This window comes from Rhinoderma darwinii, chromosome 5, assembly GCF_050947455.1.
Source record: "Rhinoderma darwinii isolate aRhiDar2 chromosome 5, aRhiDar2.hap1, whole genome shotgun sequence".
Classification (NCBI taxonomy): Eukaryota; Metazoa; Chordata; class Amphibia; order Anura; family Rhinodermatidae; genus Rhinoderma; species Rhinoderma darwinii.
Genome location: NC_134691.1, coordinates 141,174,819 through 141,246,907, shown reverse-complemented (window position 1 = coordinate 141,246,907; position 72,089 = coordinate 141,174,819). Strand labels below are relative to the sequence as shown.

Here is a 72,089-nt window from a genome sequence, read left to right as displayed (position 1 = left end):
ACCCCAACATTTGAAAAGCAATTTCTCTCGATCATGGGGATACCCCATATGTGGTAATAAACTGCTGCTTGGACACACACTAGGGCTCAGAAGGGAAGGAGCACCCTTTGGCCTTTGGAGCTCAAGTTTTGCTGAAATAGTTTTCGGGTGTCATGTTGCATTTGCAAAGCCACTGATGGATCAAAACAGTGGAAACCCCCCAAAAGTGACTCCATTTTGGAAACTACACCCCTTAAGAAATTTATCTAGGTGTATAGTGAGCATTTTGACCCCACAGGTTTTTTGCTGAATTTAGTGAAATTAGGCTGTGAAAATGTCTTACTGCAATAAAATGTCACTCAGTGAGTCTTTTGAGAGATCCAGATTCTAATGAATGAGAGGAGCCAACATTTACAAAAACAAGGTCTTCATTTCCTGGTAATCAAGAAAAGTATCTGAAGTTCCTGCCTTTTTGTATAACACAAACGAGTTATATGTGGCAACCTGAAATAGGTAAATAACTACATTTTTGTACCTGGTATGTGATTTTCTTAAAACTGGTATGGCTGTAGAACCTGGTCAGCAAGGTCTAAAATCTCATGAGCATTTCATAGTGGGTTCTAGGAAGAATGGCAGAAAAGGCAGGAGTGGTTAGAACAGGACGGGTGGATCAGTAAGACTGACTGCTCGATTTTTTACCAAGTCCCATGGCAAATGTGAGGCCTAAAGATTTTTTCATTTCATGAATATCTGTTAGCCTCCATAAATTTTGCCTGGTTTAATAGGATCGGGGGTTCTGAGAAAAGAATTGGGAAGCATATAAATTTGTTTGGAAAATAATATGTTCCAGCAAATCATTTGGTTATAAATAAGTAAAAAAAAAATAAACCTTGTAGGTTGGCATGCGCCTCTTCACTAAAACTAGGCATGTCGCTTGTACTTGGCATCGTGCCATGATTTGGAGATGTTTCTCCCACAGCCTTCTCTACCTCTCCAGTACTGGTACTTGACATTTTTGAGGATGGACCAGAATGACTGCTAGATTTTTAGCTGTCACTTTCGCTGAGAACAAAACCCTCAAAATTGTCATCGCCATCTGACAAGACACTTTCTTCACTGTCAGAACATAAAAGGGCATAAGACTTCTCTGCAGAATGAAATTTCGGGGCCATTTTATTACATTTAGATTTTGTATACGTAAACGTATATAAACGTTAATGATTAAAATTGCTGAACTAACAATGTATATCAAATTAATTAATTTAAGTAATTAGAATAAATTAATTGCCCCGACAAATTGATTACTAATATAACTAATATAACCGATTTCAAAAATTAATTGTAAATTTATAAATATATTTAATGAAATTAATTTGAACGAACTGGTACAGTATATATATATATATATATATATATATATATATATATATGTACACTACCGTTCAAAAGTTTAGGGTCACTTAGAAATGTCCTTATTTTTGAAAGAAAAGCACAGTTTTTTTTAATGAAGATAACATTAAATTAATCAGAAATACACTCTATCCATTGTTAATGTACTAAATGACTGTTCTAGCTGCAAACCTCTGGTTTTTAATGCAATATCTACATAGGTGTATAGAGGCCCATTTCCAGCAACCATCACTCCAGTGTTCTAATGGTACATTGTGTTTGCTAACTGTGTTAGAAGGCTAATGGATGATTACAAAACACTTGAAAACCCTTGTGCAATTATGTTAGCACCGCTGTAAACAGTTTTGCTGTTTAGAGGAGCTATAAAATTGACCTTCCTTTGAGCTAGTTGAGAATCTGGAGCATTACATTTGTGGGTTCGATTAAACTCTCAAAATGGCTAGAAAAAGAGAGCTTTCATGTGAAACTCGACAGTCTATTCTTGTTCTTAGAAATTAAGGCTATTCCATGCGAGAAATTGCCAAGAAACTGAAGATTTCCTACAACGGTGTGTACTACTCCCTTCAGAGGACAGCACAAACAGGCTCTAACCAGAGTAGAAAGAGAAGTGGGAGGCCCCGCTGCACAACTGAGCAACAAGACAAGTACATTAGAGCCTCTAGTTTGAGAAATAGACGCCTCACAGGTCCTCAACTGGCAGCTTCATTAAATAGTACCCGCAAAACGCCAGTGTCAACGTCTACAGTGAAGAGGCGACTCCGGGATGCTGGCCTTCAGGGCAGAGTGGCAAAGAAAAAGCCATATCTGAGACTGGCTAATAAAAGGAAAAGATTAATATGGGCAAAAGCACACAGACATTGGACAGAGGAAGATTGGAAAAAAGTGTTATGGACAGACGAATCGAAGTTTGAGGTGTTTGGATCACACAGAAGAACATTTGGGAGACGCAGAACAACTGAAAAGATGCTGGAAGAGTGCCTGATGCCATCTGTCAAGCATGGTGGAGGTAATGTGATGGTCTGGGGTTGCTTTGGTGCTGGTAAAGTGGGAGATTTGTACAAGGTAAAAGGGATTTTGAATAAGGAAAGCTGTCACTCCATTTTGCAACGCCATGCCATACCCTGTGGACAGCGCTTGATTGGAGCCAATTTCATCCTACAACAGGACAATGACCCAAAGCACACCTCCAAATTATGCAAGAACTATTTAGGGAATAAGCAGGCAGCTGGTATTCTATCTGTAATGGAGTGACCAGCGCAGTCACCAGATCTCAACCCCATAGAGCTGTTGTGGGAGCAGCTTGACCGTATCATACGCAAGAAGTGCCCATCAAGCTAATCCAACTTGTGGGAGGGGCTTCTGGAAGCATGGGGTGAAATTTCTCCCGATTACCTCAGCAAATTAACAGCTAGAATGCCAAAGGTCTGCAATGCTGTAATTGCTGCGAATGGAGCATTCTTTGACGAAAGCAAAGTTTGAAGGAGAAAATTATTATTTTTAAAAAAACAACATTATTTCTAACCTTGTCAATGTCTTGACTATATTTTCTAGTCATTTTGCAACTCATTTGATAAATATAAGGGCTTATTCAGACGAACGTGACGTTTTTGCACGCGCAAAAAACGCTGCGTTTTGCGCGAGTGTCAGCAGCGTGTGGCATGCCTATTTGGGGCATGTGTGCGTGTATTACGTGCGTACGACATGCGTTTTACCGGCGCGTGTAAAAAACGCAAGGAGGTGTTATGTTTTCGCCAGCCTACAAAAAGCCCAACAATGCAACACCCCTGCTTGATGTGCGCACCTGTGCTGCAGCATTCTTGAGCTTTTGGTGCAACAGAGTGTTCGAACCACCATTTGCGGTTACTTTGCATGCCCCACTGCATTGATGCCACCTAGCTCGCTCTCTTAGCATGGATGGTTTCCCGGAGGTTTGGGCAACGGCGTACCATGCTACTGCCACACCGGCAGAGAAGAGGTAGGATGTGGGTTCACCCAATAGTGGCCCAACGCACCTCAAAAGGCCATTTTCATACCCTGTATGCTGACCTCCGTCGTCACCCAGATAAATTTCGCTCCTTTTGCCGCCTGTCTGTGCCCGCCTATGATATGCTGCTTGAGCTGGTTCGCCCAGGAATAACCTATCAGGACACCAACATGCGGCGCTGTATTTCCCCAGAGGAGCGTCTCCTTGTCACCTTGCGGTATGTGCTGTTTCTTCATCCAGGTTACACATTGGTTTATGTGCTTCATGTCCTACCTAACATGTTGGCTTTGTTGTTTGTGTTCCTGATTTCATGTAGATTTTTGGCGACAGGCAATAGCTACCATTCCCTTCATTTCGAGTTCCTTCTTGGGGTGTCCACTATTTCCGGCATTTTCCCAGCAACCTGTGTGGTCCTGTGGCTGAGATTGAAGAGCAGCATGATGCCTCAGCCAACGGCCCTAAACTGGCTTCGAATAGCCCAGCAGTTTGAAACCCACACCCAATTTCCACACTGTATTGGTGCACTCGATGGGAAGCACATTCGTGTCCAGAAACCCCCCCACTCTGGGTCGCGATACTTCAACTACAAACAGTTTTTTTCCATAGTCTTGCTGGCCTTGGCGGACCCTAATTTCTGCTTTACCATCGTCGACATCGGGTCCTATGGAAGCTCTGCGGTTGCCCGCATATTTCGCTCATCCAGAATGGCCCAGCGTCTAATGTCTAACCAACTTGATGTTCCCGAACCTAACATCCTCCCTGGCACCAGCGGTCCACCTGTTCCTTATGTTATGGTTGCAGATGAGGGTTTTGCCCTCAGCAGACAAGTAATGCATCCATATGCGCGGAGGGGCTTGGATAACCGTAGGCGCCTTTTCAATAACCGGCTAGGCAGAGCACGGAAAGTTGTGGAATGCGCCTTTGGCATCATGTCAAACAAGTGGAGTGTCCTGATGACAGCAATGCAAATGTCGCCGGCCAATGTGACATCTGTGATCAAAGCGTGTGTTGTGCTGCACAACTTTACCCGCATCCATGATGCCACTCATGATGGGGAATATATGTTACCAACTGCACCCACCACCAGCATCAGCCAGCCTGGTCAGCCAGGGCGGCCACCTACATCTGGCCTGCGAGTGCGTCAGCTATTTGCAGAGTATTTTGACAGCCCGGCTAGAGCTGTCCCCTGGCAGAACGTGGTGAAGTTAGAATTCTTTCCGAGAACGGCTGTTTCTCCCTCTAGTCCTTCTTTTTTTTTTTGGGGGGGGGGGGGGGTAGGGTTAGGGACTCGCAAAACTTGAGGCCCCTTGACGTGCGTTGCGAGCTTAAACCTCGGGAGGGGTTTGGACTTCCCTTTTTTGTGCCCGCCAATTCCTTGACATAACATCCTCTTGTGTAGACCAAGGATATCCTGGCCTATGTCAGCAGCCCTTTATTCCTGAGCCAAGCTAGGTGTGGGCAACCAAATACTATAATACCTCAGTTCCTGGAATTCCAAACCCCTACCGATCAACTAAGACCTCAATGATGTGGTGGAGAAATGTCGTACCGTCCAAACCTCTTATGACATGGCACCTCATAGCGGTAGAGGCTATACAAATCGGTGAGATATGTAAAAGAAGGATTGTCCACACGGAAGTGAACGAACTTACTTCTGAGTTTATGTTATTGTCACATAAACTACATTAAAAAAAAAACATACTGGGATTACATACCCAAACACACTTATGCACCAACATGATGCTTTTAACATAATAACCAGTAACGATGACACACCGGTCATGGGTTTCTGACATTTGTCCTTATTACACGGCCTTGCCCACGCGCACCTACAGATTATGATATGCATGTGGCGGCGAGGTGTAGGCGGACATATCAGCAGCACTATGCTGTCCCCGGGCCTGATGAGGATGTTCCTGAGCAGCATAGTGTTGATGATACTGGGGCTGGTAGCCGTGAGGCTGGATGGGAGGCTGAAAGCTTGGGGCAGGTAGGGAGTAGGGAGGGAAGTGACGGACAGGGCCAGCCATCGGCCCAGGGGAGAGGTGTCTTGGCCCTGGACCATATTGCAGCATATGCGATATGCCAGGGGCAGGTTGGGAGGGCCCTGGCAAATGGACCCCCGCTGAGGGAACAGCGATAGTACGCCACTGCTCAATAGCACTAAAGCACCGCCCTGGACTAAGCAGGGGTGTAGCACTGTCGATGAATGACAGGATGTTTGACTGTAGTCGCCCCAGCCTATGCTCCGGTACCCGTCGCATTAAAGGGGCCATGCTGCGACAAAAGAAATCGCAGTTGTCCTCATCTGATGCACGCCGCAGGAACTCGAGAACACGTGCGTCCACCTGTGCACCTGCGGGCGGGTTCACTGTGCGTCTGCGGCGGGGTGCTGCATGCGTAGGTGCCACTTCCTCAAGTGGGGCCGCTTCTGGAGCTGAGGCTACTGGGGCAGGCTGCTCTCTGGTGGGTTCCGGGGTTAGGGTGACCAGGGGAACGGTGGCTTCGGATGCCTGGGACGACTCGGCCCGTGCCTCCTCTTCCAGATTGTCGCTAGTTCTAGAATATAAGGGAAACGACAGTTAAGGAACACATTTTACTGTTCAAAAACCAAACATCTTTGACGTATATGACATTTTTGCGAGGTCACGTTTGCTAAAAGGGGCAATGTCGATTACTTACGGTTGCATGGCTATTATTTCCCGCAAGAACAGCAGCTGGTCATAGTAGATATAGCGGCGCTTCCTGGTGCCACCTTCTCCGCTGCGGCCGCTGGAACCATATTCACGCCGGAACTGGTCCCTGGTGCTTCGCCACCGTCTCTTTACATCATCCGCTGTATAATAATGAACACATCATTCAATCAACACACATGATGTTACTGCGCACACAGGCACTGCATAGAAACGACAGGACGACACCTGCACACAAGAACAGACATTACTTTCCGCTACTAAAGCTGCCACTGAACCGAAACGTTGGCCATGAGAGGCACTGTTACCACATGGACACAGTAGTCAATATGGAAGACATTACATGTATATCTATACACACATATATATAGACTCACCAATGCGTTGGCGGTCGCGGGAGCTGCTGTTGGCCCAATCCCGCTCTAACAGGTCCTCGGCAATATGGCCCCATGCCACCTCCTTCAGTGTGCGGTCATGGTATGACTCCGCACGGGTGTTCCATACCTCCGGGCGCTCCTGAACTAAAGCGATCAGCTTAGACACATCCATATGGTGTGGCATGGCTGCAAGTTGATTGTTCAGCAGGAGTACGGTCTGTCCTCTTGTAAAACCTGCTCTCTAAACAACTTCCTACTTTTCTGCTGTTTTGGACTAGTTAGGTCAAACTCATTAGCATAGAGACAACGTGTCCGGCGTGAAAAACGCGCGTTCCACGCAGGTGCCTCCGTGTGACATGCGTGATTTTCACGCACCCATTGACTTCAATGGGTGCGTGATGCTCGAAATACGCAGAGATATTGAACTTGTCGCGCTTTTTACGCAGCGTCCAAACGCTGCGCAAAAACCACGGACTGTCTGTACTGCCCCATTGTCTTCTATTGGGCTGTGCGTGGCGCGTGAATACAACGCGCCCTGCACGGACGCGATTCACGTTTGTGTGAATCCGCCCTAAGTGTGAGTTTTCATGGAAAACACAAAATTGTCTGGGTGACCCCAAACTTTTGAACGGTAGTGTATACCCTGATGTACTCCGCCCAGCTTACATATACCCTGATGTACTCCACACTGCTTACATATACCCGGATGTACTCTGCCTAGCTTACATCAGGGGCTCTGTAAATGCAACATGGTGCCGAGGAATCAATCCAGCAAAATCTGCGCTCCAAATGATGCTCCTTCCCTTCTGAGTCCTGCCGTGTGTTCAAACAGCAGTTTATGACCACACATGGGGTATTTCTGTACTCCAAAGAATTAGCTTTACACATGTTGTGGTGGTTTTTCTCCTTTATTTGTTGAGAAAATGAAACATTTTGAACTACAGCTATGTCTTATTGGAAAAAAAAATATTTTTTCATTTTCACACAGCACAACTACAGCTCAGCACGGCACTTGACCAGGATAGCACAGGATACAGGTATGGGGAACACTGGGAACTGGAAAACACTGGGACACCATTTGCATAGACGAACTTTGGATACGACAAACAACGCTCAGGCATTGCGGGGAGGGGCACAGCCCTTCTTATAGCCCAGGGTGCTCTGGGAGCAATCAGCTCAATCTCCCACCTGTGTGCGTTTTGGCTTCTTAAGTCTGGACTGAGCTCGTGAGAGCACCCTGGTGGTCACTGTGGAACAGGACGGCCGTATGTGCAGACATCTCTGGAGAGAAGGGCGTCAACTGGATGGAAGGAGTTCGTGGTCAGCGACCACAGACGTTACAAATTGTACCTAAGGGACTAAAACCCATATGTGTTGTGCTGCCTGTGGAGTCCAGGAAATACAAATTTGTAAATGAGTAAATTTTCGTTTTATATGTTTTACTACTTTTGCACAATAATAGCACATCTCATTGAAAAGAAATTGTTTTTATGTCGCCGCATTTGAGGAACCATAATTTTTTTTCCATTGATGTAGCTGTATGTGGGCCTGTTTTGTAAGGCACTAGTCATATATTTGAATCAAACCATTTTGGGGGTACAAATAAATTGTTGGTTATCTTAACTTACTATTTTTGAGGGGATTGTGTGGGGGAACAAAGCAATTCCGTCGTTGATTTTTTGGTGTTTTCTTTACACTGTCATACACTGTGCGGTTTAGATATTGTGTTATACGGTCCATCATGATTTAAACGAGTCATCAAAATATATTTATATATTTTTTAATTACTTGGGGTCCCAACAGGGGGACAGTTTTTTGTTTTTTTTAAAACATCATTTTTTATTAACAGTTTTCACATTTTCTTATAAACATTTCACGCAAAGGTTGCGTCATCAGTGCACAGCACTCAACTGTCATTAAATTAACATTGAATTAAACACAACATAACATACAAACATGGCATAAGTGTCGATCTTCATATAAACAGAAAACATGACTTCCCCCTTCCCCGACACGACTTAGGTCATCAATGAGTAGCTACGTTTCATTTATCCCCTGACTAGATCAAAGTTGCAGACCCCCTAAAGTGCCTGCCAAGAGCTGCGTATAATACCACGCTGTGTGCCGGAAAGGCGTAACAATTTCCACTACCTCGGCCGCTGTGCACTGCGATTCTATGAATATTTGCCATTTAGCGAATAGCTTCTTGGTTCCCGTTTCCTTCCGTCTTTCCACCTCCACCTTCTCAAGAACTAATAACTGTTTCATGCGAGACATCAGGTCTAACCCCGGCGTGTCTGTTTCCAGCCATTTACTCAGGAGGCATCTCAAGGCCACCAGTAAAATCGTGTGCACCAGCAGGGGAGGAGATCTCACCCCTCGAGCACCCTCTTCCTCCGGCGGTCGCGCCTGATGGAACAGCAGCGCTTGAGGCGTCATTGGGAGTTTCGTTTTCCAATGATCCGAAATATATTTGTGTACCATCACCCAAAATCGTTTAGTATGAACACACCCCCATACTCCATGCCACAAATTCGTCAGGGGGGTGTTGCATTTGGGTCAACACATAATGCGGTCGGGGAAGGATTGTGAAGGCAAAATATTAAAGCCATATATAGCCGAATGCATCAATTTAAAATAGGTTTCCCTCCAGCTCTCGTTTATAACACTCTTCCGTACCGTCTCCCACTCCCCCAATATGATCTCACCTATACCTGGATCTTGGGTCCATCGTTCCCAGACTTTGAATCTAACCCTTGATTGCGGTCGAACAAAACCATCCCCCAGTGCTCTATACAACCCTGAAATAGTCGCACGCACAGTCGTTGGACCTATGACCTCATCTAGAGTGTGAGAGGTGGCTTCCTTATTCAAATCCCTGAGCCAAGAGGTGCAAAATGATCGTGCCTGAAGAATTTGTAAAAAATTAACCCTACCCTCTAGGGGTTTAAGTTTAGCGGTGATTTCCGCCCCGGTTAACCATCTCCTTTCCTCTATATGCATAAGATCCCCTGCGTTATTAATGGCTACAGTCCCCCAAGAGGCAAATCTGTCTCCCTTGCCTACTCCCGGTAGAAATTCCGGGTGTCCGCCCAACGGCATATGTTTCGATAGCAGGTGAAGTAGGTCAAAGTGCTTACGTACCGCTTTCCAAGCTATCTCTCAATACAATGGAGGTTTTGAGATGGCACGGAAGAGAAGCAACTCTACAATGTAGCAAAGCTTTCAGGTTCCAGGGTGAGGCATACTCCCCCTCCAGATCTAAGTTGGATTAATGGCTCGTTTCGTGAAGCCAATCCACTACATGACGAAAGAGACATGCCGCGTTATAGCCCCTGATATTCGGGAAGTTCAAACCCCCTTCTTGTTTACTCAGCTTGGTGAGTGCGATGCAAGGCCTTTTTCCTGCCCATATGAATTTTGTGAATGAGGAAGTCAGTTTAGAGACATCCACATGTTTCAATAGGGGAGGGAGTGTTTGAAAGGGGTATAGCAATCTGGGGAAACTAACCATCTTAATCAGGTGGCACCTCCCCAGAAGGGATAACGGCAATTAGCACCATCGGGTGAGTTCCGCTTGCATTTTTTAAATAACGGGGGATAATTTAGGCCATACAGGGTGTCTGGCACCTTCCCTATCTTAACGCCCAGATAAGTAATGCAGTGTTCAACCGGGGATATCCCACATCCCAAGGATTGCCAAAAGGTCTTAGGCAATGGTTTGCCCAACTCCAGCAGTTCGCTTTTAGCTAGGTTGACTTTATATCCCGAGCATTGCCCAAATTCCTGTAAAAAATGAAAAACCGGCATTAAATGCTCTTGAAGATTTGACATAAAAAGTATAACATCGTCAGCAAACAGGGCTAACTTAACTGCCAGTGATCCCACCTGAATACCTCTGAACATATCGGATTCCTCCAAGAATCTAGCCATAGGTTCCAGTGCCAGATTGAATAACAGTGGCAACAGGGGACATCCCTGCCGGGTTCCTTTATGCAATTGAAAGGGATCCGACAGAAATCCTGAAGAATGAACGCGGGCCTGGGGATTATTGTAAACACCCTTCAAGAAGACCCGGAAGGCTCCCTGGACATTCATTTTGCCCAGCACCATCCCCAGCCATTTCCACTGTATGTTATCAAAAGTTTTCTCTGCGTCTAGCGCTAAGAGTGCCGGCCGAGTACCTGGCTGGGGATCGTGCCTGTTTCTAGCACCGTCAACACCTTACGTAAATTAGTCACTGCTGCCCTGCCCTTTACAAAGCCTACTTGGGATTTTCCCACCAGTGTGGGTAGATACATAGCCAGACGATTGGCCAAAACTTTTGTGAGTAATTTCTGGTCTTGGTCTATCAATGATATAGGACGGTACGACGCCGGGTCAAGAGGATCCTTCCCCTTCTTGGGTAATACCTTTATATGCGCTATTTTGGCCTCTGCTGGGAGATTACCGGTCCTTAGTAAAATATTATAGTATGCCACCAAGATGGGGCTAATTTCTTCTCTCAGGGATTTAAAAAACTCTCCTGTAAATCCATCTGGATCCGGGGCCTTTCCGTTGGATAAGGTCCAAATGGTGCTCTGGATTTCCTCTAAGGTAATCTCTGCAGTCAAGTAGTCGTTCTGCTCCTGAGTGAGCCCTGGCAGCTTTACCTTCTCCAAAAATTCCCTACCTTTTTGGGGGTCTATGGGCGTGTTTGAGTAAAGGGCTTGATAGTATTTACTTAATATAGTGTTCATTTTTTTGGGGTCTGATGTAGGATTTCCGTTGGAGTCGTTAAGTGTTGAAATGTGTGACGGTGCAAACCTCCCCTTCGCTAGTCGCGCTAATAATTTGCCCGCTTTATTGCCGAAATGCATTAGATCAGCATCAAATTGGGTCCGATAAATACTTTCTCTTTTATCTAACCACTGATCAAATTGCAGCTTAGCTTCCCTCCATTTCTCCCCCAAAGACGTTGATGGAGAGTGTAGAAGTGCTGTGTATGCACACCGTAATCGGTCACTCGCTGCCTTGTACCCTTCGGTAGTCTTGCGTTTAAGATTAGACATAAATTGCATAATTTTCCCTCGTATTACCACTTTGGCTGTACGCCAATACAGTGACGGGTCCGAACGATGTGATGCATTATCCCCATCAAATTCCGTCCACCACCCCTTTAACTTCTGTAGAAAGCCCTCATCCTTTGCCAGAAAGGAGGGGAACCTCCAAATAAAATCCGATCCCCTAGCTACTGTGTCGGCCAAAGTAATGGTAACCGGGGCATGGTCCGAAATAACGAGATCCTCAATCGCCGCTTCACGTAACCGTCGAGATAAGGCGTCATTAACTAGCAAATAATCAATACGCGACCATGACTGATGGACATGAGAAAAATGCGTGTATTCCCGCGCATTAGGGTGTAGACTCCTCCAAGCACCTGTTAGGGCAGTGTGTCTTAAAAAGTCTGGTAAGATCTTATTCCTATTTCTCTGCGAACTAGTCCCTGCGCTCCTATCTTCCCTGGAGGACCTTACAGTGTTAAGGTCTCCCCCTAGAATTAAAAGCCTAGTACGATCCTGCTGGAGTTGGGCTTCCAAGTGACCAAAAAAACCTGTGTTGACCGCATTTGGGCCATACACATTATGAATACTGATAGTTTCCCCTGCATGTTCCACCACTAGATGGATCCAACGGCCCTCATCATCACGCTCCTGGGACACCAGCGTAAAAGTAAAATTTTTGTGTACCAAAATTATAACTCCCGCCTTACCATCCCTTGCCGGTGAGCCAAAAATCTGACCCACCCAGAATTTTTGCAAATACTTAAATTCTGGCTCGGTAAGGTGAGTTTCCTGTAATAGGGCTACATCTGGGTGTAATCGTTTCATGTGTCGCAAAAGTTTGGTCCGTTTCTGTGGGGACCTAAGCCCCTTAACGTTCCATGAGATTATTTTCATGTTATTGGGCAGTGCATAAGCTGAGCTAAAATGTCTAAAAGTCGTGATAGGTTCGGGGAGTCAGATCCATCTTTTCCCAAAAGCCATGCGTAAACATTAAGAACGTAGCCAAAACCCGGCTTAGAAACCAAAACTAAACTCCATATCAAGGCCATCAGGCCATTACCTAAAAAAAGCGAAAAATCACCTGCGGCAAAGGTCATCAGCCCCTTAATACCCATTGGCGTAAGAGACTTCACTTTTTTCTGTTGTGCCAAAACACGTCCCTCCCTCCCCCTCCCCCCCAGACCTGCATATATATCACCTTCAATGAGTAAGCTGCACCTGCCCTTACCACCTCATTAACCCTTTGTCGCCGATACACAAATTTATACAATCTTATACCATCGGTCTAACATCTTAGAGTCCGTTTGGACTATAACAAAATGTGTCAAAATGAACCCTGCTCCACCGCTAGACTTCCCTGCCTCATTTTCCAGAATCCCCTACCGAACCTTCCTCAAGTATGCGACCTGTGGCAGATATAACTAATCCCTTGCGTAGGGGAGGCCTTGTATCATTCCTGGTCGAGCACGCCCACAAGGAGAGATCTCAGAGCATGCCCTAACTCACTCTCTAATCCCCTGCAGTGGAAATGCGGAAAAATATCAAAATGCATATATTTTAACATTGTAACATTAGGTCAGTTGCTGACCGAAACAAGGTGCCTTATAAGACCGCCAAATGCAGTCATCAGAACTTTAAGATTATCTGCAAACTTATCTGCAGACGATCGGAACCTGCGATTGATCTATAGCGTCCACATGACCATCACATCAGATAAAATGGTGCTGAGAAAACTTCGCCCGTCAATCAGGAGACGTAGATCGGGTGCGGTCCCGCGGTCGCCTCTGCGGCTTCGGAGAGTCCCCTTCATTTCCGGATCGACCTCCCCGGGATCTTCCTGGTGTTGGCATTAAAGCTTCTGCCCAGGTTCGCTCCATATCTAGTCGATTCCGTTTGACTTCTCTTGACTTGCAATGTGGACTGTGTGCTGGACTGCGATGCTCCTCGTGCTGGGGTCTGTGTCTGCAGAGCTCTGCAAGTGCGTCCTCCGCTTCCTTCGGTGTGGTGAAAATCTTGGTCCGCCCGTTCTCTTGAAACACCCGTAAGATGGCTGGGTACTGCAGGTTAAAACGTACTTTCGCTTGGAAAAGCGCGGTACAGATCTTGCTGAAAGAACGCCTGCGTTTTGCGACCTCCGTAGAATAGTCCTCGAAAAGTAGCACTTTCATGCCCATTATTTCCAAAGGACGCAATCTGCTGCGGAATGCCTTCATAAGTGCCACCTTATCATTGTAATCCAACAGCTTAAAGATTACTTGTCTGGGACGAAGCGAACTGTTGTCATCCGCTGCTGGGAGATTTCTGGGGTCCTGCCCCACCCTGCGTGCCCTCTCCACCCGGCAGGGACATGGAAGACCTAAAGCTGCTGGCAATGTCCTCTCACATAATCGCTGTAAATAAGAAGGGATCACCGCTTCTTTCAGACCCACCAGTCGTAGGTTACTCCTGGAGCGGTTTTCCAGATCCTCCACCTTGTCCCCCAACTGCGTAGTAGCAGACAGCACCACTTTAAGTTTGGATTGCAGGCGCTCGTTTTCATCCTCCAGCAGCGTCATACGCTGTTCTAATTCATCAGTCCTGGAAGTGACTTGTGCCAGATCCGCATGCATGCGGTTCAGGGAATCTTGCAACGTTTTTTCCAGTGCCTTTTGCAGGTCTGGCGCTATCTGCTTGGCCACTTCACGGGCCAGGGCTATATAATCGATAGGTGCAGGATGAGAAGAGGCTATGTGTTCTGCAGGGCTTGAAAGCTGAGACTGAGGCTGCTGCAGCTCATCATCCTGTGTGTGTAGCAGGGGAGCAGTGGCGGGAAGCGCCGCCATCTTAGCTCCCTTTTCCACGGCCGCGGCTGAGTCTTCCATGGCTGCCTTATGCGCACTACTGAGGAGGTACCTGTCCATACAGGCACCACCGGGTATGTTCCTGTGTGCAGGGCTGGTGGCTTCACAGCTGATTGTCGCCGCCGGAGCGACTGTTGCGGGCAAGCAGGCTAGACGGGAGCGAGAGCTCAGTCACTCGTGTCCTGCATCGCCAGCGCCGGAAGTCTTTATATATTTTTTAAAAATAAAACTACGTCTTATCGGAAAAAAGTGGTTTTATTAGTTTTAGTTTTTTTTCAATTTTATATAATGTTTTGGTACACTCAATATACCAGAGATTATTGCCTGTCAGTGATAAACTGAGAGGCAATCTAATTATTCATACCTTTGGCATATAGCCATGGCAGGCCCGGGTCCTTTTGTAGGTCCTGGCTACCATGGCAACCGGTCGCCGATCGATTATCGTGTCGCGGGCACCGATGGGTTGACAGAAGGAGCTCCTTCCCTCTGTCTCACCACCTAAATGCCGTGGTCGCCATTGACCGTGGCACTAAAGGCAGGAATCGGAGACATGTTCAATACCAACCACTGCAGAGGAATTTTGGCTGAATATTACAACTGGCACCCGCTGCTGATGGCACGGGCACAGTTCCTTAGCATGTGCCATCGACTGGGTGTACTGTTACCTCCTATTGAAGTTAAATGTAACATCGACGGGGTTCGACTGCTGGGAACCCGACGGATCCTGAGAATGTGGGGCCCGGAGTGCCCTATGTGAATGAAACGGGACTCCATTCACTCATTGAGGCTGCTGGAAAAAGGGATATGGGTACATTTTAGCACAAAAAAAAAAGCCTCACACAGCTACGTCGAACAAATAATTAAAAAGTTATCAACATCAGATCGAAAAGAGGCAAAAAAAAATAACATTTAGAACCAGTTCGCAAGGGGTTAATCGGAGACCAAATAACAAAAAGAACAGCGCATCAGAACTATAATAAAAATAACTCAAAATAGCTACAACATTATGGGTGTGTTCACACGTGGCGTAAACATTGTGGAGTTTCCGGAATGATTTTGATTGCGGAAAATCTGCAGCATATTACAGTAGGAGCAGTGCAGATGAGATAGGAACAAATCTCATGCACACGTTGCGGAAATAAATTGACAAAAAAACCTTTATAAATTGACCTGCAGTACGGATTTTTAATCTGCAGCATGTCAATTTGTGTTTCGGGAATCGCTCTTTTTTTGTTGTGGATTTTCCCCATTTCATTAAATGGGAAGGTAAAACCTGCAACAAATAGCAAACGTTGCGATATTTTCTTTGGAAAGGTTGGGATTCTAACGCAAAAATCACAACTCAGAAAAAATCAATTTAAATTAATAAAAAAAGTTAATACCTACCGTGTTCTTTGTTGTCATAGCAACGGGTTCTCCATCCAGGCCAGCCTCCTGGGATGACGTTTCATCCCATGTGACTGCTGCGGCGGTCACATGAGCCGCAGCGTCATCCCAGGAGGCCGGTCTGGACGAGAACAAAAGAAAGCGTCGCTTAGTCAACAGAGAACTGGGTAAATATAATTAATGACTGTAGTAGCCATCTATTTTAGTAACGCATTAATCTGCCTGACTAAGACGATGAAAAACAACTTTATTGATTTAGGGTATTTATTAGGGTATTTTCACATGCACAATTAAAAAAAGCGGAAAATTACAAGCGTTTTTTGAGGCTTTTTTTAAGCCGTTTTAGGAGCTGTTTTTCAATTGATCCTAGGAGAAACAGCTGCAAAAATCGGCTCAAGAAGTGACATGCTCCTTCTTTTTACGCAGCGTCTTTTTATGCGCCGTTTTTTTAAAACTAAATGCCGTTTTTCCCATTGATTTCAATGGGAAGCTGTTTGTCAACTTTTCACTAGCGTTTTTCAGGCGTATTTCCCTATTGTTAAAAGGTGTGAGCTACTAGTCCATTTGGACTTTTTCAGACTCTTGACAAGAGTACTCGATACAGGTGGGGTGCTTATTCTGGGTTATTGTTCACACTCCACCTCCTAATTTTACCCTAAGGGCATGACCAGACGTGGCGGAATTGCTCTGGAATTCCGCTGCGGAGAGTCCGCAGTGGAAATCCGCAGCGTACACGTTTCTCCATTGCCTTCCACAGCTTTGTGGTTGGGTTCGTTTACACGTTGCGGACAATTCCGCTGCGGAGCATAGGCTGCGGTGCGGAATTTGGTGTCCGCAGCATACACTGACTGTTGCGGACGTGTAGCGGACTTGTTGCGGACTCATTGCGGAATTTCTCCATTGACTTCAATGGAGAGTCAAAATTCTGCAATGAAGTCCGCAGATGTTATGTGTGCTGCGTAGCGTATTGGTTTTACTAACATGACATTTCTTCATTCTGGCTGGACCTATGTATTTCTAGGTCTACAGACTGAGGAAGTCAATGGGGCTCCCGTAATTACGGGTGACTACGTGTGTGCACCCGTAATTACGGGAGCGTTGCTAGGCGACGTCAGTAAATAGTCACTGTCCAGGGTGCTGAAAGAGTTAAACGATCGGCAGTAACTGTTTCAGCACCCTGGACAGTGACTTCCGATCACAATATACCTCAACCTGTAAAAAAAATAGAAGTTCATACTTACCGAGAACTCCCTGCTTCTTCCTCCAGTCCGGCCTCCCAGGATGACGTTTCAGTCCAAGTGACGGCTGCAGCCAATCACAGGCTGCAGCGGTCACATGGACTGCCGTGTCATCCAGGGAGGTCGGGCTGGATGGCGAAAGAGGGACGCGTCACCAAGACAACGGCCGGGTAAGTATGAATTTTATTTTACTTTTACTAGGGAAAGGGCTGTCCCTTCTCTCTATCCTGCACTGATAGAGAGAAGGGAAGCCCTCTTCCCCTCAATACGCAACAGCTAGTCCGCATCAATTTAATGCCCATTTTAGGTGGAGCCGCAACAGAATCTGCAACGCAGATTCTATGCGGCATTGATGCGGACAGTGTATGCAGAACTCCGCCACGTCTGGGCATACCCTTAGGGTATGTGCACACGCTTCCTCTGCGATCACATGTTATATATCATCATCCCTGGAGACTGGACTGCAGGAAGATGTTGTTTTTTTTTTTTGCGGCATAATCGCTGCGGTTACGCCGCAACACTTGACTTTCTGTTGTGGGTTTTGCATCCCCAATGAATTCAATGGGGATAACCCGCAACTGAAAATCAACAAAAACGCAGCATAAATTGACATGCTGCAGAATTAAATTCCGCACCGCAGGTCAAGTTATTAACGTTTATGCTGCGTTATTTTTTACGCAGCGTGGGCCTAAGATTTACTAAATATCGCCCACTTTGCTGCTACTGTAAACGCTGCAGAATTTCCGCACACAATTCCATTGCAGAAATTCCGCAGCAATTACGCAACGTGGGATTTTCATAACCAATCAGATACAGCACAGCAGCAGCAGGCTAGCGTCACCAGGGTCGGATGGCCCACTGTTACTGGCCTTTCCTAGCCTAATAATGCCTAATAATAATACCAGCCTGCGGCCACCCCAGTACCCGACCGTCACTACAGATGGTCGGGTACTGGATCGTACCCAGCTCTCCCCGAGACCCCTGGTGGGGGTGGGTACTGGAGTAATAATGGGGTTAGCCGTTTCACTGGCTAACATTTAGCCCCGCCTTAGTAATGGACGTTGTCAATCAGCCAGCAGCCATTACTAAAGCGGTAGTAATAAAGTTTAAAAAAATACATAGAAAAAAATATTTTATTGAAATAAAAACCCCCACACACAACCCTCATTAACCATTTTATTGATAAGAAAAAAATGCTGTAATCGCAGTAGTCCTTGAATCCGACTTAGTCCAACAACCGAACCTGTAAAAAAAACACAAAGACAAAAAATATTTGTAACACATAAAAAAGCAAAACAATTATTATTCTTACCTTTCCTGGTTCCAGCGCTGGAGCCGCAATGACAGCGAGCTTGGCCCTGTATCTAAGCCTATCATGTGTGATACTGTCTACTGAGCCACCGTATCTAATCCTATCCATAGCTATAGGGTCAGAGTGCTACAGACATGCTGTCTCATATATATATACACACTTTTTTTGGGGGGGGACACGTTTTAAGAACTTAGTGACGCCCCGGCTGCTAGTGCTGCATCGTTGGGTCACTTAGGAGACCCAGCGATGCAGCTCAAAGCTGCGGGTCGTCGGCCATGAGAAGTTTCGGGGGGGGGGGGGCACAAGAAGAACTTTTGCTCCGGGCCCATTAGCCTTTAGCTACGCCTCTAATTCTAGACACTTCTGTAGTGAACGTTGCAAGGTATTGTATGCTGGGCGAAACTCACTGGACACTTTAGTCAGTGGCGTAACTACAGCTGTAGCAGCCGTAGCAGCAGCATGAGTGGGCCCGTGCCGCCCGCCGGCACGCCCCCCCCACCCATGGCCGGAGGCTCCGCTAGCAGCCGCTATGGCTACTACAGTGCGACGCCACTGAAGGGGTTGTTCCTACAAAAGACATGCATCCCCTATCCACAGGATAGGCGATACATGTGGGATCACTGGGACGCCCAGCGATAAGGAGAACGGATGACCGAAAGTCCCCCGAAGTTCTTCATGACAAACCTCGGACTTCCGGGGTCTGTCGGCAACTCCATAGAAATTAATTGTGCACCGGTCGTGCTTGTGCGCATGCGTGACCAGAACTCCTTTCATTTTTATTGAACTGCGCAGACCCCGGAAGTCCACGGAGGTTTGTCATGAGAACTTCGGTGGACTTTCGGTCCCCCGTTCTCCTTATCGCTGCCAGCGATCACACATGTATCCCCTACCCTGTGGATAGGGGATACATCTCTTTTGTGGGACAAACTATAGGCCGTTTTTTTTGGGGGGGGGGGGGGTTGGGGCCTGTATGGGGTTATCTACAGGGGGGGCTGTATGGCGTAATCTACAGGGGGAGGGCTGTATGGCGTAATCTACAGGGGGAGGGCTGTATGGCGTAATCTACAGGGGAGGGCTGTATGGCGTAATCTACTGGGGAGGGCTGTATGGCGTAATCTACAGGGGGAGGGCTGTATGGCGTAATCTACAGGGGGCTGTATGGCGTAATCTACAGGGGGCTGTATGGCGTAATCTACAGGGGGGCTGTATGGCGTTATCTACAGGGGGCTGTATGGCGTTATCTACAGGGGGCTGTATGGCGTTATCTACAAGGGGGGGCTGTATGGCGTTATCTACAGGGGGGCTGTATGGCGTTATCTACAGGGGGCTGTATGGCGTTATCTACAGGGGAGGGCTCTAAGGCGTTATCTACAGGGGGGATGTAAGGCGTTATCTACAGGGGGGATGTAAGGCGTTATCTACAGGGCGGCGCTGTGTGGCGGAATCTATAGGGAGGCACTATCTACAAGGGGGGGAGGGTTTGTGTGATACCCAGGGGAGGGGGGCCCCAGTCAAAAGTTTGCTATGGGGCTCAGTCTTTCCTAGTTACGCACCTGACTTCAGTAGTGAACGTTGCAAGGTATTGTATGCTTGGAGAAACTCACAGGATCCCATACATTCTGGAGACTTCTGTAGTGAACGTTACAATGTATTGTATGCTGAGAGAACCTCACAGGAGTTCGTACATTCTAGGTATTTCAGCACCGAACAGGATACAATGTATGGGCTGCAAGGAGAAACTCATCAGAACCCATACATTCTAGGCACTTCAGTACTGAACAGGATACAATGTATGGGCTGCAAGGAGAAACTCATCAGAGCCCATACATTCCAGGCATTTCAGTACTGAACAGGATACAATGTATGGGCTGCAGGGAGAAACTCATCAGAGCCCATACATTCTAGACACTTCAGTACTGAACAGAATACAATGTATGGGCTGCAGGGAGAAACTCATCAGAGCCCATACATTCTAGGCACTTCAGTACTGAACAGGATACAATGTATGGGCTGCAAGGAGAAACTCATAAGAGCCCATACATTCTAGGCACTTCAGTACTGAACAGGATACAATGTATGGGCTGCAAGGAGAAACTCATCAGAGCCCATACATTCTAGGCACTTCAGTACTGAACAGGATACAATGTATGGGCTGCAAGGAGAAACTCATCAGAGCCCATACATTCTAGACACTTCAGTACTGAACAGGATACAATGTATGGGCTGCAAGGAGAAACTCATCAGAGCCCATACATTCTAGGCACTTCAGAACAGGATACAATGTATGGGCTGCAAGGAGAAACTCATCAGAGCCCATACATTCTAGGCACTTCAGTACTGAACAGGATACAATGTATGGGCTGCAGGGAGAAACTCATCAGAGCCCATACATTCTAGGCACTTCAGTACTGAACAGGATACAATGTATGGGCTGCAGGGAGAAACTCATCAGAGCCCATACATTCTAGACACTTCCGTACTGAACAGGATACAATGTATGGGCTGCAAGGAGAAACTCATCAGAGCCCATACATTCTAGGCACTTCAGTACTGAACAGGATACAATGCATGGGCTGCAAGGAGAAGCTCACAGGAGCCCATACAGTCTAGGCATTTCAGTACTGAACAAGATACAATGTATGGGCTGCAAGGAGAAACTCATCAGAGCCCATACATTCTAGACACTTCAGTACTGAACAGGATACAATGTATGGGCTGCAAGGAGAAACTCATCAGAGCCCATACATTCTAGACACTTCAGTACTGAACAGGATACAATGTATGGGCTGCAAGGATAAACTCATCAGAGCCCATACATTCTAGGCACTTCAGTACGGAACAGGATACAATGTATGGGCTGCAGGGAGAAACTCATCAGAGCCCATACATTCTAGACACTTCAGTACTGAACAGGATACAATGTATGGGCTGCAGGGAGAAACTCATCAGAGCCCATACATTCTAGACACTTCAGTACTGAACAGGATACAATGTATGGGCTGCAGGGAGAAACTCATCAGAGCCCATACATTCTAGACACTTCAGTACTGAACAGGATACAATGTATGGGCTGCAAGGAGAAACTCATCAGAGCCCATACATTCTAGGCACTTCAGTACTGAACAGAATACAATGTATGGGCTGCAGGGAGAAACTCATCAGAGCCCATACATTCTAGACACTTCAGTACTGAACAGGATACAATGTATGGGCTGCAAGGAGAAACTCATCAGAGCCCATACATTCCAGGCACTTCAGTACTGAACAGGATACAATGTATGGGCTGCAAGGAGAAACTCATCAGAGCCCATACATTCTAGGCACTTCAGTACTGAACAGAATACAATGTATGGGCTGCAGGGAGAAACTCATCAGAGCCCATACATTCTAGACACTTCAATACTGAACAGGATACAATGTATGGGCTGCAAGGACAAAATCATCAGAGCCCATACATTCCAGGCACTTCAGTACTGAACAGGATACAATGTATGGGCTGCAGGGAGAAACTCATCAGAGCCCATACATTCTAGGCACTTCAGTACTGAACAGGATACAATGTATGGGCTGCAGGGAGAAACTCATCAGAGCCCATACATTCCAGGCACTTCAGTACTGAACAGAATACAATGTATGGGCTGCAGGGAGAAACTCACCAGAGCCCATACATTCTAGGCATTTCAGTACTGAACAGGATACAATGTATGGGCTGCAGGGAGAAACTCATCAGAGACCATACATTCTAGGCACTTCAGAACAGGATACAATGTATGGGCTGCAAGGAGAAACTCATCAGAGCCCATACATTCTAGGCACTTCAGTACTGAACAGGATACAATGTATGGGCTGCAAGGAGAAACTCATCAGAGCCCATACATTCTAGGCACTTCAGTACTGAACAGGATACAATGTATGGGCTGCAAGGAGAAACTCATCAGAGCCCATACATTCTAGGCACTTCAGTACTGAACAGAATACAATGTATGGGCTGCAGGGAGAAACTCATCAGAGCCCATACATTCTAGGCACTTCAGTACTGAACAGGATACAATGTATGGGCTGCAGGGAGAAACTCATCAGAGCCCATACATTCTAGACACTTCAGTACTGAACAGGATACAATGTATGGGCTGCAAGGAGAAACTCATCAGAGCCCATACATTCTAGGCACTTCAGAACAGGATACAATGTATGGGCTGCAAGGAGAAACTCATCAGAGCCCATACATTCTAGGCACTTCAGTACTGAACAGGATACAATGTATGGGCTACAGGGAGAAACTCATCAGAGCCCATACATTCTAGGCACTTCAGTACTGAACAGGATACAATGCATGGGCTGCAAGGAGAAGCTCACAGGAGCCCATACAGTCTAGGCATTTCAGTACTGAACAAGATACAATGTATGGGCTGCAAGGAGAAACTCATCAGAGCCCATACATTCTAGACACTTCAGTACTGAACAGGATACAATGTATGGGCTGCAAGGAGAAACTCATCAGAGCCCATACATTCTAGACACTTCAGTACTGAACAGGATACAATGTATGGGCTGCAAGGAGAAACTCATCAGAGCCCATACATTCTAGACACTTCAGTACTGAACAGGATACAATGTATGGGCTGCAAGGATAAACTCATCAGAGCCCATACATTCTAGGCACTTCAGTACGGAACAGGATACAATGTATGGGCTGCAGGGAGAAACTCATCAGAGCCCATACATTCTAGACACTTCAGTACTGAACAGGATACAATGTATGGGCTGCAGGGAGAAACTCATCAGAGCCCATACATTCTAGACACTTCAGTACTGAACAGGATACAATGTATGGGCTGCAAGGAGAAACTCATCAGAGCCCATACATTCTAGGCACTTCAGTACTGAACAGAATACAATGTATGGGCTGCAAGGAGAAACTCATCAGAGCCCATACATTCTAGGCACTTCAGTACTGAACAGAATACAATGTATGGGCTGCAGGGAGAAACTCATCAGAGCCCATACATTCCAGGCACTTCAGTACTGAACAGGATACAATGTATGGGCTGCAAGGAGAAACTCATCAGAGCCCATACATTCTAGGCACTTCAGTACTGAACAGAATACAATGTATGGGCTGCAGGGAGAAACTCATCAGAGCCCATACATTCTAGACACTTCAATACTGAACAGGATACAATGTATGGGCTGCAAGGAGAAACTCATCAGAGCCCATACATTCCAGGCACTTCAGTACTGAACAGGATACAATGTATGGGCTGCAAGGAGAAACTCATCAGAGCCCATACATTCCAGGCACTTCAGTACTGAACAGGATACAATGTATGGGCTGCAAGGAGAAACTCATCAGAGCCCAGACATCCTAGGCACTTCAGTACTGAACAGGATACAATGTATGGGCTGCAGGGAGAAACTCATCAGAGCCCATACATTCTAGGCACTTCAGTACTGAACAGGATACAATGTATGGGCTGCAAGGAGAAACTCATCAGAGCCCATACATTCTAGGCACTTCAGTACTGAACAGGATACAATGCATGGGCTGCAAGGAGAAGCTCACAGGAGCCCATACAGTCTAGGCATTTCAGTACTGAACAAGATACAATGTATGGGCTGCAGGGAGAAACTCATCAGAGCCCATACATTCTAGGCACTTCAGTACTGAACAGGATACAATGTATGGGCTGCAGGGAGAAACTCATCAGAGCCCATACATTCCAGGCACTTCAGTACTGAACAGGATACAATGTATGGGCTGCAGGGAGAAACTCACCAGAGCCCATACATTCTAGGCATTTCAGTACTGAACAGGATACAATGTATGGGCTGCAGGGAGAAACTCATCAGAGACCATACATTCTAGGCACTTCAGAACAGGATACAATGTATGGGCTGCAAGGAGAAACTCATCAGAGCCCATACATTCTAGGCACTTCAGTACTGAACAGGATACAATGTATGGGCTGCAAGGAGAAACTCATCAGAGCCCATACATTCTAGACACTTCAGTACTGAACAGGATACAATGTATGTGCTGCAGGGAGAAACTCATCAGAGCCCATACATCCTAGGCACTTCAGAACAGGATACAATGTATGGGCTGCAAGGAGAAACTCATCAGAGCCCATACATTCTAGGCACTTCAGTACTGAACAGGATACAATGTATGGGCTGCAAGAAGACCCCTAACAGAGTCTATACGTTGTAGGCTCAACCGTCCTATGAGCAGGGGCGTCCCCGCCTACTGACCCACGCTCAGTCGCACAGATCAATGACGCGTTGTTGAGAATGACAGCCAATTGCAGGAGGGAAGCTTAGGCGACGCAGCGTTCTGAAGGCAAACGTCTCCCCGTCCAATCACAAACGCAAAAGACATGCGGGGCGGGGATATGCAAATCCATTTTGAAAAAGACGGCGGGAAATCTGAGTTTCGCGGGAGGACCTTCGCGCGTAAACCGCATCCCTTCATTCATTGTCAGCTTCCTGGAGCCATTTTTCAGCCGCGGCAGTGGCAGGGAGGTCGGAGCCGGGGCCCTATCACACTTAGCTGTACAATCCGCTTCCATCTGCCTCCTCCGGTGCTCGATAACTCTCAGACGATCTCACCTCAGTCACCGAGGGGACCTGCTCTAACCACAGCCCCGACTATTTCCAGGGTACAGGCCGGGCCGTACGGATTACCGGGGTCAGAAGTAGAGCGGGTGTACCCGGGAAAGGAGCGGCGCGCAGGGAGGAGGAGGCTGCTCAATAAGATGAGAAAAGGAATACACCACGGGCACGACACGCTGCTGATTCCCGGGCTTCAGGGCTCGGAGAAAAGCTCCAGCTTCTCTGGGGGGTTCGTCGCCGGAGGAGGCTCTGCGAGTGTGCTTACTGCAGGAGGAGGCGGCGGTTACCTGCAGATTCTGTCTTCTCCCGGCCCGGTACACCATCCCCAGCACGGACTGTGTGCTCCAGACCAGCAGCACCAGACAACGGCCAGCTTCATCTACTCTACCCCGCATGGACCCGCCGCTAGAGCCGGCCTACTGCAGCCTACACTGGGGCGCCCTCCGGTAATAGCAGTGACATCCCATCCCCCATCCCCCACCCCCCACTGTCCACCTCCATGAGTATGTGTTTTGTGACTATATATAGGCTAGTGCAGAGTGTATACTCTCCTGTGTCACATACTTCTATGTGCTCTGGTACATGTATGAGGTACACCATGTATGAGGGCTTATGTGTCCCAAAGGTTATTCTGGTTCCAGGTGTTAGGGGTTAAGTGTAGGTGATGCGGTTTACATGGCAGGTAGGTAGGTGGCCACACAGGCGGACGTGTTATTCAGGGGGCATTAGATGGGCTCTCTTCTGCAGCAAGGAGGTTCACGCCCCGGATGGAGGGGGCAGGGGAAAGGTCACCTGTGTATTAACTGTTTTTGCATCTGTCACTATGGGGAGGAGGTGGGGGGTTATCACACGGCTGTGGGGGAGATCTAGTGTGAAAATATAGCAACTTGCTCTCGCTTACATTTCAAAGGTCTGTAGTAAAGTGGGGTTATTGTGTGTGTGTATATAAGTGGAGAAACCAGTCAGTATATGCTTCTTTATAAGCCCCCCTAGTTAATAGTTCGTGCCCCCTCCCCCATTTTGATCATACGAAGTTTCCATGGCTTATGCAATAACCTGGGTTAGGAGATCTCCTCCGAGATCCTGTTTTAGGCCTGCAGCCCGCTTCTATCTCGTTCAGATAAGATCCGACAATATTTATTGCTGCTGGTTCCTACGCGCTGTAAGGCGACTTTAGTGCTTTTTCTCCACAATTGACCAATCATTTGTAACCTCTCAACTCTTATTATCCAGTAGAGAAATAGTGGTACTAAAGGCCTATTTACACAGGCCAATAATCAGCCGAAGGACGTTCACCCGATTATTGGGCCATGTAAACGGCAGCAATCAGCCAACAAATGAGTGCGCAGTCATTTGGCTGATCAGGGTGTTCTTCCAACAAGCTAATGGGGATCAAAAGATCATGTTAACAATCGTGCGTAACCATACTGATCATCGGCCTGTTGACATGCGCCAATCGACTTGTTATATCAATCGGCGCCCCTTATGGCAGAAATCTGCCCATGTAAACCAGCCTTAAAGGTGGCCGTACAACTTCAATAGCGGTTTGTCCGACAGGTATTTATCCCGGCCTTGGTTTGACTGAGGCCTTAATGAGGAGAGGGGGAAAAAAGCTGCTGCCAGACTACGGACAGCGGCTAATCTACCTTGAGAACAGGATTGGGCATGTTGTCAGGGGTTTTGAGGCAGATTTTGTCCTTCCTGCACATCGTTTGCAGCGATTTTCGTCGCGTTTTTCACCTGCTGCAATTGAGTGCTACGGACAAACTCTGCGATATACGCTCTCTCTGCCTCCCATTGATGTCAATGGGAGGTCAGAGGCGTAAACGCGTGAAGATAGGGCATGTCCCTTCTTTCTCTCGCGAGGCGGTTTTACCACTCGCGGGAGAAAACCGCCCCCGTCTCCCATTGAAATCAATGGGAGGAATTTTCGGCCGGTCTTTGACGAATTTTGCGGAGCGGTTTCCGCTCCCAAAAAGCTAGTCAAAATACTCTGTGAACAGGCCCTAAGGCTCTCTTCGTATCACGTCTTGGATTCCTGTCGGAGGTATCATACGTTGGCAGGACTTCCAATGTATACCTCCGGCAGAAGACTGCAAAGTATACCACTATTTCATGAAGCTGGATATGTCGCCTGGGGACCCTGAGGAAACTCCTGAAGTCACTGTACATAAATGGACAGTGTTGTCAGGTGCTTACCAAGGTCTGGAGTCTGCGAGCATCAGCTAGCGCTCTGCCCGGGGACTCCGCTGCTGTGGCAGCTCCTGACGTCACTTCCATTTATGGTCGTTATGTCACTGGAGCCTCTCGACGTATGTTTAATGTATATGGATGGGAAAGTGGTATACACTTTGTATTTTAATTTTTAATTTTTTTTTTTTGTGGGATCACTCCAGATGCAATCGCATAGTATGCTGTTCCATCTTTAAAAAAAGGTATACCCGTCCAACGAAAGCCAAAAGGACTCTTGCTTGGCCTCTATCGGGTAATGGAGCCTTCTGGATACGTTTATTGTGTACGCTGGGCGCTTTCCTGACCTTCATGATAGACTTGGTTCCTAAACATGTGAAGAGGAATTAATACACATTACATAGTCATTACATGGTCAGATAAACATTGGTTATGGCCCATGTTAGTCTATGTATGACCACCTTATAACAGCCTTTAACCCCTTCACCCTACAGCCATTTTTCGTATTTTCTTTCCTTCCAAAAGCCATAACTCTTATTTCTCTATTGATGAAGCCGGATGAGGGTTTGGTTTTTGTGGGCCGAGCTGTAGTTTTTCAGAGCACCATTTATTGTACTATATAATGTACTGGGAAACGGATTCTTTGTGGGGTGAAATGGGAAATTCTGACAAAAAAAAAAGTGATAAAAATTAATCAGTCGATTGTACTCCAAAATTTTACCAATAAAAAACTACAAGTCGTCCCACAAAGAAAATCCCTTATGCTGCTGCAACAGGGGAAAAATAAGTTCTGAAATGTAATTGTAAGCTAGTTATGGCGCCATATGACCTGACTGACCACATGGTGCTTCTCGGGCTTAGAAGGAGCAAAACTCGTCAAAAACGGCCCGAAAATGCCTCCCATTGATTTCAGTGGGAAGCGGAGGCGTCTTTTTCCCACGATCGGTAAAACAGTCTCGTGGGAGAAAGAAGGGACATGCCCTATCTTCGGGCGTTTACGCCTCTGACCTCCCATTGACCTCAATGGGAGGCAGAAAGCGTATTTCGCTGCGTTTTATGCCTGCGGTGCTCAATGGCCGCAGGCGAAAAACGCTGCGAAAATCTGCGTGCCGGGAGAGGAAAATCTGCCTCAAACTTTCAAATGGAATTTTGAGGCAGAATTTCCACCTGCCAAAAACTCTGTGTGAACATAGCCTAATAGATTCAACCCCTTCCCGACATCCGCTGTATATAGACGTCGAATGGGGAAGTATGGAGCGGGCTCACTGGCTGAGCCTGCTCTATAGAAGGAGCGTGTCTGCCGCTAGTTTAACCCGTTACATCCCGTGGTCAATCTAGACAGCAGAGTTTAAATGGGTAGTAACAGGATGGCCCCTTGTAATGTTGCAACAGCCCATGACGCGATTGCGGGGTGCTGTTGGTTGGTATGGCAGCCTGGGGGTTGGATGAAGGCCCCCAAGTGTTCTATCTTTGTACTCCTGTGAAGCCCTGCCTCAGGGAGGGCTTCATAGGAGAGTCCGTATAACAATTTACAGCAATACTTTAGTATTGCATTGTAATACAAGCGATCCAATGTAATTAGTCCCCTGGAAGGACTAATAAAGAGAAAAACAAGTAAAATAAAGTTTTGGGGTTTTGTTTTTTTGTTTAAAAAAACAAACATTTTCCCTCAAGCACAATTTAAAAACTTTAACATAACTGATATAAACGCGTCCATAAAAGTCGGAACTATTACAATATATTAGTCCACGCGGTGAACGGCGTAATAAATGCCGGTCACTTCATCTCCCACAAAAAAATGGAATAAAAAGTCATGTACCCCAAAATGGATATCGATAGAAACTACAGTTTGCCACGCAAAAATTAATCTCACACCGCTCAATCGAAGGAAAAATAGTTATCACTCAGAATATGGTGACAACTCAAATTTTATTTTTTAACATTCCGTTTTTTCCTTTTAAAAGTAGTGAAACGTAAAAAAAACCAAAACCTTTAAATGTAGTATCACTGTAATCGTATTGACCCGCAGAATAGTTAACATGCCATTTTTACCGCATGGTGAACTGCGTAAAATCAACCCCCCGCCCCCCTTTCCACCCGCAATTTTAATTTTTTAAAATGTTTTTCACTAATTATATGGTATAATAAATTGTGCCGTCAAAATCTACAACTCGTCCCGCAAAAAACAAGCCCTCATACGGCAATATTGATGGGGAAAAAAAACAAGTTATGGATTTTGGTAGGTGCAGAGGAATGAAGCGAAAGTGAAAATCCAACAGATTACTTTTACTTCCCTAGGGAGATAAATCACTGCTAGATCTTATGGCAGTGCTTGGCTTCTATTAGATTCTGACAAAATCGGATGGTCTCTGATGCTTAATAACCCCTTAAGGACCGAGACATTTTTCAGTTTTTCACCTCCTGCGTTCCAAGAGCCAAAACCTTTTTATTATTTTTCCGTCAATAGTGGTGTGATGGCTTATTTGCGGGAGAAGTTGTAGTTTTTGATAGCACCGTTTAAAGTACCATATCATGTATTGGGAAACTGAAAAAATTCTTTGCGGTCTAAAATTGGATAAAAAACCTACTTGTTTTTGGTTTTCGCTTTACGGCTTTCACCATGCGGTAAAACAACAACTTAAGTTTATTCTGTGGCTCAATACGATTATGGTGATACCAAATGTATATATATTTTTTTATATTACTTAGTACAGTAAAAAATAGTGTAGTACCTTGTTAGCCAGAGACAATATGCAATGTTAAATACTTTTGTTATTAAAGGTATCATACCTATTATACTTTTGTCTTTTTTGACACAAAAGTATTTAACATTGCACATTTATATTACTTAGAAAGTGGTGAAACAAAACACTTTTTTTTTTTTTTGACAGTCATCACTTTTGTTTCTTATTTTTCAGTGGATTGAGCGGTGTGAGGGCTTAATTTAATTTGTAGTTTTTATTGGTAGCATTTTTTGGTACTTACAGCTTTTTGATCATTTTCTATTACATTTTTTTGCGAACGAAGGTGACCAAAGAACGGCCATTTTTGGGCGTTAAGTTTTTTGTATTTTTCTTACGCTGGTCACCGTGCGAGTTGAACAATGGCATATTGTAATAGTTCAGACTTCTACGGACGCAGCGATACCAGTTTTGTTTAATTTTTTTTACATTACTCTAGAGGAAATCTTTTTTTTATTTTATTTTATTTTTTACTTTTAAAGTTTTTTTTTGTGTTTCTTTTTCGGTTAATAACTAAACTTTTTCACACATTTTACTAGTCCCCCAGGGGACGATCGCTGGTACGAAATACTGCAATACTAATGTGTTACAGTATATCATCATTTTCGTAGGTTTCTGTTAAGCCGTGCCAGAGACACAGCATAAGAGGGAGGCCTTCATTAGACCCCTGGGCAGCCATGACAACCACTGGCACCCCCGCGATCGCAGTGTGGGGGTACCCGTGAGCTATCGGAGGGCCGCCCCCTCTTCTCAACGCTTCAGATGCCGTGGTCACGATTGACACCCGCAGCGTATGGAGCGCGCTGAGCCCGCTCCATACTTCCCTATGGCGCTTATCACGGACATGTACGTGATAATGCGTCAAGGGGTTAAATATGTATGGCCAGCTTTTGGGCGAATGGGGGTTTATATCATTACTTCTGCAAGCAAAAGTGTAGGCGTTGCCCATAGCCACCATTTAGATTTGACTGCTTTCATTTTCCAGATGGGCCACTAAATAATCAGTGTCTTATTTGTTTACTGTGGGCAAAGTTATAGCTTTACAATTTCGATTTGATTAATATCCCCCACTTAATTTTTCTGAGCATACCCATTTAGGCCCCATGCACATGGCCGTGCCCGTAATGATGGGCTGAGATTGTGGGCAAGGCCGTCCATGGACAGCCGCCCGCATCCTCGGCCCGTGCTCCCATACAAAATATGGGAGCACGTCCCGTAAAACTCTAAAGATAGGACATGTCCTATCTTTTGCGGTACACTACTATGTTCGACACCTTGTCGTACTGTCTGTGAACAATAGAAGTGAACTGAATGCGTCCGTAATTACAGTCCTAAGTTACGGAAGGTGTTTACGGTCGTGTGTATGGGGCCTTAGACTGCCTTGTGATGTCTACTTGGCTAACCGCTCATTATTCCTGTGGCAGTGGAGTTACAACCACTAGATGGGCATGTGCCTACTGGTTATATCCTTCATTAAAAGAGCAGGGCAGGGATTAGTGTGGTGTTGGTAATTTTTTGATGTGATATATGGTATTGACGTCCAAAATTACCTTTTCAGTAAAAGACTATTCACTCCTTCCCGACATTTTGACGTATGCATACGCCGAAGTCTGGTGGGGGGGGGGGGGAAGTATGGAGCGAGCTCACGGAGTGAACCTGCTTCTTACGATGCCGGTGTCTGCTGTTTGTTACAGCCCACACTTCAGAGTTATGAGCGGCACCGCGCTCGAGTGTGATCCCGCTCGTTTAACTCGTTAAATGCTGCGGTCAATAGCGACCGCAGCATTTAAATCGTTAAGAGGTGGGTGACGCTGCAAGTGGTAACGATGGTTGCTATGGCTGCCTGGGGGCCTAATGAATACCCCCAGGTCTGCCATCTTTGTGCACCTAATAAGCCCTGCCTCAGGGCTTTATAGATGCCTGTCAGAATCACGATCTACTCCCCCCTAGGGGGACTAAAAAAAGTAAAAATAGAGATTCATTTTTTTTTACATAAAAAAAAAACTAAGTTAAAAATAAACTTTTTCCCATTTCCCCCCTAAAGCATAGTAAAAAAATAAATAAACATAATTGGTATCGCCGCGTCTGTAAAAGTCTGAACTATTGCAATATATCATTATATAACCTGCACGGTGATCGCCGTAAATTTTTTTTATTGTAAGCACCATAATCTCTATTTTTTGGTCACCTAATCTCCCACAAAAAATGAAACGAAAAGTGATCAAACCGTCGCATGTACACCAAAATGGTATTATAAAAACTACCGCTTATCCCACAAAAAATAAGCCTTTATACCACTTAATCGACGGAAAAAAAAAAAATGTTATGGCTCTTGGAATTTCGCGACACAAAATAAATTATTTTTTACACTTAGGTTTTTACTTGTAAAATATAGACAGAAACTATATATTTGGTATCGCCGTAATCGTATTGACCCACAGAATAAAGTTAACGTTGTTTTAATTGCGCAGTGAATTCTGTAAAAACGGCGCGCAAAAAACCATGGAGGAATCGCTGTTTTTTTATTTATTTTTTACCCCACAAATAATTTTTTCCCCCATTTCCTAGTACATTATATGGCACAATAAATGGTGCTACGAAAAACTACAACTCGTCCCGCAAAAATCAAGCCCTCATGAGTATGTAGATGGAAAAATAAAGACGTTATGGCTTCTGGAAGGTGGGGAGGAAAAACGAAAATCTGAAAAAGGGCTGCGGCGGGAAGGGGTTATCCAGAATGTTTTTAATGTCAGAAATACACCACACGGCCACTGAACCCTCTGATTGGCTGCAGCAGTCACATGCATGGAAACAACCACCGGAAGGGATGCCGGAGCATCAATGCTGGGTCACCCGGGGTAAGGTGTAGTGAAGTCTTGCTGTTTTTGTTTTTTTTCATTTCCAACCCCTGATTAAGAAAAAAAAAAAAGTTAACATCCCGGTTAAACCCTTTAGTGATGTGAGCTAAAAGAATGATGTCTGAAGATTTCACAATACTCTTTTTGCTTAGTAGACCTCAACTTTATTATAAAGATTAAGGCTTGCTCATGTTATGTTTAAATTCAGACAAGCTGCACCCACTCTGAGCGAACTATTTATACGTGTGAAAACATGAGTGCGGAGCATGGATCTGGGATTCTGTAGCATTGTGTATGGTTCTTGGGATCTGCATGAAAATAAATTAATTTGCTAAAGGGTCCGAGCTGTGTTTTTGTCCTTCCACAATCTTCTTTAGTGGTGGTAACTCTTCAAAAAGTGGTTTACATCAAGGCCCCATGCACATGTACGTATTTTTGTGGCTGCAAATCACCCGCAAATCTGCGGGTGAATTGCGGCCCCATTCATTTCAATGGGCCCATGCACATGACCGTGGTTCCCACGGTCTGTGCATGGCCCAGGAGCCTGGACCGCAAAAAGAACGGATATGTCTAAGGCTGGGTTCACACGAGCATGTTACGTCCGTAATGGACGGAACGTATTTCGGCCGCAAGTCCCGGACCGAACACACTGCAGGGAGCCGGACTCCTAGCATCATAGTTATGTACGATGCTAGGAGTCCCTGCCTCGCTGCAGGACAACTGTCTCGTACTGTAATCATGTTTTCAGTACGGGACAGTAGTTCCACGGAGAGGCAGGGACTCCTAGCGTCGTACATAACTATGATGCTAGGAGCCTGGCTCCCTGCAGTGTGTTCGGTCCGGGACTTGCGGCCGAAATACGTTCCGTCCATTACGGACGTAACATGCTCGTGTGAACCCAGCCTAATTACGGCCGTGTTTTGCGGTCCAGGCTCATGGAAATTAATGCATGCGGCCATGTGCAAGGCCTGCGATTTGCAGACGGCTCGCTGGTGAAACTCTGCAGCCGTCAGCCGGCACACCACTACGGTTGTGTGCATGAGGCCTAATTGTTCATTTCTGGGAACTTGCAGGCTTACGGTACCTGCACACGGGACGGAAATGTTGCAGATTTGCCGTGCAGCGGATTACTGTTTTAACAATGTGGTTATGATTTAAACAAATCTCGTCCACATGAAGCGGACCATTTTTACCACAAAAATCGGAGCATGCTCATTCTGTAGCGGTATGTTCACTGCAAATGTTACCCTTTTCGATGTAGATGGGGTGAGTCTGCAGCAAAATGTTCTACAAATCTGGTGCAGTGAGCGTCAATCAACGAGACATCGTTGATCGGCGCTTGTTTGCTCCTGTCACACGGCTATGTATGGGGAAGAGCATTCGTTACTCCGATTGCTCATCCCCATACGATATGTCGGCAGCGCACGTCCCTGCTTACACAGGGGTATGTGCTACCGACAAAGATATTTAACTTTTTTTTAAACGATACTATCAGCAGGTTGAGCGTTTGCTCATTAATCTGCTGATCGCTGCCCTGTTACACTGGGCAATTATCAGGAACGAGCGTTCTATGTAAAAACCCCTTTACTGTTACAGATCTGCGTAATACAGATGTGCACTGTAGTTCATAAGATTATGCTATACACAACGAATAGTTCGTCTGAAGTATTGCTTCACCACAGCGGCGGTTAACTGTGCAGTGTCTCTGCCCTCCCCGTTGCCGATCAGCGGCCTGTCGCCGCTGAAATCTGCAATTAACCCCTTCGATGCGGTGGTCGATTGCGATCACCACATTGAAGAGATTTAGAGCAGAACGGCAGCCCCCCACATGCATTTTCGGGGGCTGGCGATCCTAATCACGGCAGCCAGAGGCCAGAAAATGGCCTCCGGGCTGCCATGTACGGAAGCCTCGGAGGAGCAGCCTCCAGCCGGTCCTCCGAGACTTCCTGTCAGTGTGATTGTCACGTCACAATGACAGAGCAAATTACACTACGAAGGTAGTGTAATGTGTTCTAGCAGTGATCAGAGCTGCAAGTCTAAGTGTCCCCTAGTGGAACAAGTAAAAAAAGTAAAAACCTTTTTGTTATCTTCTTTTTTTTTTTTTTTTTTTTTAAAGAGTGTAAAAATAAAAATTTGAAGTGAATACGAATTCAGCAAAACAACTGTGGGGTTAAAATGCTAACTTTACCCCTAGAAAAATTCCTTGATGAGTGTAGTTCCCAAAATGGGGTCGCTTTCCGGTGGTTTCCACTATTTTGTTCCCTCCAGTGCATTTCAAACGCGACACGGCACTGAAAACGATTCCAGCAAAATCAGAATTTCAAAATCCAAATGGTGCTCCTTCCCTTCTGAGTCCTGCTGTGGGACCAAACAGCAGTTTATTTGGGGTATTGCTATAATCAGGAGAAATTGGGGTGTTTTTTCTCTTTTATTCCTTGGAAAAAATTAATGTATACGTTTATTCAGAAAATAAGTAGATTTTCATCTTCACATACTAATTCAAATAAATGTAGCAAAAAAACTGGGTTCAAAATGCTAACTATACCCCTAGATAAATTCCCTGAGGGGTGTAGTTTCCAAAATGAGGTCACTTTTGGGGGTCTTTATTGGTTTGGCCCCACAAGACCTCTTCAAACTTGACATGGTACCTAAAATATATGCAAAAAAAAAAAAAAAGGCCCCAAAATCCACTAGGTGCTCCTTTGCTTCTGAGGCCGGTGTTTCAGTAAATTAGCGCACTAGGGCCACATGTGGGATATTTCTAAACTGCAGATTCTGGGCAATAAATAATAAGTTAAATTTCTCAGGTAGAACTTTCTGTGGTATAGAAAACAAGAAAAATTTGGGAATTCAAGATGATGATAAAATTCCAGTCATTGACACAAGGCCTCAATCTAACACCAGGATTTATGAGCCACTACATGGACACACATCACATCCCACATCAGACTGACTCCAGATGCCTTAACTCCTAAGTCATCACCCCTATAACCTCAGTTTTATTGCCCCGGCTTATCTTAATGATGTATCACCTCATGTACTAATTGTCTTTGTGTAACATCTAAATGTTGTGCTTTTTTCTAAGTCATTCATTTGTAAACTGCCTGAAGAAGGGGCCTCTGTGCTCTGAAAGCTGCATATAGAACTTTTATGGTTAGCCAATAAAGGTATCATACCTATTATACTTTTGTCTTTTTTGACACAAAAGTATTTAACATTTCGTAAAAAAAAAATGAAATTTGTAAATTTCACCTCTACTTTTGCTTTAATTCCTGTGAAACGCCTAAAGGGTTAACACTTTCTGAATGCTGTTTTGAATACTTTGAGGGGTGCAGTTTTCAAAATGATTTATGCGTACTTTCTAATATATAAGGCCCTCAAAACAACTTCTGAACTGGTCCTTGTAAAAATAGCCTTTTGAAATTTCTTGAAAATGTGAGAAATTGCTGGTAAAGTTCTAAGCCTTGTAACGTCCTAGAAAAATAAAAGGATGTTCAAAAAAAACGATGCAAACAAAGTAGACATATGGGGGATGTTAACTAGTAACTATTTTGTGTGGTATTACGATCTGTTTTACAAGTTAGATACATTTAAATTTAGAAAAATGCTAAGTTTTGCAAATTTTCTCAATCTTGGTGTTTTTTTTACAAATAAATATTGAATTTATCAACCACATTTTTTCACTAACAAAGTACAACATGTCACGAGAAAACAATCTCAGAATCACTTGGGTAGGTAAAAGCATTCCGGAGTTATTACTACATAAAGTGACATAAAGTGATTTGAAATATCTGCTTCGTCCTGAAGGCCAAAACAGGCTCAGTCCTGAAGTGGTTAACCCCTTAGTGACCACTAATACGCCTTTTTACGTCGGTCACTAATGGGCTTTAGGCTAGGCTGACGCCTTTTCACGTCAGCCTAGTCTAAGTCCTGCACGGGTCTCCCGTGCAGGCAAGAGCCGGGGCTCTGCTGTCTGATGACAGCTGAGCTCCTGCTCCAACGCCCGCGATCGAAGTTTACTTAGATCGCGGCCGTTTAACCCATTAAGTGCCGCCGTCAATAGCGACTGCGGCATTTAACTTGTTTACAGAGGGAGATGCGCTCCCTCTGTCACCCATCGGCGGCCTGCAAATGCAATCGCGGGTCTCCGATGGGGTGTCATGGCAGCCGGGGGCTTGATAAAAGCCCCCAGGTCTGCCCTGGACATATGCCTGTTAGGACGAGCCGGAGGCACGTCCTAACAGATTGCCTGTCAGATTTACATTGACAGGCAATAATGCTCTGGTATACGAAGTATACCAGAGCATTATAGCAGCGATCGGAACATCGCACAGTAAAGTCCCCTAGTGGGACTAATAAAATAAGTCATCAAAGTGAAATAAAGATTAATACAGTAAAAAAATAATTTTTTTCCATAAAAAGTGGTTTTATTTAGTAAGTGTAAAAAAAAAAAAAAAAAAAGTACACATGTGGTATCGCCGCGACCGTAATGACTCCATTAATAAAGTTAATATGTAATTTAAATCGCAAAGTGAACACCGTAAAAAAAAAAACGCAAAAAACCATGGCGAAATTGCAATTTTTTTCCATTGCCCCCCCAAAAAATTCATAATAAAAATGAATCAATAAGTCCCATGTACCATTCAAAACTACGTCTTGTCCCGCAGAAAACAAGCCCAAAAAATCACTACATTGATGGAAAAATAAAAAAATTACGGCTCTTGGAAAGCGATGATGCAAAAACAAATAATTTTAGTTCAAAAGTGTTTTTATTGTGCAAAAGTCGTAAAACATAAAAAAACCTCTACATATGTGGTATCGCCGTAATCGTACCGACCCATAGAATAAAGGTAACATGTTATTTACGTCGCATAGTGAACGGCGTCAATTTAAAAACGCATAGAACAATGGCGGAATTTCAGGTTTTTGTTATAATCCCCCCCAAAAAGGTTAATATAAAAATTATATGTACCCAAAAATGGTGCTATTAAAAAGCATAACTAATCCCGCAAAAAACAAGTTCTCATACAGCTATGTAGACGAAAAAATAAAAACGTTATAGCTCTTTGAATGCGACTATAGAAAAACGAATAAAATAGCTTGGTCATTAGGGCCTAAAATGGGCTGGTCACTAAGGGGTTAAATATTGGAACACACACAACGTAAACACTGCATATTTTCCACAAAGGATTAATTGTGGAAAATCTGCAGCGTATTACAGTAGCAGCGGTGAGAGTGGGATTTCAACAAATCTCGTCCCCACACTGCGGTAAATATCAGACATGCGCACATAAATTGACCTGCTGTGCGGTTACTTGAACCGCAGTGTCTCAATTCTGCGGATACGCAACTCTTCTGTTGTGGGTTTACCCGTTGAATTCAATGGGGTGTTCCACGCCGCAGCCCTTTTTCAGATTTTCGTTTTTTCCTCCCCACCTTCCAAAAGCCATAACGTCTTTATTTTTCTGTCAATATAGTCCTATGAGGGCTTGATTTTTGCAGGACGAGTTGTAGTTTTTCTTAGCACCATTTATTTTGCCATATAATGTACTAGGAAACGGGAAAAAAATTATTTGTGGGGTATAAAATGAAACAGCGATTCCGCCATGATTTTTTTGCACGCCGTTTTTACGGAATTCACTGCAATTAAAACAACATGTTAACTTTATTCTGTGGGTCAATATGATTACGGTGATACCAAATATATATTGTTTGTTCTATATTTTACTACTTTTACAAGTAAAAACCAAAGTGTAAAAAAGAATTAATTTTGTCGCCAAATTCCGAGAGCCATAACTTTTTTTATTTTTCCGTCGATTAAGTGGTATGAGGGCTTATTTTTTTGCGGGATAAGCTGTAGTTTTTAATAATACCATTTTTGTGTACATACGACGCTTTGTTCACTTTTTTTTTAATCATTTTTTTGTGGAAATTAGGTGACCAAAAAATAGAGATTCTGGCGTCTACACTTTTTTTTTTTTGCTTTTTTTACGGCGTTCACTGTGCGGGTTAAATAACGCGGTAATACCAATTATGTTTGTTTATTTCTTTATTTTTTTTTTCTATGCTTTAGGGGGAAAAGTTGTTTTTTTTACATAAAAAAAACTTAATTTAACTCAATTTTTCTTTTTTTATTAGTCCCCCCCCCCCCCCCCCCCAAGGGGACTTCAATTACCGATCGTTGGATCGCGTGCACGATATACTGCAATACTAATCTAAAATTGTGCATAACTTGCTCAAAATTCATCGTTTTTAAAAATAAAAACCACTACATTACTTCGCCAATCACATTATGTAGGAGATAGGGCACGTATAATGTGGTGACAGAGCCTCTATAAAAACGCAGGAAACTTTTAGAAAATACAGTATTTGCAGTTAGAATTCAGAGAAATGATTCAACTGAGTTGAATGGGTTTTCCAGAAGCAAAAAATTACTTTTAGTTAAACTAAACAATGGAAAACATATAACTTTGTAATGTACTTACGTTTTGATTAGCTGAATGTAGCGTCATATCCCCTCTTCCGTCACGTGACCGCTTGGCAATGTAAAATTTGCACTTCCTGTGCATACTCGTCCATTCGCACCTAACTTCCCGTTTCCGGCTTTCACAATGTACGGTTACGTCATAAATGACTAACTGTACCACGTGTTTCCCTGCTTACCACGTGTTTCCCTGCTTACCACGCATGCTCTGTTTTCAGCAGCCGTGTATGTTACATTGCGCATGCGCAAATTTTAACTATGTGGTGTAGTGTGACGGCCGTGTCTGCCGTCGCTCGTCCTGTCCTCCTCACAGTGCGAAGCGCATGTGAGGAGGGTGTTTGTTTTTTTTGCTCACTGTAGGAGCGGAATCCCCACACTGTGGCCCGGGATTGGGGATTCCGCTCCAGGAGAAGTCCCTGACTTCACTGTGTACATATATGGACACAGTGATGTCAGGGACTTCTGAAGCGGAATCCCCGGCGATGTGGCCGGGGATTCCGCTCCAAGAAAAGTCTCTGCCTTCTGCTGTCCATATATGGACACAGTGATGTCAGGGACTTCTGAAGCGGAATCCCCGGCGATGTGGCCGGGGATTCCGCTCCAGGAAATGTCTCTGCCTTCTGCTGTCCATATATGGACACTGTGACGTCAGGGACTTCTGAAGCGGAATCACCGGCGAATTAGCCGGGGATTCTGCTCCAGGAGAAGTACCTCACTTCACTGTCCATATATGGACAGTGAAGTGAGGGATTTCTCAGAGAGCCATCCCCTACCGGACAGTAGGAGGGGTGGCACTACCTACAAGGGGGGCTGTGAGGCACTACCTACAAGGGGGGCTGTGTAGCACTACCTACAAGGGGGGCTGTGTGGTACTACCTACAAGGGGGGCTGTGTGGCACTACCTACAAGGGGGGCTGTGTGGCACTACCTACAAGGGGGGCTGGTGTGGCACTGCCTAACGGGGGGGCGGCTGGTGTGGCACTGCCTAACGGGGGGGGGCGGCTGGTGTGGCACTGCCTAACGGGGGGGGGCGGCTGGTGTGGCACTGCCTAACGGGGGGGGGGGCTGGTGTGGCACTGCCTAACGGGGGGGGGGCTGGTGTGGCACTGCCTAATGGGGGGGGGGGGGTTTGTGTGGCACTGCCTACAAGGGGGCCTTATGTAGGAGATAGGGCACTTTATAATGTGGTGACAGAGCCTCTTTAAGTGCATCTACGTTAGAATGGAGTTTAACCCCTAAATGAAGCAGCCTAGTTTGGGCTTTAAAGAGGCTCTGTCACCACATTATAAGTGGCCTATATTGTACATGATGTGATCGGTGCTGTAATGTACATTACATTAGTGTTTTGACCTATATTAGCTTTATGCTAATGAGTTTCTCAATGGACAACTGGGCGTGTTTTACTTTTTGACCAAGTGGGCATTGTGGAGAGAAGTGTATGACGCTGACCAGTCAGTGACCAATCAGTGTCATACACTTCTCTCCATTAATTTACTCCGCACATAGAGATAATATCGTTATGTGCAGCCACATGCACAAACACTAACATTAATGCAGTGTCCTGATAATGAATACTCCAGCCAGGACGTGATGTGTATTCAGAATCCTGACCACTTCTCTGCACGTCTCTGTGATGCACAGCTCAGCGAGATCTCGCTGTGAATGACATCTACAGCGTAATCTCGCGAGACTACGCCTGCTGTGCTGTAAATCAGAGACATGCAGAGAAGTGGTCAGGATTCTGAATAGACATCATGTCCTGGCTGGAAGTAATGTATATTCATTATCAGGACACTGCAGTAATGTTAATGTGTGTGTGTGTGTATGTCGATGCACATAACGATATAGCTATATCGCCATGTGCAGTGTAAATGAATGGAGAGAAGTGTATGATGCTGATGGGTCAGCGTCATACGCTCCTCTGTACAACGCCCACTTGGTCATATAGTAAAACATGCCCAGTTGTCCATTGAGAAACTCAATAGCATAAAGCTCATATTGGTCATAACTCCATCAAAATTGATCGTTTTTCTAAATAAAAAACAAACACTGCTGTAATCTACATTACAGCGCCGATCACATCATGTACAATATAGGCCACTTATAATGTGGTGACATAGCCTCTTGAAGGCTTAGAGCCCGTTTTTCAAATCTGACATGTCACTTTATGTGGTAATAACCCTGGGATGCTTTTACCTATCCAAGAGATTGAGATTGTTTTTTCTCATGACACATTGTACTTTGTTAGTGGTAAAATTTGGTTGATATATTGTTTGTGTGAAAAATAGCGAAATTTAGAGCGAATTTTGATAAATTAATTTAAAAGGATCTGCTTGTAAGACCGATAGTAATACCACGCAAAACATTGCCTAGTTCATTTTCTCATGTCTACTTTATGTTGGCATAATTTTTTAAACATTCTTTTATTTTTCTAGGACGTTACAAAGCTTAGAACATAAGCAGCAATCTCTCTCGTTTTGTAGAAAACATCAAAAGCCTCTTTTTTTTTGTTACCAGTTCAGTTCTGAAGTGGCTTTGAGAGGCCTATATATTTAAAAAACATATCACTTCATTTTAAAAACTAGAATTCATCAAAGTATTCAAAACCGCATTCATAAAGTTTCTTAACCCTTTAGGCGTTTCACAGGAATTTAATGCAAAGTAGAGGTGAAATTTACAAATGTAATTTTTTCACGCAGAAAATACTTTATTCCGTTTTTGGTTTTTTTCTGTGAAACAATGTTTTACCAGAGAAACACAAATCAATATTTATTGCCCAGATTCTGCAGTTTTTAGAAATATCCCATATGTGGCCCTAGTGCGCTAATGGACTGAAACACAGGCCTCAGAATCAAAGGTGCATGTAGAGGATTTTGGAGCCTCCTTTTTATTAGAATATATTTTATATGTCGGGTTAGAAGAGGTTTTGTGTTGCCAAAACAGTAGGAACCCCCCAAAAGTAACCACATTTGGCAAACTACACCCCTCAAGGAATTTTATCGAGGGGTGTAGTGAGCATTTAGACCCCACAGGTTTTTTTGCTGCATTTCGTGGAATTAGGCTGTGAAATTGAAGATCACGTATATTTTTCTGATAAAACAAACACATTTTAAATTTTTACAAGGAATGAAGGAGAAAAAGCACCCCAACCTCTGAAAAGCAATCTTTCCCGATTGCGGGAATACCCCATATGTGGTCATGTTGGACAAACTGCAGTGCTCAGAAAGGCAGTAGCGCTATTTGGCATGTAGATTTTGTTGGATTGGTTTCTGGGCACCATGTCGCGTTTGCGGAGCTTCTGAGGTACCGGTACAGGGGAATCTCCATAAAAGTGACCCAATTTGAGACTAGACCCCTTTAGGAATTCATTGTAGTTTTCATGGTGTGCATGCGACTTATTGATCTGTTTGTTTTATTTTTTAAGAGGCGTGGTGGCTAAAAAAAAACCAGCAGTTCTACTATTTGTCTTTTTATAACAAAAATTTTTTATAGCGTTTACCATGCGCAATAAATGACACATTCACTTTATTCTGCGGGGCGATACTATTACGGTAATACCATATGTTTGTTTTTTTTCTTTGTCTTATGGTGTTTGCACAATAAAATACTTTTTATAACAAATTATTTACTTTTTGTGCTGCCGTATTCTAAGAGCCTTAAAGAGACTGTCACCACATTATAAGTGCCCTGTCTCCTACATAAGGAGATGGGCGCTGTAATGTAGGTGACAGTAATGCTTTTTATTTAAAAAAAACGATCTTTTTTCACAAAGTTAGGAGCGATTTAAGTTTATGCTAATGAGCTTTCTTAATGCCCAAGTGGGCGTACTTTTACTTTCGACCAAGTACTTTCGACCAAGTACAGAAGAGTGCATGACGCTGACCAATCGGCATCATGCACTCCTCCATTCATTCACACTGCACTAGCGATATAGATATATACTATATGCAGCCTCATACACAAGCCCTAACATTACTAGTGTGTCCTGATAATGAATACACATGACCATCCATCCTGGACGTCATGTGTACTCAGAATCCTGACACTTCTGAATCTTTTTTTCTCTTTAACTTTGTTTTTTGAGTAACTAATTAGTTTTGATCAGTACTGGTTTTGGGCACATGTGACCTTTTTTGATCTTTTTATGAAATTTTTTGTGTGGTGAAGTGACCAAAAAATTGTAATTCTGGTATGGTTTATTTTCTTTTACGGAGTTCACCGCGCGGGATAAATAACAAAATAATTAAGTAATTCAGGCCTTTACGGAAGCTGCTATTCCAATTTTACGTATAGTTTATTTGTTTTGATAATAAAGGACTGATCCAGGGGAAAAAAGGGATTTTTACTTTTATTAAACTTTTCTTACTACTAGTTTTTTCTCTAAATAGGGGACTTGAAGGCAGGACGCTCTGATCGAATGCCACCCTGCCCCTGTAGGCGATGCCACCCTGCCCGCCCCCCCCCTCTTCCAGGAGAAGTCACTGACTTCAATGTCCATATATGGACAGTGTAGTCACTGACTTCTCCTGGAGAGGAATTCCCTGCCACAGATCGGGAATTCCGCTTCAGAAGTGAGTGACTACACTGTCCAAATATGGAGACAGCGAAGTCACTCACTTCTCCTGTAGCGGAATCCCCGGCCATAGAGTCGGGGATTCCGCTGCAGAAGTGAGTGACTTCGCTGTGTCCATATATGGACAGTGTAGTCACGCACTTCTCCTGTAGCGGAATCCCCATTCCCCGATTGGGGATTCCGACTCCTACAGAGAGCAAAAAAGACCCTCCTCCTCACATGCACTGTGAGGAGGAGAGAGTGCGCGAGCGACGGCCAAAAATAGGGCATGTCCCATTTTTTGACGGCCGGTTTTCCCGGACGTCAAAAAATCGGTCGTGTGAATAGCCCCATTAGGGGTCTATTGTTCCTAATGCAGCCGGGTGCCGGCCGATTTATGAACGGCCGGCACCCGTCCGGGAAACCCTGTCGTGTGAATTCCGCCTTAGGCCTCATTCACATGACAGGGTCCGAGTGTCGGACGATTTTCCCGGCCGGTTTGCATCCGTTCCGTTCTGGACCGTGTTGCCGTTTTTACCGGCCGTTTTGCATCCGTTTTTTTTCCCTGTCCGTTGTAAAATCGGATCAATGTCATTTAAATTTGTTGCCACACACAGCTCTCTGTAGATAATGCCGCCCTGCCCCCTGTAGGTGTTGCCGCCCTGCCCCCTCCTGTAGGTGATGCCGCCCTTCCCCCTCCTGTAGGTGATGCCGCCCTGCCCCCTCCTGTAGGTGATGCCGCCCTGCCCCCTCCTGTAGGTGATGCCGCCCTGCCCCCTCCTGTAGGTGATGCCGCCCTGCCCCCTCCTGTAGGTGATGCCGCCCTGCCCCCTCCTGTAGGTGATGCCGCCCTGCCCCCTCCTGTAGGTGATGCCGCCCTGCCCCCTCCTGTAGGTGATGCCGCCCTGCCCCCTCCTGTAGGTGATGCCGCCCTGCCCCCTCCTGTAGGTGATGCCGCCCTGCCCCCTGTAGGTGATGCCGCCCTGCCCCCTGTAGCTTGCACCCATTCCCCCCCCCACATTCCACGAGAAGTCACTGACTTCTCCTGGAGAAGAATTCCCTGCCACAGGTCGGGAATTCCGCTTCAGAAGTGAGTGACGTCACTGTGTCCATATATGGACAGTGTAGTCACTCACTTCTCCTGTAGCGGAATCCCCGGCCCTAGCGTCGGGGATTCCACTGCAGAAGTGAGTGACATCACTGTGTCCATATATGGACAGTGTAGTCACGCACTTCTCCTGTAGCGGAATCCCCGGCCATAGCGTCGGGGATTCCGCTGCAGAAGTGAGTGACATCGGTGTGCCCATATATGGACAGTGTAGTCACGCACTTCTCCTGGAGTGGAATCCCCGGCCATAGCGTCGGGGATTCCGCTGCAGAAGTGAGTGACATCGGTGTGCCCATATATGGACAGTGTAGTCACGCACTTCTCCTGTAGCGGAATCCCCAATCCCCGGCCGGGGATTGGGGATTCCGACTCCTACAAGGAGAAAAAAAAGACCCTCCTCACATGCACTCTGCACTGTGAGGAGGAGGAGAGAGAGCACGAGCGACGGAATACATGGCTATCACTCGGGACACATTCCGGTGATGGCCGTGTATTACCCGGCCCCATAGACTTCTATGGGTACCCGGCCGAAAATGGGGCATGTCCCATTTTTTGGCGGCTGGTTTTCCCGGCCCGTCAAAAAATCGGTCCTGTGAATAGCCCCATTAGGGGTCTGTTGTTCCTAATGCAGCCGGGTAACGGCCGATTTATGAACGGCCGTCACCCGGCCGGGAAACCCTGTCGTGTGAATTCCGCCTTACTCAAATTTTCTATTTGGAAAAGAATAGTTAATGATACATTTTGAAAAATGAAGAAAGGGGACACTAAATAGTGCAGGGGTCTCAAACACCAAAGCACCCCTGTGAGAAGAGAGCACAGTCCTTTCCCGAGCTGCCGGATCAGTGGTGGTAGGTGAGCAATGGCCACACAGCCCCCTGTAGACCGTACAAACCCCCCCCCTGCAGATGGCGCCCAAACAATCTACCCTGTTGACGGCGCTACAGCCCCACCCACCCTCACTGTGGTTAGTTCTAGAGCGCTCTGACAAGTCCAGGAGGATCGTGCGTGCGTGCGTGCGTGCGTGCGCGCGCGCGTGTGTGTGTCTGACAAATGTTGCCAACTGAGCAGTCAGACTGCATTTTAGCAAACACTTAGGCCTTATTCAGACGGGCTTCACGTCCTTGTTACGCGCGTTAAAGAAACGGACGTCACACGGTCCTCTGTAATTCAATGGGGACATTCAGTGTTTTTCATTCAGTGTGCGTCCGCTGCGTGAAACTCACCATGTCCTATACTTGTTGTTATTTTGCGCTTCATGCACCCATCGAAGTCAATGGGTGCGTGAAAATCACGGATGCACATCCGTGTCTTGTCCGTGATTCACGCAACAGTTGCTAAAGAAATAATGAGAAAAAGTCTCCTTCGGTTTTTTTTTTTTTTGCTGGCCTAAAAAACGCGTGATACGGATGACATATGTGCGTAAAAGCCGCGGACACGCACCCTATACGGATGCCACACTGAACTGCAACGCAGGAAAAAGCTGCGTTTTTTACGCTCGCAAAACGGACACGTTCGTGTGAATAAGGCCTTTGAGTACGAACACACACAGCGTATGCACAGCGTATGCACAGCGTATGTACAGCGTATGTGCCCTGAACACCGCAGGGAATTCTCGTCCGACGGATGTTCTGCTGCGTAAAGCACCACTGGGAAAAATAAGTTCATACTTACCCTCTTCTCTGTGTGTAGTCGGGCCGGCTGGGATGACGTTACAGGCCATGTGATGTTGCAGTGTCAACATGGGATGAAACGTCATACACGGAGCCACCACTGGAGAAGAAGCAGGGAGCTCCGGGCAAGCGTAACTTATTTTTTTTGCAGTGGAATCGCTGTGATTCCACCTGCAACACGCACCACTTTTATTGCGGGTTTAAGAACCCTATTGAATTCAATTTAGTTAAACCCGCAACACAAGTGCAGCGATTCAAAGAAACCGCACCGCATGTCCATTTATGTGCGTTTTTCTGCTGCTTTTTTCCGCTGTGTGGGGATGAGATTTGTTGAAATCTAACCGACTGATGCTGCTGTAATAAGCTGCGGATTTTCCGCAATTAATCCGTTGCGGAAAATGCCCACTGGTTACGACTATTGTGTTCATACCCTTAAAGGGGCTCTGTCACCACATTATAGGTGGCCAATCTTGTAAATGATGTGATCGGCGCTGTAATGTAGATAACAGCAGTGTTTTTTATTTAGAAAAACGATCATTTTTGACGGAGTTATGACCTATTTTAGCTTTATGCTAATGAGTTTCTTAATGGACAACTGGGCGTGTTTTACTATATGGCCAAGTGGGCGTTGTGGAGAGAAGTGCATGACGCTGACTAATCAGTGACCAATCAGCGTTATACACTTCTCTCCATTCATTTACACTGCACATAGCGATATAGCTATATCGCTATGTGCAGCCACATACACACACTAACATTACTGCAGTGTCCTGACAATGAATTGACATTACCTCCAGCCAGGACGTGCTGTGTATTCAGAATCCTGACCACTTCTCTGAGTTACAGCATAGCAGGCGTAGTCTCGCGAGATTACGCTGTAAACTGTCATTTACAGTGAGATCTCGCTGTGCTGTACTATAGTCTCACAGAGACACTACAGAAGTGGTCTGGATTCTGAATAGACATCACGTCCTGGCTGGAGGTAATGTATATTCATTGTCATGACACATGAGTAGCGTTATGTGTTCATGTGACTGCACATGGCTATATCTCTATCTGCAGTGTAAATGAATGGGGAGAAGTGTATGACGCTGATTGGTCAGCGTCATACACTCCTCTGTACAACGCCCACTTGGTCAAAAAGTAAAACACGCCCAGTTGTCCATTTAGAAACTCATTAGCATAAAGCTAATATAGGTTATTACTCCGTCAAAAATGATCGTTTTTCTAAATGAAAAACACTGTTGTAATCTACATTACAGCACCGATCACATCATGTACAAAATAGGCCACTTATAATGTGGTGACAGAGCCTCTTTAAACTGGAAAACTGGATTGTTAAAATAAGCATGTGGAGTAAACTTGCAAATTTCCTGTAAGTTTAAACCTAGCGCTATTATAGTAATGTAGTATTGTTATAGTAGTCTTGTAGTAGTCCAAATATATAATTCATTAACAATAATTTTGTATTGTATCAAATTTGAATGTAATGCGGCCCATCCACTTCATGTTTTTTTTTTTTTTATGTGTGACCCATTTACCTGGCTGAGTTTGAGACCCCTGAAATAGTAGATTGATATTTCTCTATGAAAGATGGAGATTATAGACGGGGGGTTTTTTTTTCCCTCACGATGGACAGATTTGGTTGCGTGCGATATATTACGTTGGTTAAATTATCTGCAGATTGAGTAAATGTTCTGTTCTATGGCAAATTGTCTTTGTACACATTGGTCATTTTCCTAGTGTGTAATATTTGTAATGTGTGCTTAAATGTTTATTTGGCATAATAACAGAAAAAAAGGTAATTAAAAAAAATTGTGCCAAATTTGAGACCTTGTCTTGTCGGTTCAAAAAAACAAACTGCTTTTAAGTGAGGTGGTCAAGCTATAAATGTACTTTTAGACTCGCTTATAAAGGGCAAAGGTTCGAATGGGCTCAAATTATTGGCACAAATGTACTGCTGATAGCCGATGTAAAGAAATTTAAGACAGATGATAGATCCTTTGGAATTGTCGAAGGTGTGAGTCTTAAGAAATTAGGAGCAATTCTCGCCAACTACTCCAATTTCATTGGTGCAAAATACTCCATTAATGTGGGTCCATGATTCTGCAAAGTGTAGTCTTGCTACATAGAAACTAGAGCATCAAGCATTTGTATGACATAATGGAAACATGCCAAGTACAACGTCAAAGTCTGCTTTTCACGTTCCTTGTGATTTTCCTGCTATCGGAAAGCTGTCGATTTTCTAGTTCCCACTGAGCTGCAGATAGTCTATAAACCAGTGGTTCTCAGTCAGGCTTCGTGAAAGACGGCAGGACTAGTCTTTGGGATGGGGAGGACTCAACAGCTTTCCTAGTTGCTTTCTCTATTTGTATTACTGATGTCCATGCAGTTCCTTAATAGTTTATGAATTCTAACCGTTCATTAAATCAAATTCTAAAATAGAGTATTTTGGATGGTATTGGAGAGCTGAAACTGATTATGAAGTATAGCAGACATATTTATCTTCATAGTGCAGGTAACCTGTAGACGAGATGTAAGTTGTTTATAGTTTTTATTTTGTGCTAAATTAAATATGCATGCGATCATGTGTTTCAGGCTAAGCGACGGTTAGAACTTGGAGACGGAAGTCAACAGTATCTCTCTGAAGGATTAAAAACACCAAAAGGCAAAGGAAGAGCCACTGTACTCTGTCCAGACAGTCCAAAAAGTGGGTTTTAATGAAAGGCCTGTCCTTTATTGTTCCTGAAGTGTTCTGAATGAAGAAACCTTTTTATTTTTTATGGAAAAAGATCTTTCACTCCACTTAGGTTTAGACCTAATTCACACAGTACAGATTTTGCATGTAATTTTTATTTTATTTTTCTAAGACGAAGCCTGATGTGGTACTTCCTTAGAAGAAAAATGTAAAAAAGGCCTTAAGTCTGCTCTTCTTGATCCAATTCTGGTTTTAGCTTAAATGCGTTGAAGTCTTGCTGCAAATCTTCACTGTGTGAACTAGGCCTTAGTCAATCTGCAGTTGAACTCCAGAGAAATGCATGGAGTTGTATTCAACACTAACTGGAGGGTTAAGTTACAAAAAGTCCATGTTGCCCTAGCTGAATTCAGCAAGAATGTGATTCTACTCACTGGCTTACATATCACTGTTTTATGATTGTTTTGTTTGGACTCTTTATTACTCCATAAAAAAAATGTGGTCAATGTGGCGTGGTCTACCTGTGGTCTGTTGACTCTATAAGCTAGAAAAAGGGATGTTATCAATTTTTTTTAAGTTCTTAATGGTCTAACTTTCCTTTTGCTTTAGCTCCAAAATCTCCATTGGAAAAAACTCGTTATGACACCTCACTTGGTCTTTTGACTAAGAAGTTCATTCAGCTGCTTAGTCAATCCGCTGATGGTGTTGTGGACTTAAATAGAGCTGCTGAAGTCCTCAAGGTCCAGAAAAGAAGAATCTATGACATCACAAATGTATTGGAAGGCATTCATCTCATTAAAAAGAAATCGAAAAACAACATTCAGTGGATGTAAGTAAAGAATCCTCTTAAATGACCTAAACCTTGCACTATTGCTTATCTTTTCCTTACTGTAGGGAGGTGTTGTTCAATAATGGAGGTGGCTTCTTTGCCTCTAGCCCTTTTGATAGCGATCCTCTTCTATTAAAGGGGTATTCACAGAATCTGCATTGATCACCTATCCATAAGGTGTCTGATCGCTAGGACCCCATCCCCATATGTTCCTCTTTACTGCACCCCCTGCGGCAGCACAAATTCTGGATCACTGCTTTAATTAAAGTCCTCACTGCGGTGAAGAACAGGGGGCATGAGACCCCCATTCTTCTGACTGGTGGGGGGGGCCCCCTGAGACTAAACAATTCTCACCTATCCTGTGGATTTTTATATATACATCCGCAGGATGCTGAGAGCCCAGGGTTGGTAATAAGTTGATAGGGTATTACTCTGGTTCTATAGTTGAATAATTTGATATTTTGCTACAATAGTTTTGGAGCTTCAGTAGCTTAACCCCTTAATGACCAGCCTATTTTAAACCTTACTGACCAAGGTATTTTTTACGTTTTTCCATCGTCTCATTCCAAGAGCTATAATTATTTATTTTTTTTGCGTCGACACAGCTGTATAAGGTCTTGTTTTTTGCGGGACAAGTTGTATTTTTTAATAGCACCATTTTGAGGTACATATTTATTGATTAACTTTTATTAACTTTTTTGGGGGGGGAATAGAAAAAAAACTGAAATTTCGCCTCTCTTTTTCACATCCTAAATTTACACCATTTACCGCGTGGTATAAATAACACTAACTTTATTCAGCGGGTTGTTACAATTGCAACGATACCAAATTTTTATAGATTTTGTATGTTTTACTACTTTTACACAGTAAAAACACTTTTTTTTTTTTTCAAAATGTATTTGTCGGTGTGTCTCCATATTTGAAGAGCCATAACTTTTTTTTTTTTATTATTATTGTTCCGCCGATGGAGTTGTATGAGGGCCTTTTTTTTTTTTTTGCGGGAAGACTTGCACTTTTTATTGGTACCGTTTTGGAGTAGATGCGACTTTTTGATCACTTTTTATCAAATTTTTTTAAAGTCAGGATTCACCGAAAACCGCAATTTCTCCATAGTTTTTTTTATTTCATTTTTTACGGCATTCACCGTGCGGGTTAAATAATGTAATCGCTTTATAGTCAGGGTCATTACGGATGCAGCGATACCAAATATGCGTAACTTTTTTGTTTTTTTTAATAAAGTAGTTTGTAAGGGGAAAAAGTGGGTTTTTCATTATTTTTTTTCAATTTTTTTTTTTTTTTGTATTAACTTTAAACTTTTCTTTTTTTTTTTTTTTTACTAGTCCCACTAGGGGACTTTAATATGCGATCATCCGATCGCTATTATAATACACTGCAATACTTTTGTATTCCAGTGTATTACTGCCTTTGGCATGACCTAGCAGGCATTCAATGCAGGCAGACCTGTGGGCCCTTATTAGGCCCCCGGCTGCCATTGGAGACACAGACACTCGGCGATCTTATCGCCGGGTGTCGGTGGGATGAGAGGGAGCTCCCTCCCTCTCCAAAACCACACAGATGCGGCGCACACTATTGAGCGCTGCATCTGAGGGGTTAAACGAGTGAGATCGATACTTATATCGATCTCACACGTTCGAGCAGGGACGCCCTCAGCTACATCTGGCAGCAGGGAGATTTGACAGCTCCCTGCTCTGTTTATTTATTCTGATGCAGCGCCGTAACAAGGCTTATGCATAAGAATAAAGCCCATTAGTGGCCGCCGTGAAAAAGCGTATTGGCGTTCACTAACGGGTTAAAGTATCCTGTAACCATTTTTCTTTTATTGTAACTTGCACTGATGGCATAACTTGGATTGGATTGTTAAAGGGAATATGTCGCTAGAAAGAAAAAAATATTTTTTTTGTTAAACTGTTAGTATATAAATGATTACACATTGTTCTAATTTTTTACATTTTTTCACAAGTCAGGAAATATTATAAATTGGCTTCTAATTTATAACATTTCCATGTGCTGGTCACTAGAGGGAGCAATTCCCAAAATTTCCGCATTGGCATGTGGTAAAGCAAACTCATTGCTTTATGCTGCAAAATTGGAGAAGACACTCTCGCTCTAGCGTGCTCAAACAATCCCCCTCCTTTATCCTGGCTAGTGCCATGAGAAAGTAGGGGGTTGAATGTTCAAACCTCCTACACTGTGTGCCGCCATTTTTTTTTGAGCGAATGCAGAGTGTAGGAGGATTAGATACAGTGGTAATCACACAGTATAACACGAACATACACACACACATCACACATCACACACACATCACATAACTTACCTGCTCCTGCCTCTGCTCCCTGTCTTTGCTTCTGAACATATGGACGGAAGCAGAGACCGGAAGTAGTCATCTTACTGTCTGGCCGCGGCTTCTGGTCCACATGAAAATGGCGCCGGATGTTACTCTGCCGAAGACCTTCCTTTTGGACTTTGTGGGAGCGGCGCATGCGCCGTTCCCACACAGACGGCGTACGCTATAGTGGATGGAACGGATCCCGTTCGCATTCTCTATGTGGATGTATGTGCCGTATTCCATCTCTGAATGTGTCGTTAATCGACACATATAGAGATGAAAAATAAAATGGCAACCCCCATAGAGATGTAAAAGAGAAGTACAACACAAATAAATAAAATTTATTTTAACCCCTTCCCTCTTTAGCCACTTTTGACCTTCCTGACAGAGCCTCATTTTTCAAATCTGACATGTGTCACTTTATGTGGTAATAACTCCGGAATGCTTTCACCTATCCAAGCGATTCTGAGATTGTTTTCTCGTGACACATTGGACTTTATGTTACTGGCAAAATTTGCTTGATATGTTCAGTATTTAATTGTGAAAAACACCAAAAATTAGCGAAAAATTGCAAAAATTAGCATTTTTCTCAATTTAAATGTATCTGCTTGTAAGACAGGCAGTTATACCACACAAAATTTTTGCTAATTAACATCACCCATATGTCTACTTTAGATTGGCATCGTTTTTTGAACATCCTTTTATTTTTCTATGACATCACAAGACTTAGAACTTTAGCAGCAATTTCTCACATTTTCAAGAAAATTTCAAAAGGCTATTTTTACAGGGGCCAGTTCAGTTGTGAAGTGGTTTTGAGGGCCTTATATATTAGAAACCCCAAAAAAGTCACCCCATTTTAAAAACTTCACCCCTCAAAGTATTCAAAACAGCATTTAGAAAATGTCTTAACCCTTTAAACATTTCACAGGAATTAAAGCAAAGTAGAGGTGAAATTTACAAATTTCATATTTTTCTGCAGAAATACATTTTTAATACAATTTGTTTTATAACACAGAAGGTTTTACCAGAGAAATGCAACTCAATATTTGTTGCCCAGTTTCTGCAGTTTTAGGAAATATCCCACATGTGGCCGTAGCGTGCTACTGGACTGAAGCACCGGCATCCGAAGCAAAGGAGCACCTAGTGGATTTTGGGGCCTTATTTTTGTTAGAATATATTTTAGGCACCATGTCAGGTTTGAAGGGCTCTTGCGGTGCCAAAACAGTCAAAATCCCCCAAAAGTGACCCCATCTGGGAAACTAGACACCTCAAGGAAATTATCTAGGGGTGTAGTGAGCATTTTGACCGCACAGGTTTTTTACAGAAATTATTGGAAGTAGGCCGTGAAAATTAAAATCAACATTTCTTCAAAGAAAATGTAGGTTTAGCGATTTTTTTTCTCATTTCCACAAGGACTAAAGGAGAAAAAGCACCGCAAAATTTGTAAAGCAATTTCTCCCGAGTAAAACAATGCCCCACATGTGGTAATAAACGGTTGTTTGGAGACACGGCGTGGCTGAGAAGGGAAAGAGCGCTATTTGGCTTTTGGAGTTCACATTTAGCAGGAATGGTTTGCGGAGGCCATGTCACATTTACAAATCCCCTGAGGGGACAAAACAGTGAAAACCCCAAACAAGTGACCCCATTTTGGAAACTATACCCCTTGAGGAAATTATCTAGGTATAGTGAGCATTTTGACCCCACAGGTTTTTTGCAGAAATTTTTGCAAGTAGGCTGTGAAAATGAAAATCTAAATTTTTTCAAATAAAATGTAGGTTTAGCTAATTTTTTTTCATTTCCACAAGGACTAAAGGAGAAAAATCAGCATAAAATTTGTAAAGAAATTTCTCCCGAGTAAAACAGTACCCCACATGTGGTAATAAACGGCTGTTTGGACACACGGCGAGGCTGAGAAGGGAAAGAGCGCCATTTGGCTTTTGGAGATCACATTTAGCAGGAATGGTTTGCGGAGGCCATGTCACATTTACAAAGCCCCTGAGGGGACAAAACAGTGGAAACCCCCCACAAGTGACCCCATTTTGGAAACAACACCCATTGAGGAAATTATCTAGGGGTATAGTGAGCGATTTGACACCACAGTTTTTTTGCAGAAATTATTGTAAGTAGGCCCTGAAAATAATAATCTAAATTTTTTCAAAGAAAATGTAGGTTTAGCTAATTTTTTCTCATTTCCAGAAGGACTAAAGGAGAAAAAGCACCACAAAATTTGTAAAGCAATTTCTCCCGAGTAAAACAATACCCCACATGTGGTAATAAACGGCTGTTTGGACACACGGCAGGGCTTAGAAGGGAAAGAGCACTATTTGACTTTTTGAGATCACATTTAGCAGGAATGGTTTGCGGAGGCCAGGTCACATTTGCAAAGCCCCTGAGGGGACAAAACAATGAAAACGCCCAAAAAGGGACTCCATTTAGGAAACTACACCTCTTGAGGAATGCATCTAGGGGTGTAGTGAGCATTTTGACCCCACAGATGTTTCATAGAATTTATTAGAATTAGGCAGTGAAAATAAAAACAGTCCTTTTTCTTCAATAAGACGTAGCTTTAGCGCAAATTTTTTCATTTTCTCAACAAATAAAGGAAAAAAAGAACCCAACATTTGTAAAGCTATTTCTCCCGAGTACGGCAATACCCCATATGTGGTCATAAACTGCTGTTTGGGCACACGGCAGGGCTCAGAAGGGAAGGACCGCCATTTGGAGTGCAGATGTTGCTGGATTGGTTTCTGGGCACCTGTGGGCCCAAAACAGTGGAAACCCCCCAGAAGTGACCCCATTTTGTAAACTACACCCCTCAATGCATTTACCAAGGGGTGTAGTAAGCATTTTAACCCTGCAGGTGTTTTGTAGAAATTAGTGTGCGCTCAATGTTGCAGAGTGAAAATGGGATTTTTTTCCATAGATATGCCAATATGTGGTGCCCGGCTTGTGCCACCATAACAAGACAGCTCTCTAATTATTATGCGGTGTTTCCCGGTTTTAGAAACACCCTACATGTGACCCTAATCTCTTGCCTGGACAATCGACCAGGCTCAGAAGTGAAGAGTACCATGCGGAGTGGAGGCCTAATTTGGCGATTTACAAAGTATTGGTTCACAACTGCAGAGGCTCAGATGTGAAATAATAAAAAGAAACCCCTGATAAGTGACCCCATTATGGAAACTGCACCCCTCAAGGCATTAATTAAGGGGTGTAGTGAGCATTTTCACCCCACAGGTCTTTTCCATAAATGAATGCGCTGCGGATGGTGCAAATTAAAAATTTATATTTTTCCCTAGATATGCCATTCAGTGGCAAATATGTCATGCCCAGCTTATGACGCTGGAGACACACACCCCAAAAATTGTTAAAAGGGTTCTCCCGGGTATGACGATGCCATATATGTTGAAGGAAACTGCTGTTTGGGGACGCTGTAGGGTTCAGGGCCGAGGGAGCACCATTTGGCTTTTGGAGAGCGGATTTTGCTTGGTACTATATTTGTTTGAGTATTGCTGGTGTTTTATAATGTGGGGGTACATGTAAGCGGGGCGGAGTATATAAGGGGCATAGTCAGGTGGTATAAAAAAATAAAAATAATCCATAGATGTGTGTTACGCTGTGAAGCAATCCTTTCTGCACAGGCCGGTGTCGCACTGATAAATGGTGTCATTTCTTATCCCCCTTTTGGTCCACACTCCGCACCTTTGTAGTTTGGGGAATTTTGCTGTGAAGTGTTGTCCTGGTATAATACGGGCACCGTCGCTTCCAGCGGATATGTTTGGGCCCTCCCCTTCCTGGTTCCCTAATTTTAGGTCCTTGATAAATCGCCTCATCAAACAGAAGAAATGTTCCCCTTGGGCACAACTGCATATTTTTTTATTTCCTGACTTATTGGAGCCATAACTAATTTTATTTTTTATAGACGTAGCGGTATGAGGGCTGGTTTGTTGCGGGACGAGCTGTAGTTATTATTGGTACCATTTTGGGGTACATGCAACTTTTTGATCACCTTTTATCCTATTTTTTGGGATGCCAGGTAAACAAAAAAACGCAATTCTGGCACAGCTTTTTTCGTTTTTTTATACAGCGTTCACCATGCGTTATAAACTACATGTTAACTTTATTCTGCGGGTCAGTACGATTCCGGCGATACCTAATTTATAGCACTTTTTTATGTTTTACAACTTTTTGCACAATAAAATTACTTTTGTAAAAATAATGTATTTTTTCTGTCGCCAAGTTGTGAGAACCATAACGTTTTAATTTTTTTGTCGACGGAGGTGTATGAGGGCTTGTTTTTTGCGGGACGAGCTATAGTTTTTATAGGTACCATTTTTGGATACGTGCGACTTTTTGATCACTTTTTATTGTAATATTTGTAGGGCAAAGTGACCAAAAAACAGAAACTCTGGTAACGTTTTTTACGGGTTTTTTTTACGCTGTTCACCGCGTGCAATAAATAATATAATATTTTGATACCTCAGGTCGTTACGGTCGCGGCGATACCAAATACATATGGTTTATTATTATTTTTCAATAATAAAGGACTTGATAAGAGTAAAAGGGGGATTGTGTTTTATTTGATTACTTGAAACTTTTATTGTTTTCAAACTTTTATTTTTTGCACTTTTTTTTTACACTTTTTTATACTTTTTTTACACTTTTTCTCAAGTCCCACTAGGGGACTTGAAGGTCCAACGGTCAGATTTTTTTTTTTCTAATACATTGCACTACCTATGTAGTGCAATGTATTAGATCTGTCAGTCATTCACTGACAGCAAGCCGTTTAGGCTTCGCCTCCCGGCGGGGCCTAAATCGGCTTCCGTAATGGCAGAGCAGGAGACCATTGTGTCTCCTGTTGCCATAACAGCAGTCGCCAGTCCCGATTGCCTGTCAGGGCTGGCGATCTGCTTGTAACCGCTACGATGCAGCAATCGCTTTCGATTGCTGCATCGAAGGGGTTAATGGCAGGGATCGGAGCTAGCTCCGGTTCCTGCCGTTACAGGTGGATGTCAGCTGTACAGTACAGCTGACCTCCACCGCTGATGACGCCGGATCAGCTCCTGACCCGGCGCCATCTTGCCGGCAGCTACGGAAGCCGATCAGGCTCCGCCGCCGGGCGGATCTTGACCGGCTTCGGTGCTAGGCAGACCGGGAGGCCAGTATTAGGCCTCCGGTTGCCATTGCAGCCACCGGAACCCCGGCAATTTCATTGCTGGGGCTCCGATGAGCTGCAAACACCTTAAGTGCAGCGATCGCGTTTGAGCGCTGCACTTAAGGGGTTAATGGCGGGGATCGAAGCTAATTTCGGTCCCCGCCGTTAGTCGGATGTCAGCTGTAAGATACAGCTGAGATCCGACGATGATGGCACCGACTCAGCTTCTGAGCCGGTGCCAAACGTTTGACGTACATGTACGGCAAGATGCGGGAAGTCAATGCTTTCCATGACGTACATGTACGTCAAATGTCGGGAAGGGGTTAATGACCTACTAAAAGCAATAACATATAAAAAAATTAAAAAAAAATACGTGACACCTTCCCTTTAAGGATTGACACTTTTATTCATATAAAAGCAAACTTTTCGCATAAAAAGCAATATGGTTGGGCTTCTTTCACACTACCATTAATATACGTTTACCTCTCTTCAGTCAGAGGAAGATTGGAGCAAAAGGTTAATTGGAAAGCAACAGTTCCGTTAGAATTAATTATTTTGTTTCAATTGCTTTCTGTCTCCGTTGGCTAGGTTTCTGTATATTTTTTTTTATATTTTTTTTTCCGGAAGCAAAAGTGCAGTCTGCAGAACTTTTGTTTCCGTGAAAAAAAACTAGCGAACGGAAACAGAAAGCAATTGAAATCAATCCTCTGGAGAGGCAAACGTATATTAACGGTAGTGTGAACTTAGCCTTACCTATATACATGCCCCTCAGAATTGCCAGCATTTTGTCTAAAAAGTCCTAATAAAAGGTGCACTGTATGTAAATGACCAGAGTTGAGTCCTAAGATGAGCCTCCACTTTATCTGAGTACTCTGCACGTGCGGGATGCCGTTGGACTCTTCTTTGGTGATTTATATGCAGCGCACTATGTATTAACTTCTCTTTAGGCAAAATGCTAAAATGGACTGATTTGTGAGGGGTGTTTTTAGGATGCCAAACCCAAGCAGTATAATGACATGCTGATAGATTAGTGCCCTAAAATCTAGTGACCGCTTCCCTATAAAAGCAATAATGGGAGATATATGAAATATAAAATGTTTTTATTTTTTGTTTTTTTTAAAGAATCCGACCACATTTTATTAGTAATCATGATAATTCCAAGGCTGGGTTCACACTACAAGGTCAAAATGCCTTGTGTGCTGCAAATTACCACAACGTGCCATTTTAGTGACAATTACGACCCAAAGTGTTTGTTGCAACTGTACGGTGTATGGCCAGCCTTAAGAGTTTTTACATTTTCATGGCATATGTCCCTGCTAAGTTTGTATCTTTTTTGTATTTAAACCTAGGGGCTGCACACTTCCTGATGATGGATGTAAAATGGCACGATGCCAAGGGCTGTCCAAGGAACTCTCCGAGCTCAGTCAGGAAGAGAAGAAACTCGATGAGCTGATACAAAGCTGTACCTTAGATCTGAAACTTCTAACTGAAGATACAGAGAACCAAAGATATCCTTTACATAAGTGCAATCACGGTCTTGTGGCTTATCCTTAGGGCTCATTCAGAAGAGCGTGTTCCATGTCCGTGTGCTGTCCGTTAAAATAACGCGAACCCATGTAAGTCGATAGGGTATTTCAGACAGCGAGTGTCCGTTGCGTGATACTCCCTGCATGTCCTATATTGGTCCTGTTTTTGCGGACTTTGTCGCCCATTGACGTCTATAGGTGCATGAATAACACTGGCAGAACACGGATTAGATCAATGTGCTGTCCGTGTTTCACGCATCAGTTGCTAAAGAAATGCAGAGTGCTTGCAGAGGAGAATCACGGATGTGAAAAACCGATGCCACACGCAAAGTAATCTGCGGAACGGAAAGCACTGATGGCATGCGCACGTGAAATGCAGGAAATAGTCTGCTTTGCGCACTAAAATACAATGCTCGTGTGAATGAAGCCTTAGCAGTACATTCTTCCTTCAGTTTGCAAGTTCATGCGACTTTTGACATTACTATAATTGGTTAATTCAAGTGATTCATGTATTTGTCTTTATGGTATTTGCCTATCAAGACAAATTAAAACAATATAATGGATGGGTGCTTATTATAGCAATATACGATAGGTAAGCGTTTGAAATCTTGTCCTGCACCCTGGACTGTTCCGACAAACTGCTGGTATGCTTACCGGGCTATGCTTTATTGTATTTGTCTTAATAATAAAGGGATATTCTCAACATTTATGGCATGTTCACAGCTATGGGACCCGCACCTATATCGAACAGTTGTCACCCAACCCCTGTTTTCCTGGTACAGAAGCTGCCGATTCCAGATGGGACTATTAGAGAGGGGGCGGCGCATGCACAACTTTCTCCATTCTATTCAAGGGGAGTTACGGAATCAGCTGAGCAGGTGCAGCTCGGCTATTTCTGTATTTGACATAGAACAGAATGCATGCCCCTCTCTCTACCAGACCCTCCCTGAAATCCGCTTGCGACCATTACACCAGGCAAAATGGGGGTTGGATGACTCCCATTGTAGATATAGGTTCAGGTCCCAGAGCTGGGATTCGCAGCTATCACAGTTACATCATATCCTGTGAAAATTGTCCTTGCAGTGAAAATATTAATTGCTCTGAATTAAACTTACAATTCTGACACATTTCAATTAGAACCCAACATTGGATCAAAATCCAGAGTTTAGTTATTTTATTTCCTTAACTTTTATTTACGTTGGCTTATGTAACCTATCAAGATATAAGAAAAATTAGTGGCCTTAAGGATCAAACTGTTATTGTTGTGAGAGCTCCTCCAGAGACTAGACTTGAAGTGCCTGACCCAGTTGAGGTATGTGTAATGCTTAATTTCTAGACTGCTTGGAATTCTTGCTACTTCTATTCTCATTACTCATTTCTTAAGACTGATATACTTTGAAGCATGGGGCATTTGTAAAGAAAAGAATCGAGCTCAGACCTTTAACCCCTTAAAGAGTCTCTGTCACCACATTATAAGTGCCCTGTCTCCCACATAAGGAGATGGGCGCTATAATGTAGGGGACAGCAGTGCTTTTTATTTAATAAAACTATTTTTACCACTTTATTAGCGATTTTAGATTTATGCTAATGAGTTGCTTAATGCCCAAGGGGGCGTATTTTTACTCTAGACCAAGTGGGTGTTGTACAGGGGAGTGTATGACTCTGACCAATCAGCATCATGCACTCCTCTCCATTCATTTACTCAGCGCATAGGGATCCTGCTAGATCCTTATGTGCTGTCTTATACTAACACATTAACAATACTGACGTGTTTAGACAGTGAATAGACATTCCACTGGATGTCTAGTCACAATCTGCACTTCGTTACCGTTTCTGTGGTAGTTACAGCAGAGGAAACGTGATCTCGTTGTAACCTGTCATTTTCGGCGTAATCTCGCAAGATTACGCTTCCTCTGCTGTAACTACCACAGAGAGTAACGAACTGCAGAGATTGTGAATAGACATCCCGTGGAATGTCTATTCACTGTCTAAACACTTCAGTATTGTTAATGTGTAAGTATAAGACAGCACATAAGGATCTAGCAGGATCCTTATGCGCTGAGTAAATGAATGGAGAGGAGTGCAGGTCTGATTGGTCAGCGTCATACACTCCCCTGTACAACGCCCACTTGGTCTAAAGTAAAAACATGCCCACTTGGGCATTAAGCAACTCATTAGCATAAATCTAAAATTGCTAATAAAGTGGTAAAAATAGATCGTTTTATTAAATAAAAAGCACTGCTGTCACTTACATTATAGCGCCCATCTCCTTATTTAGGAGATAGGGCACTTATAATGTGGTGACAGAGCCTCTTTAAGGACGCAGCCTTGTTTTGGCCTTCAGGCTCAGAGCCCATTTTTGAAATCTGACATATTTCACTTTGTGGTAATAACGTCGGAATGCTTAAACCTATCCAAGCGATTCTGAAATATTTTGAATTTCAGAATCTGGACATGCGTAATGCAGTGTATTAGAGCTGTCGGCTACTCACTGACAGCAAGCATAGTGGGTCCTGACTTTGTCCCACATGCCACTGAAAAAAATAATAAAAAAAAAAAAAAATTTAAATTTGTGTTTCAGCGTTAGTGTTTAGTGTGAAAAAAACGGAAAGAAAAAAAATATCTTTGTTATACAACGTAAAGTTGTTACAGCTACGTGTGTATAAACTACATATATATATACATATATATATATATATATATATATATATATATATATATATATATACACACACAAATTAATAAAATGGCTGCGAAGCGTTACACCGCTGAAGAGGCGTATGCAATGATCGCATCCGATACGGACTCAGCGAGTGGTGAGGAACCAGAGTTCTTTCTCTCGTCCTCCTCCTCTAGTGACAGCGAGGAACCTCCTCGTAGTCGCAGGAGGGTTAGTGCCCAAGTTCTGCCTGACCCTGAAACTGCTGTTCTGCCTGACCCTGGTACTGCCAGCAGTGATTGGTCACCCCCAACCAATTACACACCCCAAATCCCAGAATTTACTGCTGCAGCAGGAATTAATGTGCAGACGGAAGCACTGCCTGTAATTGAATATTTCAAATTGTTCTTTACCGACAATTTGATAGAGCTTATGGTGGACCAAACAAACATCTACGCCCACCAATTTATAGCCGAACACACAAACTCATTTTATGCCCAGCCCAATCGTTGGCAACCAACTAATTGTGCAGAAGTGCAAAAATATTGGGGGTTAGTTCTCAACATGGGTCTCCCTAAAAAGCCCAAAGTGAGATCCTACTGGTCTACGGACATTTTATATCATTGTCCGTTGTACCGAAATAAAATGACCAGACCCCGCTTTGAGGCCCTCCAAAAATTTCTGCACTTCAGTGACAACTCCCTATGCCCCCCCCAGGATGACCCCAATTCCGACACTCATTAAAATTAGGCCCCTCCTAAACTTTTTTTCCCCAAAAGTTTCCTGAAATCTACACCCCCGACAAAGATTTCAGTTGATGAATCCCTGGTGAACTTTAAGGGTAGGCTGAAGTTTCGCCAATATTTGCCCAATAAGCGCGCCAGGTAAGGGATCAAGGTCTACAAGCTGTGTGAGTCTGAGACCGGATACACATATGATTTCCGGATCTGAGGGGAAGGACAGGACAATACAGCCCCCAAATTGTCCCCCCGTCCTGTCCACAACAGGGAAGGTAGTGTGGGACCTCCTACACCCACTATTAGATCAGGGGTACAACTTGTACTTGGACAACTGGTACACAAGTGTACCCCTGTTCAAAGGTCTAAAAGGCAAAAAAACAGTGGCATGTGGGACGGTCTGAAAAAACCAGCGGCACCTTCCCAAGACCCTCATCGACCAATCCCTGCAAATTGGAGAAAGCAGGGCATTGCTGCAGGATGGGATCCTGTGTTTGAAATACCGGGATAAAAAAAAGATGTATGCATGCTGACATCTATGCATGATGCCAGGTGCACGCCTGTCCCCACACGTGGATTCACAACGTCCACAATGAAGCCTGTGTGCATTCAGGCATATAATAAATTCATGGGGGGTGTTGACCTGAATGACCAAGTGTTAAAACCGTACAGTGCCATGCGAAAAAGCAAAATTTGGTACAAAAAATTGTCAGTGTACCTTGTACAGATGGCACTGTACAATTGATTTCTAATTTTCCGGAAAGCTGGCCACCCGGGTACCTACTGGAGTACCAAGAATAAATTATTACATTTTTATTGCTTGGAGACGTGGTGGGGGAAACATCTGCTGCTTCAAGTTCTTGCCATATCGTTCCTGGGCAGCACTTTCCAAGTGAAGTGCCTGCAAGTCCAAAAAAACGGCGGGCACAAAAAAGGTGCCGTGTCTGTGCAAAAACTGGTATCCGTAAGGATACCATATATCAGTGCGACACCTGTCCATCAAAACCCGGACTTTGCATGAAGAACTGCTTCCGCATCTTCCACACCTCCCTGGATTAAAAAAAATTAAAAAGAGACTTTGAGAATGCTGTTTTGAATACTTTGAGGGGTGCAGTTTTTAAAATGGGGTGATTTATGGGGACTTTCTAATATATAAGGCCCTCAGTCACTTCAGAACTGAACTAGTCCCTGAAAAATAGCCTTTTGTAATTTTCTTGAAAATGTGAGAAATTGCTGCTAAAGTTCTAATCGTTGTAACGTCCTAAAAAATTAAAAGTATGTTCAAAAAACGATGCAAACGTAAAGTAGACATATGGGAAATGTTAACTAGTAAGTATTTTGTGTGGTATTACTGTCTGTTTTACAAGCAGATAAACTTAAATTTAAAAAAATGCTATTTTTTGCAAATTTTCTCAGAAATAAATATTAAATTTGTCGACCAAATTTTTTCACTATCATAAATACAATATGTCACGAGAAAACAATCTCCGAATCGTTTGGATAGGTAAAAGCATTCTGGAGTGATTACCACATAAAGTGACACATGTCAGATTTGAAAAAATAGGCCGTGCCACAAGGCGAAAACAGGCTGCGTCCTAAAGGGGTTAAAAGTAGGCAGCTATTCAGTAGTGTTTACATCTCGTGTGCAGACCAAAAGTATTAGCAGTGTACTCACTGCAGTATGGAAGTACACTCGCTAATATATATTCTGGTTCCCCGTCGTGCAGATTGAGATTTTTATAGCGCTGGCGGGGACCGGTAGTCTAGCTAGTCTTCCTTCATGACGATACGACTCTTCGTCATGCGCCTGGCCCCAATGTACTCTATGTATTCACAGTAGAACAGTGATGTATATTAGCAGTGTTCTCGCTGCAGTGAGTACACTGCTAATACTTTTCAGTCCCCTCATAACCCCTTTAACTCAGGTACATTATTGTGTTATAAATATACATAAGCTGGACATAGTGGTGGTTTTTGTTGTAACTGGCAGAAACAATCTCCTGAGTGTTAATGTTTACACAAGCAAGACACCAGCTGATACCAATGCTTGTAGTCTGCAGCCATGGATGTTATTACATTATCGGTCCCCTCTGTCTAGGTGAACCAGAAGTAGAACTTTAGAGTAACCTGCGACTGCATGATCTGACTACACACACGTTTGTTTGCAGCCATTGAAACGGTCTGCAGAGCAGCAATAAATACAATCCATATTTGTTTCATTAGTTGCTTTATTCTTATATGCGTTTTAACAGTAAGGTTGTTTTTTGGCACTGATTTTGACGTAGAAACTGCGCCAAAAAAGGCCCAAATTGCCTCCCATTGATTTAAAATCAACGGAAAAGCGGAAACCGCTTGCAGGGAAAAAAAGTGCCATGCTGTTTCTTCCTGCGGTTCAGTCTCTGACGACCTGTTGAAATCAATGAGAGGCAGTGGGTTTTTCTATTTTTTTTTCGCCCACGGTGCTCAATAGCCACGGCATAGAAAGTGCAGGCAGGTCAAAATCTGCCTCAAAATCCCTGAAGGCATTTTGAGGCCGATTTTTCTGCCTGCAAGAAACTGTGAACATACCCGATTGAATGTAAGGGTGGACATATCCTTTTAAACCTGTTCATTGTGCTGACTGACCAGTAAATTGTAATGCAATTGTAGTACCCTATGTCAGTAACCAGGAGATATTAAGTTGCAATAGTGTCGGCAAGGTAAGGATCTGTTCACACTTGTGTGTAGGTTTCCACTGCTCTTTGACTACTAGAATGGCATGGCATGCCCCACTAATTAAACGGTAAATGAAGAATACCTGACCGTTACAAATGAACTGGGGTAAAAATAGATGTCGTATACGGCATGGGTCCTGTAGCAGAAGCAATGACTCCAGTGGGATCAACGCCTGACTTATTTTTGAATTTCTTGACTTATTTTTTTCTATTTTGTGTTTGCAGAGTTTACAGATACACTTATCTAGCAGTCAAGGAGCTATTGAAGTTTACTTATGCCCTGAAGAAAGTGAATCCAGTAGTCCAGTTAAACAAAGTAATCTCGATCAGAATGGGAATGTTCCAAAGTCAAATTCCAAAGGTAACGTAAGACTAAAGGGCCTTTTACACCGGCCGACACTCGGCTGGTGCAGCGAGTGCTAATCAACGAGACATCGTTGATCAGCGCTTGTTTGCTCCTGTCACACAGAGCAAAGGATCGGGACGAGCGGTCGTTACTCCAATCGCTCGTCTCTATACGTTATGTCTGCAACGCGTCTCCCTGTTAACACGGAGCTGTGCTGCCGGCAACAATATTTTTAGTTTTTTTAAACTATATGATCAGCAGGGATCGTTTAAAAAAAAAAGAAGAAAAATCGTTGTTAGCAGTACAGTTCCCTGTGTAAACAGGGATACGCGCTTCCGACATAACGTATGGGGATGAGCGATCTGAGTAACCGATGCTTGTCCTCATCCGTAGCTTCGTGTGACAAGAGCAAACGAGGGCCGATCAACAATGTCTCGTTGTTCGGCACTCGCTGCACTGGCCGATTATCGGCCGGTGTAAATGGGCCTCAAAGGTGGCCATACATTGAATAACGGTTAGCCTTAAAATCATTTGAAATGAAAAAAAATTAACGGTCAGCTGAGCAGCTCATATTTTGTGACCGTTGTATCTCCCAACTCCCCCATAAATAAGCATGCTTAGCCAGGCGCACATGCTTATGTCAATAGGCAGAGGGGAATAAGCAGTTGCCAGAAGCCTGGCTTCTGCTTCAACATGCCCTATCCTCCTTTTTGTCTGTCATCTGCCATTGGTGGAGAAACGGGTGATGCCCATGAATTAATTATATCTTTGGCATATCCCGCCACTTGTGTTTGGCAGAGTTTTGACTGTGTTGGCACAGTCACTGCAAAGTCCACAGTGGCAGTCGTTTATTATATGCACGGGGGGGGGGGTCAGGTGTACACCACCATAAACGTTAAGTTTGAAGATGTTTACATATCAAAGTTCTTAACCCATATATGTATTCTCCTGCAGATTTTCTTTCACATAACGTAGAAAATACAAACTGTAAAGTGGAAACCATTTCTCCCTTAACCTCTCCAACCAACCTACTACAGCAAACGGAGGATCAAATACCTTTGAGTCTTGATAGTCCTTTTGTGAACTTGCTCCCCCCTCTCATTCATGAGGATTATTTGCTAAGTCTTGGAGAAGATGAGGGAATCAGCGATCTCTTTGATGCCTATGAATTAGAAAAATTGCCATCTCTAGAGGACTTCATGTGCAGTTGATCCTTTAATCTTTCCATCATGGATTGTTTTATACAAGATGCAATTGGATACCGGAGTTACACACGGACATCACCTACTTGACACCCTATTTGCCCCTCCCTTAACAAAGGCATGTATTAATCCGTGCAGCAGTAGCTGCAAGAAGTGCAGTTATTTGAAGAAATTTACTTGAGGCTATGCAAATTTTCAAGACTAGGAAGATGCTCCGGGATTGCTGAAGGCACAAATGAATAACTTGAATCAATTTAGCTTTCTCAGTATATCTCAATACTTCGTCTGGTGGAGTCAGTCTGTGCCTTCCTGTACTTTCCATTCTCCTCAGCCTATGTGGAGAAACTCCACAATAAATATGAACTGTTTTGCATATGCTGTGTGCATTTATTTTCTTTAACTATTAGGCCACCTCACAATGAAGAAGTTCAAGAGCCCAAAGTATGAGAACCTTGCATGTTATATGTACATAACTTGTATGCGGAAGAATGTACATCGTGTACCCCTTCATGGTGCCCTGGCTCACAATATCCTACAGTGCTTGCTCTGAACTGGGGTTCAAAGTGCCTATTTAATGCATTATGTTCTAGAAGGGGAAACTTTCTAATACATGTACTGTTACTGTTTTGAACATTTTGTTAACTAAAGTTTAGTTCTGGTGTACGGTATATTGACGACTTTGTGTTCTACGCACTATGGTGTGACAAATCTTCCCATTTAATCAGGGCAACTTAATGGAACACTAAACATAGAGGTAAATAAAGGTAAACAAGCGATTACTTGCTCATACTGTCAGTCTGCAGGATTTTCTGCATGTTCCTAAAACATTCTGCAGCGAACATTAATTTATTTATCCCATTTTGTCTGGTCAATGACTAGGATGTGGGGCTTAACGATCTGTGTGCCACGGCAAACAGGGCAGGGTCCTAATGCAGCCAGTTGTCTTACAGCCAGACACAGGACTGTGATAAGTAGGAGGAAAATATCTGATCTCATGGAAAATAATGTTTAATCTATTTGTTTCTCCTCCAGTTTAAATTCAATATGAAATCAAATAGAATCAAAGGAAAGGAGGTGATTGAAAGGGGATTTCAAACTTAGATATTTATGGCATCTTCACAGGCTTAGCCATAAATGACAGATGCGGTTCCCAGCACTTTAACCCACACATCTCGAATGGGGGGGTCCCCCGACCCATCCCACCGCATCCAGGTAGACCCTCGATGGATAGGCATCTGGGACTATGGAAATAGCAGAGCTCACTGCTATGCGGTTTCCATAACTAATGTTCACTTCTATAGGAGTTACGGAAACAGCAGCGTGCATCTATCGAACATTTATGGCATTTCCTGTGCACATATCCTAGGACCTCTTTCACACGGCAATGTTTTGGTCAGTATCCAGTCTTTGTATTTGTAAGCCAAAATCAGGACTGGGTACAAGAAGTACAAATCTTCCCATTACGGTTTTTCTCGGTGTAGGTTCCACTCCTAGTCTTTAACCCATTTGTAACCACCCATGGGTGTTTGTACGGCGACCACTAACTGTCTTTATTCTGATGCAGTAGCCTTTACGGTGCTGCATCAAAATAAATATACGCCGCTGGGAGTAGACCTGCTCGAACGGGCGTGATCGAAATCCGTATCGATCACACCCGTTTAACCCCCTCAGATGCGGTGCTCAATAGCGAGCGCCGAATCAAGAGTGGTTTTAGACGGAGTGGTTTCATCTCCCCTCCACGGCACACCCACGATGCGATCGCAGTGTGCTGGTGGTTTCTATGGCAGTCGAGGGGCCTAACAAAGGCCCCCAGGCCTGCCTCTAGTTAATGCCTGTTAGGCCAAGCCAGAGGCATGGCTTAACAGATACCGGTCGGTTTTACACGGACAGGTATAATAAATTGCATTACAGAAGTATTGCAGTGAATTCTAAAAGCGATCAAATAATCACATTATGCTTTATGAAAAAAGTTATACATATTTATCGCCGTGTCCATAACGACCCCAACTATAAAGCGATTACATTATTTAACCCGCACAGTGAATGCCGTAAAAAATAAAATTGCTGGAATTGCTATCCTCTGTTCATCCTGCCTTCAATAAGTGTTGATTAAAAAGTCAAAAAATGTGCTCAAATGGTACCAATAAAGACAGTCATCCTGCAAAAAAAAAAGGTACTAACAGGTAAATGTAGGTACTTGGGTAAATACAGGTGCATCTGCAAACAAATATAGCGAAGGCTCCTAAAAAATGGTGAAACAAAATGTTTCAAGTGTTTTTACTGTGTAAAAGTAGTAAAACCTAAAGCTATATAAATTTGGTATCGTGGCAATCTTAACAACCCACTGAATAAAGTTTGTTTTCTATACCACACGGCAAGCTGCGTAGATTTGGATGCAAAAAAGTGGCAAAACTGCTAGGCCTTTTTCTATCTCCCCCCCCCCCAAAAAAAAGTTAATGAAAGTTAATAAATTATATGTACTCCAAAATGGTGTTAAAAATTACAACTTGTCCCACAAAATAAGTCCTTATACAGCGATGTCAGCGGAAAAAGAAAGTTTACAGCTCTTTGAATGGGACATTGGAAAAACGTGTTGAATAGCTCGGTCACTAAGGCCTAAAATAGGCTGGTCACTAAGGGCTTGAGGGAGGTATTGCAGGGATATCTTTTTTTTTTTTTTTCTTTTAGCTTTTGTATGTTTAGTGTTCCTTAAGTTTACGCAAGGGGCTTCCCTATGGGAATCCATCATGAACAGTTATAGTGGCGCTGTTTTGTTTTTGTGTGGTGTGTGTGTATAGCAGACATTTTTGTGAACTACTGAATTGTGACTTGATATCAACATGCTTTAATCATGTGATCTGAAATATGCAGCTTGTGAAAAAGGTTAATGGTGCATTCACTTAATAATTTTGTACCTGGCTCTTCTGTGCATGAGAAATGTGCCAAAAGTTTGTTTTTAAAGGTATGTGTATTAAAAAAAAATGTGTGTGTATGTATGTATATATATATATATATATATATATATATATATATATATATATATTTTACAATTTGTTTTGATTGAGCAAACACATGTTTTTTTTTTCCTATTTTACATTCTGGCTAATCTCTATTTAAAGGCCATGTACATCTTTTTGAGAGTTTTTTTTAATCTGGTAAGAAATACGTCTTTCAAAGTTGCACATAACCTTTGACTAATGGCTTTTAGAAGTATACTTGTGAAGTTTGGTCATCAATTGATCATCCTTGATCTGGCTTCAGGAAACATAGGCTGTTCTTTCTGTGGAAATTTTGTTGCTGGCCATACATGTGCCCCTTCAGGGAAATAGTAGCTTTACATGCCTGCCATTGTAAATAAACAGTTGATCATTCAATGTGCAGACTTCTAGAATGAAAGACTGTTGCCAACTTTCAACTGTGGCTTGGAGACCTGAGCATGGCACCACTATTGATGTCCATATGCCCCAATGGGGTATATGGAGAGAGGTTGCCTTAATAAGACACTCCCTTTGTGCTATTTTGTTATAGATTTCTATTTCTGCTAGATGTCTATTAAGCTATTAAAACTTGAGGGGGTACTAAAAGTGAATGCACCATTGTTCATTTGGGATCTATTTCATCTTGCACGTTTGGTGCCATTTCAGCTGCTATCCAGGGTTTTACAATCTCCTTAGTAAATGTAAACGTTTGGGAAAATATGAACTAGTACAATGTGAACAGTGTTAAGTGCGCGTGTGGTTTGTGTGCACCATTTTAGAATCTCTTATTACAAGTCCGTACATAAACTGGAGACCTGAGAAATTGCTATTGGGGAAATTTAAGATATTTTTGTACTTTTATTTGGGTCAATCTCTTAATTTAAGTTTTATGTTTAACGTTTTCGTGTTTGGAGCCGGAAATGTGAGCTTGTGAATTTTGTATACCATGGGGAATTTTTTGGGGCGTGGGGCGTTTGTGAGATTTTTGTTTCATGTAGACATGTGTTGGTACTTCTTTATGGACCGGAATAATTCACATAAGTACATTTTATTGGAGAAACTTGATGGAGATTTGTGGTTTTAGATGAATAGATTGTAAAATAATGTAAAAAAAAAAAAAAGTTTTAAACCTATTTGTAAATAGATCCGTTACGGGATGTCCTGTAATGTAGCCATTATGATCTTTACATACCTTTTTTGTAAAGTAACCAATAAACGTTTTGTTTTTTTCAAATTTTGTATGTTGTGTGTAATGACCATGTCCGATACAACTGCTGTTTAGTAGGTGTTCTGTTTTTTCATGGTATTGTTGGCATCACTGGGTAGAGCGGTTTCCTTGCTTATACCCAACCACATAGTAACTTTTAATTACCTATCTTTCCATTCCATATGGCTGACAAACTGTGTTGGGGTGGCCGGGGGTTCTAATATTTGGTAACCAATAATTTGACTAAATTATTGCTAAAACAGACTATGAATAAAGCTGTATTTTAACTGTTCAAAGCAGAAATGGTACAGACTAGATACATGGACATGATAGGCATCCGATTTTGCTCTGTTACAAGTCAATAAGAAATGTTTCCACAATGGTTTTAGTGTTTTTATTTTGAAAAGTGCTGAGCCCCCGCTCCCTTTAAATTTCTGGGGTGGTTGGAAATGTATAAGTCTGCACCGCTATCCCCTGTGCCAGGTTATCTTCACAAAACAATAGATTGTTGGTTAGTAAAGCCTTGGTAATAGTATTAACATTTTAATGGACTAATTTAGAAAGTTTGTACCTTCCAAGTCTTAATACAAGATTATTCTGATTTCTTCATAAGAGATCATTTATTGCATGCCTTTAGCTGTGATAGTTGTTTCTGCTTCTGATCTTACCAGAGCCACAACACTCTCTGGATCAGTTGCCTAACGGATACCACAGTTGCCGGACAGACCTCACTGACATTTTGATGGGAAAAGTAGCATGTAATAATGGGAATGGCAATCGCTCTATAATCGCTAACCTGTCTAGAGGTTTGTGATGTCCGTGGTTCTGTTTGATTCTAACCTGGGACCACCTCTGCCTATAGCTGTTCACATGCATGTTCTCCCACACTCTGAAAATCGAATGTTTGGAATATATATATAATATATATATCTTATATATATCTTATACACTGTTCAGAACGGTTTCAATTATTATAAAACAAGCTACTTTGGGCTAAAATGCAGAGTGTTTAACTTTTATGTCCAGAAAGGTACTGACATGCATGTTAAATGGAACCTGTCAGCCGTTTCAAAACTGCTGACAGGTTCCCTTTTTAAACATGTCCATAGGGTTTTGTTATCCTGACAGAGGCCAAAAGGTTGATCTTTTGGCTTCTGGGTTATATGTATACAGGTTTTTTTGCTGGATGGAATAGCATAGTTTACTACGCTATTG

At 43.6% G+C, this 72,089-nt stretch overlaps 1 protein-coding gene across 1 annotated transcript; it reads left to right on the top strand.

The window, feature by feature from the left end:
• The first annotated feature begins 24,696 nt into the window (after positions 1-24,696).
• On the top strand, positions 24,697-69,673 carry E2F3 (E2F transcription factor 3). The gene is made up of 7 exons (XM_075826581.1): positions 24,697-25,322; positions 49,078-49,189; positions 49,784-50,003; positions 58,855-59,013; positions 60,229-60,343; positions 65,367-65,502; positions 66,442-69,673. The coding sequence occupies exons 1-7, from the start codon at positions 25,020-25,022 to the stop codon at positions 66,696-66,698; spliced, it is 1,302 nt and encodes a 433-aa protein (XP_075682696.1). The 5' UTR covers positions 24,697-25,019; the 3' UTR covers positions 66,699-69,673.
• Positions 69,674-72,089: the final 2,416 nt, after the last annotated feature.

Bases quoted from the DNA above. Each gene is read 5' to 3' on its own strand.
- E2F3 (XM_075826581.1), top strand. From the start codon at position 25,020: ATGAGAAAAGGAATACACCACGGGCACGACACGCTGCTGATTCCCGGG. The intron at 49,190-49,783 runs GTGGGTTTTAAT...CTTTTGCTTTAG, and splicing joins CTGTCCAGACAGTCCAAAAA to CTCCAAAATCTCCATTGGAA. The intron at 59,014-60,228 runs ATATCCTTTACA...ACTTTTATTTAC, and splicing joins GAAGATACAGAGAACCAAAG to GTTGGCTTATGTAACCTATC.